Consider the following 72,089-nt stretch of genomic DNA (forward strand, 5'->3'; position numbering starts at 1 on the left):
GCTGAGTGTTGCAATAGATAGCTAGTGTGTTTGAATACCTGATTTATACCTCTGTGCTCAAGTGGGGTCATGACATTCAAACAAACAAATAAACAAAAAACCTTCTTGATGTAGGTTAAGGTCTTTGTGAGCATATGATAGCAGTTACAAACTTGGTGAGTTAAGAAGTGTCATAGATTATCTTTCTGAAAGTGCCAAGATTTATAAAGTCATGGAGATATAAGGGATGTACGCATTTAGGACTGTAGATAACAATGTATATGTATGGAAGGGTTGGAGCAGGCTGGGTTGTGCTTGATGCTCCAAGTAGGGTATAGAAATGCTATTTTCTTCCTGTACTTTGGCCAAATAGCAAAGATTGGATCAGAACAAGAGTTCCTAAACTGTGGATCCATAGCATCAGCGCCAGCTTCTTCCAGAAGCTTGTTAGGATGTGAATCCTTGGGCCATATGCAAGATTTACTGGATCAGACAGTCTGAAAAATGGAGTCCAGGTATCCATATTTTAAGAAACCTCCAGGTAGTTCTGATGCTTACTCTGGTTAGAGAACCATTGGATTGGATCAAGAGTGAAAGTGGGCACAGGAAGCCCAGAAAGGAATTTACAGTGAACCTCATGAGATCTGCTGGTTCAGAAATGAAGTGCTGGCTATGCTGATGGAGACCTTAGGCACAAGCAAATGCAAATAAGTGTTTCAGATAGCAAGGTAGTCTGCCTGGTAAGAATGCCTGGGAACAGGTTGCACTGTTTTGTGGGTGTAGGGTGTGATAAAATAGCAATGGCCTGTGGCTTAGAAACTAACTCAGAAAAGGCTCAAGAAGGAGGAATGAGATAGCGGGAAGAGCAAGCCAGAGTCCAGTAACTAACCACCTTGAAGATGTCACAATGTCTCTTTTTCTGAACTCACATATTTGCTGTCCATTTAAGTGAATTCTTGCCAAGAATTGTTTTCCCAAATGATGTTGTTGCCTAATTCTACAAGCCAACACAATCCTCAAACTTCAGAACCATGCATGCAAGCACACCTTCTAGATGAAGACTTAATCTAAATAATTACCGTAGCCATCTCTGTGGATTGAAAATGCAACAGTCTGGCCCTATCCCTCAAAGTGTAGCCCAGCCCCTTGCTTGCTGCAGCACCGGGAGAGGGGAGGACCAGCTGAAATTGGGCTGACCAACTTCCCTACCACCCAGGTCCAGATCCAGGGCCTACCCTATCTATGAGCTGTTGGAGTACCCTGAAGGGGCCGGCCCTGTGGAACCATAGCCACAGGATCTCCATGGCTCAGGACAACAGCAGAATATCCAAGAGGAGTCTTGGTGAGTGAGGGTCTAGTACTGATGGCATAGCAAAAGCCAGAGGCTCTGAACCAGACCAATGTCTCATTGAAATGGCTGGGCGGTGGTGGCACACACCTTTAATCCCAGCACTCAGGAGGCAGAGGCAGGTGGATCTCTGTGAGTTCGAGCCCAGCATGGTCTACAAAGTGAATTCCAGGAAAGGTAAGCTACACAGAGAAACCCTGTCTTGAAACCAAAAAAAAAAAAAAAAAAAAGAAAAAAAAAAAAAAAGAAAGAAAGAAAGAAAAAAGAAAGCTTAGGGCAAGGGCAAAGGGGGCATACTACACGGTGATACATCCATACCACAGCACCCAATGCCACTAAGACAAATGAATATGTGATGGAGAGGCAGGAAGGATGGTGGAGCAGAATGATACAAACACAGCAATAGCTGTGACTAGTATGTAGAAGACTGCAATTGATAGAGAAGCAGGTTGATGCCAGAGGGGTCAGTGAGATGTACTTTTTTATTCAATCTTAATTTTTATTTATCATTTGTTTATTTGTTTGTTTCTTGTTTTCATTTGCAGGAGAGGTTACAAGGACGGACGCCAGATATGGAAGGACTGGGAAATGGGTAGGATTGGGGTGCATGATGTGAAATTCCCAAAGAATCAATACAAAAGTTATGTTAAAGAAAAAATTTTTTTAAAAAGATGCAACAGCCTCTTCCTGGTTCAGAAAACTACTTTTGTTGTGGTTGGCTATAGACCTAGCCCTCTTGGTATAAATCACAACAGGCTGTTAGTCATGGATGTTCTACTTTCGTTTACCTCTGATGGGATGAACACATGACTCATTTGTAGCCAGGGGAACAGAAAGGTAGGTAAGCCTGCTGGGGAGTTCTGGAAACGATTTTTCCTCTGGTCTAGTGTGTAAAGCATTTCGTGTACCTCTTTTCACCCGTATTACTCATGCTGGTGTCGGGGAACTGGTGCTGAATAAGTGACCGATCCTCGGATGGAAGGCACCATGGACCACAACAGAGTGGGCAGGTAACACAGACTTGTCTGAGCCAGGTCCGGTTAGCTGACCATCTCCCGTAGGGATGACGCAGGTGTTCTCAGTTGCTGCCCACGGCATTCCGATTACTCACCTTTCTCTAGAAAACCAATGCGGAGAACAGCAGACCTCTAGCCCTTTTACCCCAGGCATCCAGAGCTTTCAGGCTCATTTGGAAAGCAGACACCCATTCTGCTCTGTTAGTCTCCTCATCTGACCCTCTCCCTTCCTGAGCTCGTCCTTCTTGACATTCTAAGTGCTGTGAACTGGAGACTCCCATCTATTTAAAACCTCTTCAGTTTGTAGCTGCAATAAACTCCTTGTTTTATCTCAGTGTCTCTGTTTTACATTTAAATTTTCCTTTTATAATACTCTCGAGTGGAGACTATTTTTTTTCTCCCATGTAGGCAGGTTGGTCGCAGTGCCCGAGAGGTAGGTCGGTAGGTGCCTTCCTCATGCGTTCTCTCTTATTTGTGCTTACTCCTTTTGTTTTTGACAGTCACAGTCTTTGAAAGTGTGGTACATCTCCTCAGGCCTTAACATCTGTTTCTTTTCCAATCATTCAATTCCATTTTGTTTTGAATGTTTAAAAATTATTATTGTTGCTTGATGGTGGTGCATGCCTTTAATCCCTGCACTGAGGAGGAGGAGGCAGAGGTGGTTGGATCTCCATGAGTCGGAGGCCAGCCTGGTCTACAGAGTGAGTTCCAGGACAGTCAGCACTACACAGAGAAACTCTGTCTCAGGAAAAAAAAAAAAAAGATTGTGTTAACTAAGAGTTCCAATGGTATGCTCCCAGTGAAAGGGCGAACTGATTAGATAAAGCTCTTTAAGCATTTTATAAGTGCATGAGAGAGAAGAAGACTCTTCATCAAGCTAGAATGTTAGTTAGATTGTGTGATATAAACCCTATTTAATTGAGAGAAGTGGTTCTTGGCATATGTGTTTCCATTTTCTATCAAATTCCGGAACATTCCTTCATAGCCTTTGATAACATTAGTTCCTAGCTTATTCTTTCTTGCTTTTTGTTGTTGCTGTTGTCATTATGTGATGACCTCAATATACTCAGGGGTGTTCAAGCAACACTTGTGCCTGTTCTTTGTTTTTTGTCTTTCTGTCATCCTAAAATCCATCCTATCTACCCGTAACTAGAGAAAATATATATATATAATTTTTTTTTTTGGCCAGGTGTCTGTTTTGACTCCTAAACCTACTTTTCTTTTGCACTATACCATGGCATCCCAGTTCTTGGTCAGACGGTATTTATGGAGAATTGACTTCAATATGTCTACATACAATAGTGGCTGACTCTGGCAATGGTAACTGGGTATAAGGTGCTTTTGTTATTGGGTGAAGGTCAAGATATCCTGGGGAAAAGCAGCATTGAGGAAAAATCAATAGCAGCCTTTATAAATGTCATTTAAAATGCCATTCAAAACAAGTAGAAAGGTTAATGGTATTTTGTTTTGAGTGTTTCAAAATATATTATCAGATTAAATAGAAGCTACAATGACATGCTCCCCATGAAAGGACAGAATAATTAGCCACAGGTATTTAGGCACCTAGTAAATATATGAATTAAAAAAGATTCTATTAATCAAACCAGAATGCCTGTCAGGTTGTGTGCTAAAACTCTTATCTATATAACCCAGGGAAATGGGCCTTTTTCATATATGGGAGCAGTCAGTTAAGTCAAGAGTTAACATTGAGCACCTGGATCAGCAGTGGTCAGGACAGGCAGAGGGTAGCAGATAAGAAATGGCTACCAAGTAATTTTTTTTTTTTTTTTTTTTTTTTTTTTAATGGAGCCAGGGACAGTGATAAGTTTTCCAAGGAGTTAAGGACAAACTCAGAAGATGAGTTCAGATATGCCAGGGCATTTTGAAACAAGGGCTTAAAACTGTTCTTGGGTGGTGGTGTATCTTTGGTAACCATGGTGAAGTTGGAAGAGCTCAAACACTACGTGTTACAAATTGCTTAAGAATGACTCAATACTGAATCTCTTGCCTCTGGTGAAATTCATCTGAAACACTTGAGTCAATTTGGAAATATATGCTTAGAGACTTCAGTCACTGTGGTTTAGTTAGAGCTTATGAAAGAAAAGACAATCTGAACTGGGCAGTGGTGTCACACACCTTTAATCCCAGCTTTTAGGAGGCAGAGGTATGTGGAGCTTTGTGAGTTTGAGGCCAGCCTGGTCTACAGAAATAGTTCTGGGACAGCTAGGGCTGTTACACAGAGAAACTCTGTCTCAAAAAACCATAAGAGATAAAAATGACATGTCACAAATGTGAAAGCCAACATGCCACTAGAGTAACTTGAATGTCATAAGTGGAATTGAATAACAAAATTCCATCAAATTTTCAAAATCATAATTTTATCCAAGGTTATGTGGATGTGTGGATTCTGTGAAGGAGTTTGTGATCAACCCCTTTTAGGTAGTCTGAGCCTCCAGGGAGAGTATTAAGTGTATCACTTGACTATCCTTCAGAAACTGATGCTGATGCTGTTTCAGCATCTTCTTTAGAATTTCCTGGACCTCAAGAAGTTTCTTCCTTCTCTTTCCTCATTGAACCCCTGCTCCCGAGTTCCTAATGCTGTTTAGAGGACTAGAACAAGGGTAACTGTTATGTCTTTTGATAACCAACACAGTGGCTGCGGAGCATGAGGACATCTCTGGTTGTGCCCTAAGTATCAACAATGGTTCTATGCTCTTTTCTAATGAGGATTTTGCTACTGTTAACAGCAGTGATGTGGTTGTTAAATTCATGCCATATAAGAAATAAAAAAAAAAAAAATCTAACTTCTGTGTCAGGGAAATGAATTCACATGAGGTTCTAATGAGAAAATTTTTATTATTTTACTAATAAGTAGATAATTAGAATAAAAAAATTCTATGTTGTTCATATTTGGAAAAAGAAATGCACAAATCCAGATAAAATGACTTTTTTTTCAGCTTCCAGGGAAGGGCTTAGTGTTGGCATTTGCAGCCAGGGAAGTGTTAGTTAATGTTCTATTGCTCCCATGGTCATCTTAGGTGACCCCTCTGAAAGGCTCCTAGGGTTCCAGTAGGCCCAAGCATGGCAAACATGGCCAAGGCGGGCTTTGCTCTTCTCCCCCATTTCCTCTTCCTTGTTAAAAACTGTTAGGTTGCATCCCTAGCCACCAATGTCTATTCCCTTATTTGGCCACTGCCTCCCCTGAGGCTGACTACCAAGGTTCAGCTACGAAAGTCTTGAAGTCCAGCAATTAAAGCCCCTTGTGGCTACCTTAATTAACATGCCCAATCAAAACATACCAACTTATCCTAACACGGAGTTTCTCCTTTTACCTTTATAAACTCCCATTTGCCTATGAACCGTGTCTGTCTCCTCCCCATGCAGAGGCAGTCCTTTGCCCAGCCAGGCCAAATATCCTCTTTGTTCCTTTCCCGTTCTCCCTCATCCTCTATCTCCTCTCTGTCTCTTATTCCCTTCCCCTCTCTTCCTCGGAGGCAAATCAATCTTGGTGCTGAGAACTTGGTCTTGGGGTGTCTTGTGCTGATGCTGGTCCTTTTAGGGGTGGTGACCCACAGGTTGACAACCACTGTTCTAGAACGTGGGGTACATCTCGTTTCAGCTTTCTCGGACTTGTGAAATTTGTTCGCTTCTTGAGTTACAGGGTCTTTCCCTCCTTCCTTAAGGGAGTGTTTCTATTCAGAGGAAATGGTGGTACAGCAGAAAGGGAGCTCTGTCCTGAGCACTAGATGAAAACTAATCTCATAGAATTAGCATCTTACTCTTACATGATAATGTAATTTGAATAGCTATTTCTTATAGTCACCTAGGAAGAAGTAACAACTGAAAAATTGCCTCTATAGAACTGGCTGGTGGGCATGTCTCTGAGATGTTTTAACATTACTATTTTTCTTGTGTGTCTGTGTGTGTGTGTGTGTGTGTGTGTGTGTGTGACATTTTGTTAATTGCTAATCGTTGTAGTGCAGCCCAGCCCACTGTGGGCAGTGTCCTTCCTAGGCAAGTGTGTCTGAGCTGTGTATGAAAGCTAACTGAGCAAGCCAAAGGGAACAAGCCATCAGGGAGCATTCCTCCATAGTCTGTTTCAGTTCCTGACTCTCGGTCCCGGCCTTTCTTTCCCTCAGTAAGGGACTGTAACCTATAAACCAAATGCCCCACGGAAGTTGCTTTTAGCCATGGTGTTCCATAGCAACAGAGGTAAACTAACAAGACTGTCCAGGTACCTCGAGAACCTTTTAGCCAAGGAGTCCATGACCTTGTACTGCAAGGGCCAACTACAACTGTTCAGGGGAGAGCCAGGCCTAGTGGATCTTTACTTTTCATTCATTCCATGAACAACAGGAAATCATTCTCTTAGTGAATGTCATGTTAGTGCCAGCCCTATTCTGTCTTAGCTGGAGGCACAGGGACAGCAGGGCAGATTTGGGAAGAGTCTGCTGTGGTTGTGTGAAGGGGGTTCCACTCAACTTCATTCTCACTCTGCCAATGTCTGGGAAACTTTAGAGACAAAATGGACTGGAAAATATGTTGGTATTTAAGACAAACCAAGGTGAAGATAAGTGTAAAGGACTCGTTACAGGATATTGAATGTAGGATTGGATTGCTCCTTTCAACATTGTTCTAGGTGTTCAAACTCCAAAAGGTGCTTTTCATTGTTAGAGACAACACAATGCAGAGGAAATACAGTGTACTTGTTAAGTACTTATGTACATTCTCTGTGTGTGTGTGTGTGTGCGCATAACACATAGAGCAATGGCATCCAACAGAAAAATAGTAACTGAAAACAAAACAAAGCAAAACAAAATGGAAATCAACAAACAAACAAAAATACAAGCCAACTTTCCTGAGTATGTGTCAGAAAAATTAAAACCACTAAGACAGAAATACTTCAGACTTGGGGAGGTGGGGGAAGGAGGCAGAATGTGTTTGTCCGGCATGCACAAAATTCTTGAGTTTGGTCAACAGCACAGCAGAAACTGGTTTCAGGGTACACTCCTACCTAATCCTAGTATTTGGACAAAGAGGCAAAAAGATCAGAAGTTCAAGGTCATCGTTTGCTACATAGTGATTTTGAGGTCATCCTAAGATACATGAGACCCTGTCTCAAAATAAAACAAGACTGACTGCAAACACACACACACACACACACACACACACACACACACACACACACACACACACACACACGAAGTCTGATACCAATCTAGAATCTAGAAAAAATCTCTAGGAAATTTTAGAAGATCGTATTTATATAGCTAGGCATAATGGAGCACACTTGAAATCTTAATGCTTGGGAGGCTAATTAATGCAGGAGAAGGGAGAGTCTGAAGCAGGGAGTGGGGGTCCTGGTGAGATCCCATCTAAAAAGCAAAACACAAGAGAAAGAAAGAAAGAGAGAGAGAGAAAGAAAGAAAGAAAGAAAGAAAGGAAGGAAGAAAAGGACCTTCCCAAACAACTGAAAATGCAATACTTGGTGCTCTTTCTAAAGTTTAACTAAAATAACGACACCTTTAATAAAAACGCCTGCATGGCCTCAGAATTACGATTACGAATAAGTCCTGACTGAGGGCTTCCTGAAACTTGTTCTTTCTCTGCACTGGGAAGCCCAGGTCGGTTCTGTGCTGTCAGAAGCAGCCTTTCCTTTTGTCAGGGTTATTTTTACTCTTGGAGACATCGCCCCCTGCTGTACCAGATACTTAACTGCAAAAAGGATGTGGAAAAGACGATTGTTAAAGTGAAAGAGACTTTATTTTGAATAACATATATAATAGTCATTCCATTTAATATTTATAGTGCATAGTTATGTAGGAAAGCATACAAGGGAAAACGTTAAAAACACCCAGTGATGGGAGTGTACAGGTAAGAAGACAGTCTGTGTCTACAGCAAGCTTAGAGGTAGCGCAAGGGAGTTTCCATCAAATGAGGCTGAATCATGCAAAAAATTGAGCCAAAGCATTGCAGACAAGTGACATCAGCACAAGTTATAATTCCCTGGGTATGAAATCCATGCAGACTCTTTGGATTTCAAAAAAAGCTCAATGAATAGCCTGGTTTCATGTTCTAGACAAAACAATCTCTAAGAGCAAAGTGCACATATTGTTTTACCACATACATATAAAATATTCAAGGCCATAAATGGAAGTCACTAGATGACACAAGAGAACTTGGAGAGGTAAAGTAAATACAAGGAAATGCAGTGAGAAAGAGTCCCCTTTGTCTCAAGGAGGGAATGTGAAGGCTGAGGCATTGGAATGCCCACTATGCACCACATGCGTGTCTGCCAGAAGGAACTCACTGAGCAACATCCTACAGTTCCATGACACAGGCTAAGTGTGGAGTGTTGCATCAGGCAACATCTAATTAATTTCCTTTACATTTTCCACGTGAATCAAAGTATAGGAGTCAAAATGTTCATCTGTCCCAGGACACTAACTTTTAAATAACTATAATTTGGCACTAGGGGTAGGCAATTACAAAGACTGAATTCAAGCTTCCAACTCAAGGATTTCATGTGTGGAAATAAAAGCTATAATTCTTTACTGTTTTATTATTATTTTTTTAAAAATCACATGCTTAAAGCAGTAATTTAAAATTAAGACAGACAAAATTCATAAGGTTAAAAAAAGGAAAATTTTGGACAAAATCTTCTGGTTTGCTCTATAGGTTTTTTTTCCTTTTATTATTATTGTTTTTGAATTGCATTTTATTGTGAAATGCAGGCCACTTTGGACAGCTATGGCTCAAGACTGCTCGGTTCTCTCCTCCTAGGACATCATCTTCTTACACTGCATGGAACAGAAAACCATCCCTTCGACGGGCATGAACTTCTGCCCGATAAGACACTTGCTGCAGCAGGAACATAGGAAGCACTCTGTGGACGCATGCCAGCTGAAGTTATTGTAGGTCACTCTCTGCACTTCCGGGTCGATGGCGTTGTGGCAGCCTTGGCACACCTGTTTGGGAATAGAACAAGTGGGAGAGGGTTAGAGACCGACCACGTCAGCCACACTGGCCCCTGGGAGCAAACTGAAGCGGAGTCTTCGGATTGTAAGTTGGAAAATGATCTAAAAAATCCACAAGTGACAGTGGCATCTTTGTGAATCACTTGAGGCAGCAGGGACCTACCTATATATGCCGAGCAAAGTGAGAAATAGCAGGTAGAGGGGGACAGGTGGAAGGTGCTTCTAAGATGTCCCGAGGGTGTTATAAATTCTGACAGCAAATCCCAAAGCCCTGCATTTGGCTCCAGTTCATTTTATTGGATTTTACAAAAGTAATTAAAAGGAAGCTTATAAGACTGGTTTTCCTCACTCATTAAAGCTCTGAAGAGGTAATATCATACCTATGACAGGGACATGTCATACCTATGACACGGACATGTCATACCTATGACATGGACCCATGTGATTATTAATGCCACTGATTTCTAGAGAGTAGTAAATTAAAATCATTTTCAAATACTTAAGGATTCCATTAAAAACACTGACAGTATTTGAGAATAATGAGTTCATACCATAAATATAACTTCTGGTTAATTAGCCTCCACTCCGTTATAAGATCACTTATTATTCATCTGCCATCTCTGCCATGAACTTTAATACTTTCATCCCCTGCACCACTAAGCTTGTGTTTTATCGACAATGTCTCACGCTGGGCTCCAATTCCCGACACGTCTACCTCTGCCTCCCAGGTGCTGTGGTGACCAGTGGACGCCACCATGCCTGATCTATGCAGTGCTGGGGATCAAGTCCAGAGCTTCATGCATACTACAAAAGTCCTGTTTTAACTGAACTCTATTCCCAGGCCACCATTCAGTGCCCTGTCAGTGTTATACTCAAATATACAAATGATGCAAACACACTCACACATACATATACAGCACAATATTCTTCGTAACTGAACATACACTTGACGAGAACAACCAGTCTTCCGTACCGTAGCAGGAAACTTAACTCACTGACATTTCCAAAGCACTAGAGAGTCCATCTACACTCTTGTTCAGATATGATCTGAATACATGGGAGACTTCCAAGATCTTTGTTTTAAAGAAGTGAGGAATAGCATATGACCCTGACCAATCTTAAGCGCCACTTGTTTCTTGGTCAGGAGTTACTGGTAGGGGCGAATTTCAATGCTTTGGATGAAAAGCTACCAAAACATATTTGCGAGTCGATGGGTAAACTGGCTGGGCAGTGAAGTGATCCATGTTCCATACAAGGCCACTGAAATATACTTTCCGTACACTTTAGAGCTACATAGGCTCTTATTAGAGTCTATAATCTATAGGACACATCTCTGCCTCTTGGCTGGGAAACAGGGGCATACTTTCTTTGCATAATCCAGATAGGATTCCTGGATACAACACACATCAATGTGAATACTATAAGTGCACTCCGAGTCCACCACTGCACCATGTAAACAACTGCTTTTGCGTGAACTTTCTGTAGTATAATAACTTGCGTAGAATGTTCTAGTTTTCTGTATTTCATATTAGTCTTTTGACAGTTTAAAACTGTGTTACAGAGCAGCCATTTCAAACAGAGTGTTTTATTTCCTTATGATCTGCCTTTTCCTCCATTTTTATAATATTATTTGTGGATATTTTTATTATTAGTTAAAACATACTTTTTCATTTTTAGCATATAGAAGACAAAACAACTATCCAATTATATGCAGAATTAAGGAAATTATGTAGATCAAAACTATCAAATGGCATGTTGAATTTAGGGCCTGTGGCTTCATACAGGTTAGTTCCACTAATTCATGTAGTCATCATTCACCCTAGAATCTTAAATATGATTCCATATAACACCAGCGGTTCCCTACTTATTCCAAAAGCTCAAAGCTACATGTGCAGCCAGGGCCTTCAAGGGGACAATACCCTTTACCACATTGTGCCTGGCGGCGCATTTCCTGTGTTCATAAAACTCACATAGCTCAAAGCACTATTTCCTTCCAGCCCCTGGCTTCTTTTATTTAAACTGGAGGTAGCCAATGCTACTTGTTGTCTGGCAGGTGGGCCCTGTGAACCTCCCAGATGTGAGTCCTGGGAGGCCATGGAATTCAAGAGAGCACATGGAGATGAACTAGGTATATGGCCATCTCATACCTCCTTCCAGTTAACATTTATCTCAGAAATCCTGTTTAGATTGAGAATATTTCTTTAGGTCTAAAAATAATTGTTTTCTCTGTCACTTTTTAAAAAATATTAAAATATCTACCCAAATAAACACTGTGAGTTAAATGATCTCCAAAGATTTACGTCTTATTTCATGTAGCATGCTGCATGCACAGCCGTCTTTCCTGTTCGGATGAGATAAAGATATCTTGTTTTAATACTAGGTAAAGCCAATGGTTTACTTTACTGAAAAAGTAACTCTTCTAAAACAATGGTGTATTATAAAATTAAATGATGTGTTATTCTTTTTCAAAACTGTTTCTTTGTTAAATAGATTTACTTGTCTTTACTGATTAGCTACAATAATATGGAAGGGGGCTTCAGCAGCTGACTAAGCAAATAATTATGGGTATCTGTGATGCTGTTCAAATGTTGGGAAGAAAAAAAATCCTTGTCCTCATGGATTTATATTTAGTTAAGAAAAAACAAAAACCAAGATCACAATTCTATATAAACTACACATTATGATATTATGATAGAGAAAGTCCCCAACATTTTAGGTTATATAATATACTAATACCTATAATTATTTAATATCATGTTCCTAGGAGAAGGAAAGTCTAGGGTTAGCCCCAAACAAATGAGAAGTAAGAAAAAAAAAAGTCAGGTATTCAAGTATTTCCCAAGTGGAGGAGATACTGGAGATAAAGAGATAAAAAGGGAAGCTCTACTTTCCAGCTGCTACACACACACAAACACAAACACACACACACACACACACACACACACACACACACACACACACACACACACACGAGGAACATGGAGAGGCTGGCCAGAGAGAAAGGGGTAGAGTAGGGCAGCAGAGAAGGTGCTGTGAAAATCAGTCTAGAGAAACACACAGGCAGTCTATGAAACAAGGGATAGGGACAGGTGAGAAGGAGCCAAAGGATGCAAGAGCTGACACAGACACCCCAGGCCTCGAAACGTGTCATTTGCGTTAGATGACTGCAGAAGCAGGAGGCCAGGCAGGAGGGGTGGGTACACCAAACAACAGCCTGGGCTCATGTCTGCGTTTTGGGAAGACCATCTGTCATTGTCACGGGAGATGGCTTGTAGGAAGATGACGGTTGACACGGGCTAATTTGTGATGACAGTCACTAAATTTACAAACAAGGAAGTCTGAAGCAGCAGTGGTGAGGGTCTGAGGTGGCCCGACAAGGCCAAGCGGACAGAGCATTCATGAGGCAATGAGTCAGGACTGAAGATGGGCAGACATCTACACGTGCCTTTTGTCAAAACACTGTACTTTTAGAACTACATAGAGGTACATTTTTCCCCCTTACCCAGGAGTTTCTCCTATGAAATAGCTTAGGGGGACCTTAAACTAAAAAAAAAAGTAGGAGCCTATCCTTCTCGTAAGCATAAGTCTTCCTGGCTTATGAGCCCGACTATATATGGTCATCTTTTCACCCTGTATCCACATTACCATCTCTTGGCCAGCATGCAGCAGCAGCTCTGTGTAACACAATGGATGCAATAAAAAATACACCCTCACATTAAGCGCCTGAATGGTCCACATAATAAATCTAAATATACAGGCCAATTTTTGTTATACTAGATCAATTCCATAAAGGTTTAAGAAACATTCATTTTAGTATTTTATGCGCATGAGTGTTTTGCTTGCAATATATGTTTGTGCATCATGTCTGAAGAGGACATCAGAACCCCTGAGACTGGAGGTACAGACAATTGTGAGCTGCCACGTGGGTGCTTAGAATTGAAACTGGGTCCTCTGGAAGAGCAACATCCTCTCTCTCTATTTCTCTCTCTCCCTCTCTCTTTGGTTTTTCAAGACAGAGTTTCTTTGTGTAGCTTTGGAGCCTGTCATGGAGCTCCCTTTATAGACCAGGCTGGCCTCGAACTCACAGAGATCTGCCTGCCTCTGCCTCCCGAGTACTGGGATTAAAGGCGTGCGCCACCACTGCCTGGTGCAACAAGCTCTCTTAATTGCTAAGCCAACTCTAAAGCCCCCCAAAACCATTTTAAATGGAATCTGATCTGTAATAATAAAATAAATCCATTCCTACTAGGAATTTTTTTTTCAAGATAGGAAATTATTAGCAAGCATCGTGTATAATCTCCACGGCAAACACAGAGGTAGAATGAGCCATCTTGAGGTCCTGGTAGTCAACACATTGCCAGCGTTTGAACTGCCTGGTTTTTAAATAGCCTATGCAGGAACCACATGCTTTCTTTACACAAGGCTGCCTCTTGGCTTCCCACTTTGAGGAGATCCAAAGAGAAAGTGAAGTCACCACACAGCCTGAGGCAAGTGTGTCCCTGTGCTTACCACAGCATGGTTCTTCACATAGCAGGGCTTGCACACGGGCTTGTTGTTGACCATCACGTATATTTCTCCCGCCAGAATGTTGTCACAGTCAAAGCAGCAGAAATGTTTCAGGTGCCAGTTCTGGTTCTCTGCTTGGGTGTACTCATTGCTGAATATCAGCTGGCCAGAGGAGAAAAAAACAACCCATTAGGCATCTCTCCTTTAGGCCACAGTGACAAACCCAGGTTCTTCAGACAGGCATTTAAATCAACAAGAGCAAATGCCTTCTTGGGGCTCAACATTTGAATATGATCACATTAGGTTTGAGTTTATGACCAAATTATTATTAACCTTTCATTCCCGACAGTCTTTCATTAGTTTACTCAGGATACCCAGAGTGAAAAGTAACCAGGTTAGTGCCGGCGGTCTCCCGGGTGACTGAGCCACGTGGGGCCCAGGGAGAGGCTGCAAGTGGGTGGCCCTGGAGAACATACCTCATCACAGCCAGCACAGCGGGGCTTCTCACTGTCACAGTAATGTCTGCCACAGTACAGCTTTCCATTCTTCCAGAAGTAAATCATGTCCACCAGGAGCTCACCACAGACGCTGCAGATGAAACAAGCCGGGTGCCAGAGTTTATCGTAGCCAGCCCTTTCAGCATAGATGGCCGGGTCTCCTTCCTTCATGGTCAGTCTGCAGCAGTAACAGGACTGGGGAAAGAGCCCAGACAACAACCGTCAGAGCACTGGCCTCGCAGACCCTCCTTCAGGGCATACCAAGAACTAGCTGCAAGAGAGGCCGCCGTTTCTACAGACATGACAAGACGGAATGGAAACTTCCCTGAAATGGAATTCCTCAGCTTCTTTCTATCCAACCAATGTCTTCTGCCCTATGTACAATACAACACTGTTTCCTGCATGGAAACCACTCAGGGAAAATAATAGTTGTTTCCCCCTTATTTTATGTCAGTTCCCTCAAAAGAGATTATCTAAGAGCTGCTAGTAAACTTTTTGAGGATTAAACTGTATTAATTGATGAGCCAACTGTATCTATGAGAAATACATTACAGTCAGCTCAGGCCTGATGCTCTGTTTGTCTGCATCATGATTCTCCATTATCGTCAAGTCATTACAAAAGAACTCTGAAAGAGACTTTTTGAAACTTTTGCCAATACAGCTGCACAGATCAAGTCTGAATCTAAGTATGGGCTCACAAGCAAAACTAGATTAACCTAAGCATAAGTTCTTCTTATTTATGTGTAAGGATAAGCTCTCTGATTGGATTTGAGGCCTGCTCCATAAGAGGAAATTCATACTTGTTACTATAAACCCCAGTCAAATCCATGGCTGAGGAGGTCTTAGGAAGGAACTTCCTACCATTGTTCAGCTGTACAGATACAACAAAGGCTACCCTCAGCCTTAATCATGATGAATGCAGAGACTCAGACTGCTCAGGGAGCTGAGGATACTCGATGGTGAGTAAGTAGCTCTGAAGAGATCATTTATAACACTCAGGGACTGTCTCAGAAGAGGGACTGTCTCAGAAAGACTGTAAGAATTGGAAGATAGGGAGAGAAGAGCTGTCTTCAGGGCGTGACTCTGCCATTGCAATCAGAGCAGAGGCTGTCTGCACTGGTTCTGTACAAGATGGGGCCAGTCAACAGCCCATCATGTGTTGAGGAGGGCCTCACAGGGCCTTCTTGCTGAGCTATTGGTTACTGATGGATTCTGGGGGACGGGCAATCATTGTCTATATCTGTGTACCCACTGGTGAGCCCACTAGGCTCCAGTGCATAGTTCCAATCCCATAGCCACAGAGTCCTGGTTAAACTCAGATCACAAAACAGAAATACATGAATGTGAGAAAGAGACAAGCAGGCTTAACAGGAACGAGAGGAAGATATGAGTGGGGTGGTAGCAATCAGAATGTATTATATACATCTGTGAAATTGTCAAAGCACAAACTCACTCAAACCTGAGAAAGGAACAAAAGCTTCACTAATACGGGGGTTAATAAGAAGTTCAACAGGAGTTGATAGATGCTCCCTTACTCTGATCTACATGTATCATGGTAAGGTACAAAGACTCAATGTATTCTTTGCTAAAGTCAATTAAAGAAGATGTTAGTGATGTCATTACCGCTCAGTGGTACATTGATGATATTAGTCAATGTTAGGCAATGTAATAAACTAGAGAAACATTAGATATATAAAAGATAACCAGTTAACACAAAGATTATGTTTAGAAACAGATGCTAGGGCTAGAGAGATGTCTCAGCAGTTAGGAGCACTAGGCTGTTCTTCCTGAGGATCTAGGTTCGATTCCCAGCACCCACATGGTAACTCACAATTGTCTATATCTCCAGCCCCTGGGTATCCAATCTCTTTTAGTCCCCATTGCCTGCATGTGGTACATAGACATACATGCAGATAAAAATAATTCATACACATAAAAATTAAAAATAAAATATTCAAAAAAATTTATAAAAAAACGTGCTAGATTGGTATGTTATATTCAGGTAAGAGGCCAAAATCTAGTGTCAACTACTGTGAACACATAATTTCAAAATTCTTCTTCATCATCATCTGAAAATTTGGCTTCAGATAGACATCCCAAACATAACTCTCTAAGGTAAGCTAAACTGAATTTTCACTCTTTTTTTTTTTTTTTTTTTTTTTTTTTGCCCTTACCGGATCCTTTTAGAAATGGAAGAGTGCCCCTCCCCACAAAAAACAGAAGTTGTAAGAAAGCAAACAATTCACAAACACAACGCAAGCCAACAGTGTGGCTACTCACATATTGGGTCTTCTTGGGCTCGGCAGACTTGTCCTTGGAGACCAGAGCTGCCGGAGTGTTTCTATCCCCAGCAGGGCTGTGCATCTTGTCCCCCTGAGCATTCATCTCAGAGGGGAGCTTCACATCACCCACTCCCAGAGCCTCGCTCTTATATTTCTTCACGAACTGCTCCATCTCCTTCACCTCTTTGGGTGACAACTCGTGGCACTTCGAAGGGTCCTGGTCATGTGCAGGGAGCTGCTTGGCCAGCTGCTTCTTCCGGTACTGTGCCCCCTCTGAGCCTGCCACTGGCTGCTTCTCCTTAGGCAGCATCTGCATGTACTGTCTGGCCTGGAGCACAGGGAGACCAGTGTGAAACAGGATTATTCAATCTTTTATAACACACACCAGAAACAAGTTTACTCAAGAAGAAGGGAATTCCATCCTTTTACTATAAACATCTAGAGATAGTAAAACATAAAAAATAGGTTTCTATGAATATAATGAACACATTCTTCTCTATGGAATTAACCCCCTCTGTCCAGTTTTTAAGACATTTAGATGACTACTATTTAGTTGTGCGAAATCAACAGATGCGTGGCTGTAAGAAAGGTTTTGGGTAAACCATTATGAGTATGGGTGGATCAGTGGCTTTTCCCTCATATACAAACATCATGTGCAAGATTTACTGTAAGGACGACCTAACTGACCTTCCAATGCTTCATCTAGTTGTCATAATAATGGAAGAAGCTTGATGCAAAATCACATTTTTTGCCTTTTATAGTAAAAGAAATATAATGTTGGAACATTTTTGTTCAGCTCTAAATAAGTCAGAAATTCTATTATTTATTCTTTCTCATAGACTCTTAGAAAAAGTCTTGAGAGTGTACCAGAAAAAAATGGTTAGATTAATATGAAACACCCAAATTTTTTTTCCTGGTTTTCACAGAATCACTAAAATTGTTAGAACATTTCCTTAAAACATAAGGTAAATCAGACAATGAAAAAAGTCTGTGAGTCATCTAGACTCATATTTTAAAAGTAATAGGAACCTAAAGTCAGTATAATGGGAACTCAAGGAAAACAATAGCTGTGTAATGGTTGACTATATCACAAAAGGAACTGCCCTAAATAAATAGAAACAACAATAACAACAAAAAGCCTCCTCCCTCATCCTCCCTCATCCTCCCCTCCCTGCCCCCCCAGTACTTACCAATGCCTGGTTCTGGACGGGGGGAGCCCACTCATAGGTAACAGTGTTGATGGAGACATTCTTCTTGGCAGCAACTGGATTGGTCAATATCATAACATTGCGTTTATACATGGGAATTCCATCTGACTTCAGCTTGGCAATCAGGGTGGTGTACTTGGTGTCTTCAAAGAGTCTTCCTACTTTCCGATCCTCTTCAGTGCTCAAGAGGACATCATGTTCTTCTTGCCCACATTTGCAGTTACGGCATATTTTTCTATAATTTGGGGGAAAGCAGCAAATGACCAACTACACCTAATTGGTGAGAACTACACATGCGCAGTCCATCATGGTTCATAAAATACTTTTAAAGGTATTTAAAAGGTATTATATATAATAATATAAAAAAGCAAGTACTTCTTCCATGGTGAGAAAGGAGTATTCACAAACTCAAGAAAGAAAGACACGTGAAAACACACCCTTGCTATATAAGACTTTGGAAATTTAGGTTATAATTAAAAAGTGCATGTTCAAGAGGGCCAGTTTGAGGATAACCCATTTGATGTTTGTTCCTCACACCTCCCTCTCTCAACACAATAAAAAAATATATAAAGCTGCCCAAAATATCATAGCAAGAGACTCCATATTCCATTCTTCTTCTTCCTGTAAGCAGGCTGAGGGTGACCTGTAAAGATGGTTCACTACTCTCTTGACCCAAAAAACCTTACAAAATCGTGCAAATTAAGAGGTTGAAATCTTCGTGTTCACTTTAAGAACACCAATGAAACTGCCCAGGCCATCAAGAGTATGCATATCCAGAAGGCCACCAAGTATCTGAAAGATCACTTTAAAGAAGCAAAGTGTGCCCTTCTGGCGGTATAATGGTGGAGTCGGTAGGTGCGCCCAGGCCAAACAGTGGGGATGGACACAGGGCTGGTGGCCTAAAGAGAGTGCTGAATTTTTGCCATACATACTTAAAAATGCAGAGTGATGCCGAACTGAAGGGTTTAGATGCAGCTTCTCTAGTCATTGAACACATCCAGTGAACAAAGAACTGAAAACATGCTGACAAATTTACAGAGCTCATGGCCAGATCAACCTATACATGTGCTCCCTGTGCCACATGGAGAAGATCGTCACTGAAAAGGAACGAACTGTTCCAGACCAGAAGAGGAGGGTGCTCAGAAGAAAAAGACATCCCAGAAGAAACTGAAGAAACAAAAACATATGGCACAGGACTAAATTCAGCATGAAATAAATGCAGATAAAAGAAAGACACACACACACACACACACACACACACACACACACACACACACAGAGAGAGAGAGAGAGAGAGAGAGAGAGAGAGAGAGAGAGAGAACAAGAGCCCACATTCCATTACCTGTTAATATTTCATTGCCTTTCCCCAAGTTTTTTTAAGTGAGTAGGAGATTCATATACTTGCCCTCATAAAAGGTCATACTTCTACATTTAGATCTATAGACTTCCTCACTTTCCCTTTCTGCTCCAGTTTCCATTTCCTTTCCTCTAATTCTTCTTCCTTTCCTTTCCATTTTCATATTTTTCTTTCCCCATTCCTTCCTTTTATCCCTTTTATTTTTTCAAACACTTACCCACTAACTGCCATGTATTCTTTTATGTATAAGAGAAAAATGGCCTGGTAGGTATTATTTTCTGGCCAGCCATGGTTGTATATTGACATCACGACTCCAAAATAAGACAAATAAGTCACTGATCCTCTGTGGGAGTTTAAGAACACAACCCTGTTCCACCAATCTCTCTAGCATCAGACATTCACTCATGCAACCTACATGCCTGTCCATTCGTGAAACAGCAGCATGCTTGAGGCCAGGACCCAATGAAATCCACAGATTTAACCTTTTGTTGTTGTTGTTGTTGTTGTTTGGTTTTTCAAGATAAGGTTTCTCTATGTAACAGCCCTGGATGTTTTGGAACTCACTACGTAGACCAGCCTGGCCTTGAACTCACAGAGATCTGCTTTCTTCTGTCTCCCCAGTGCTAGAATTGACCTTCTAAAATCTATTTCCTGGTGAGATGATTACACAGACACACATAGACATATTTTAATTGTATTTGTGTTAGGAATGGAAAAACAGACTACCACAACAGTAGAATTTTTACTTGAACCTGGTAAGGAAAGGATTCCCAAAGAAAGTAGTAGTTAAGTTTAGACCTGAAAGCTGCATATACCATACGTGTGGGGGTGTGCAAGTATGTGTTTATGGATGGGGAAAGGAGAAGAAAAGGCTCCCAACACATGAATAGAAAGAGGACTATTTGCAGTGGCACTAAATTAGGAAAGAGATACTCACATAGGTCCCATACCAGACAAAGCTGGTAGTGAGTGAGTGAGAAGTTGATGAGGGTGGAGAGCGAGACAGGCAAGAGACACCTGCAGACCCATCATGCAGAGTTTGACCTTCATTATAATAGCATTTATGAGTCACTGAATCATAGAAAATTAGAAACGTGAACAGATCTGCTGTTTTAAATATCACACAACCTACCATGCAGAGACTGGCTTAGAGATGAAACATACTTGAAGACTACATACATATTAATTATGCATCGAGTTAGCAACGGTGTGGTTTTTAATAACAGTGGCACTGTGGCTACTTTTAATGTAATTCACATGTTTAGTGGTCTTTGCTGTGGTCTGGGTAAGATATACAACAGCTGGAATTAGGGCATTAGACAGTGGACTCAAAAAGAAGAGATTTCAGATCTTCTCACAAGCAAATCTAACTAACCTTTGTGACTTAGGCTTAGTGATATACTCCAAACAAACAAACAAACAAACAAACAAACATATTTTAGTAATGAACAAGATGGTAAGATGAAGGTTTAATTCATCAAGATTAAAAATGCAGAAGAGAAATAGATTTGAGGTAAGGGGTGAGAGGTTGAAAGGATGGATGTCTTCAGAACTATACTATTGTGGTATTTGGATCGCCTGTGATATGAGACAATGATATCAAGTAGACTGGAAGACTCAACAATCTGGTGACAAAACAAGAGCCTCAGATCTTGAGATTCAGCGAGTAATACATAAGGAGAATGAACTGTGTCCAGCACCTTCACCTCCTGGGGAAAGCATGGCATGAAGGCTAAGGACCAGAGGGTGTCTGGCAAAGGACCAAATTGCGAAGGGTGACAGAGAAGGAAAGGGACAGGGACTCTGTGGTATTAAAGTTTTAAGCTTGGATGGAACACAGGGCAATGGAGTTGAGCACTTCAAAAAGCATTCTGCAACCTTAGATTGCTCAGGAGGTCAACACAGATGCAAATTAGCATTAGATACTATTAAATGTGTGTTAAATTACATAGATCACTAACAAAATAACTTTAGAGCTTAGATGCTCATACCAGAAAGGACAAAAGGACAATTACCGGATGGGTGAAGTATTCCACCCAGGAAATTGTGGGAAAAGGTCAAATTACTCTAAACCACAAGGAATAAAAGTAAGAATGACAGGGGAAACTAATCATGTGAATGCCCACTTTTCATTACTGGATGCATCAACATCTCTCTTGATCACTACTGGTGATTCAGGGGCTGATGCTGCCCCTTTCCCTTTACAATCGGACATTTATGAGAGGGATGTGGTGAGCTGGGGAAGCAGTGTGCTGTAGGGATGTGAGCCACAGCTTGTTTCCATTCTCTTAACAAGGTCTTTCTGTTGTTTTTTAAATAATACATAGCATGACTGTCAAAAAAAAAAAAAAAGAATCAGGAGGAAAACTACAAAACACCCATCCCCAATCCACCATACACTGAGGGTATATTTTATAGTTAGTATATTAATTTTAATATTTGAAGCTAGAAACTAACTGTGCTCTCTCCAATTCTATTCATACTGTCCTGTAGACACTGTTCAGAGCAGTGAGGAAAAAATAAATGAAACACAATAAGAATTCGCCAGAAAGAAAGCAAGCATTCTGGAGTGATGAGTTGATGTGACTACTGGTCACACAAAGGCACAAAGCATTAGCATGAAGAAGATTTCAGCAGGTTTTCTAATTTAAAGTTAATATTTTACACCAGAACAAGGAAAAACAAAGCACTAAAAGTTAAATGGATATCTTTGCCAAATAACAAATTCTTAAATAATATGTTTTTGTGTCTCCAGTTTTCTTAAAACTCATTCTAGTACATAAACTAAAAACACTAGGTATCCCGTGGAGAAAAGAAGAGAGGGAGAGAGGGAGAAAGGGGGGAGTGGAAGGGGAGAGGGAAAAAGAGGGGCAGCTATGGGGGATGAACAGACACATCACCTTTCTTGTACACATACTGGTCAGGAAACTTTATTTGGTAAAAATCTGTGGAGAATTAATGTATTTTATTATAGCTATAAAAGATCCTTTCTTCCATCTGGTTATCTCATACCCCCATCTAGTGGAAAGGATGAGATCACCCTTCTACAGTGTGGTCTTTATTCACCTGCAGTTACCCAAGGAAATTATCTACAAAACTATCGCATGGTGCTTAGATCAAGGTTACAATTATACCTTCTGGAGAGGGAGTGAGGTAGGGGAGGAATTCCGTCCTCGAGACAGGTAAACAAACCTTTATAAGGCCAGGGACTATGGTGTGCATCCTAGCAATCAGCAAAGTGGCTGCTTATAGGAACAGGCATAGAAGGTGACTCCGACTTTGGATTTGGTGACCTAGGTTTGCACTGGTAAATATGTGTACCGTAAAATAAGGAGTTTGATTTTTTTGTTTTGTTTTCAGTGACCAATAAAAGACACGATAAGGGAAATGAAACTTGGTGGTTTGTAAACAAGTTTTAGCAAACTGTAGGTACAGTTACATTTACTATGCAAATCCTAAGTAAAAAGGCTAAGTGGCCAATAACACTAGACCTATGTCTACAGTAGTTTTATTACATGGCTTGGTCATCCTTTGGAGGATTCATTTTATGTGAAGACTCTTTTTCCTACCAATCCCTTTACCTACCCACTATACCTCTAACAAGCAAATCAACAGCCATGCTGAACAGGGAAGAAGTAAGAAAGTGTTGCATTATCCCAGATCCTCAGGTTTCTAAGTAGAGAAACCCTATTATCGATTACTGAACAGTTTTAAATCAAGAATGGTGTCTAGCTCTTCTGCATTCTCACGGGGATCATTTTGGGATTGAACACTTGGTAAAACGTGACTCAGAAAGGACCGCCATCGCCACAGCTGCTGAGTGAGCACATCCCCCCAGCTCTTCCCCAACACCAGCAAGCCACCTCCACCTATAAAACCTGGGCAGGTGTCAGGATCTGGACATTGTGGAGACCTGGGAGTTAAAAGTTATTCTTAAATCATTTCATAATAATTCTTACAATTTAGTCTACAGTGTCAGACACACACACACACACACACACACACACACACACACACACACAAATATATAGAACAAACCCAGACTCCAGATTTAATATTTTATGGAATAACTTAAGAGTTCTTTACTTAAATCCAAGGAAGAAAGAATGGAATTTCTAAAGGCTTACCAAAGAAAAACACAGAAATTTACAGTTTCAAGTGGAAAGCAGCCAAGAAACTCCAATTCACCCTCCTGGGAGAGAAATGTTTTTTGTATCATGATTCATAAAAATGATTATTGTTCTATCGCAAGTAGCGGAACCTGGAGAGCTCTGGCACACTGCCAGCTGTCCTGGTGATCTAAGACAAGGCTATGCCACCGCTACAAACCATAATTTAAAAGGCTGGAAGCTACCCTTTTGTAACAGAGATATACATATATGGGCAGGAGTGTGGGGCTCTGTTACAGAATTCAATACAAGGGTTACTCCATTTATGGTGGGGAATCTTCAGTTTTCTACCAGCTTTAAATCAATCAGAAATTCTCCAACATGTGCATGATGAAGTAATTTCATCTTTTATAAAATGTAACTATTTAACATAGGTAAGGCAAGAGTATAATTCCATTGCTTATATGATGAGTGAGTGGTTATGGTTGTAATGGTCTTACTATATAGTCTGCATAAAAAAAAAAAATTGGCTACAAATGTTTTAAAATCTTGCAACTGCACCAGACATTTCATAAATACTTCTATCTGCATTTTTCTGAAAGTGTGTCCCATAAATAGTTCTTGTTGGATAGATATCAGCTTTCTTAATCTCTGGTTTCCCTCTAGTCTTGGAATCTCCAGCACACTGAAGAAGGGATGAGCTCTCAGAAAAAGGACGTCACTGTTGTCCGGGATGTCTGGGCCACTAAAATCACACTTCAGAGCAGACAGCCTGGTGAAGCTCAGTTGTCTGGTTGTGAAAGTGACCATGTGTTCTGATTCTAATGTGGCCTGAAGAAAGATGGTTAGGTGGACTTTGCCAAGCTCTGGGTTCAAGGTCAGCTTTGCCTCTGTAAGCCGCGACATCAGTGAGGTATTTATTTACTCTTCTAAGAATGCTTCCTCACATAAAACAATGGGTGTTAGAGACATTAGTAAGAATCAGGACCATAAAATGCTGTCATAGACAAAATCTAAGGCCAACCCTAAGACTTTCACCCCTGATATTTGTCTCATGAGTAAGATTTTTATTTGGTAAATGGGGGGAGGGGTATCCACACGGACCTACTTTAATCACTCAAGACTTTGTAAAGTAATGGAAAGAGAAGTCAGAGAGATTAGAGACCCAGAAAGGGTTCTCAGTGCTATTGACTTGAAGATGGAAGTGACTGTATGTCAAAGTACGTGTGTGGCTTCCAAAGACGGCAGCAATCTCATCTGGAGACAGGGACCTCAGTTGTCCAACAGCAACAAAAATCAAATTATACAGACAGCAGGAATGAGCAATTAGATTAAAACACACACACACACACACACACACACACACACACACACACACACACACACACCAACCCTTGGATATTGGCTTTCTGAGATGCCGCCATGAACAGAATTGGCTGGGCTGTCCCTTCTCACTCCTTCTAAGTGTAAGAACAGAGGCTCAGTGAATTCATAGACAGTGTTTCTACCTGCTCAGTTTGTAGTAAGCACTTTCACAGAAAACCACCACATGTGTGGCATATAGAAATGGTTCATAAATTTTATATATATATATATATATATAAAACTCATTGGCATTCACAAGTCATTATAACATTTTTCAAGTTTTGCTATTTTAATGAGGTTTGGTAAGCAGAGCTGGAAGTTTCCCTCTGAACTTCTATAAGTACACAGATTTATTTTTAGTTTTCTATAACTTTTGTGACACATTCCCAACTTCCATCCACCTCTCTAGATCCATGCTCCACCCGCAGCCCTCTGTGCTGTGCCAAGATGCTGCCTATATAAGGTGGGCTCCCCTGTCCTCAGCAATGGGGCAATGGGACGCACTAGCCAGAGGCTTAAGGGTGAAACAGAGGGAAGCCGGAATGCTCTGTAGTATTCTGGAGAAATGATCTCTAACTTAGGAATGTGTGGAAGCACAGAAAAGAGGAGCCCCCAGATTACACTGTCCCCCTCTAATCCATATGCTGAACTCCCACTGCCCACAGAAGCATGGTTAAAAATTAAAACATCCAGGGGGTAACTCAGGATCAATGAGGTCATACAGAAAGAGTCTTAATCTGATAGGATTGGAGGCTGTATATACATGGATAACCCTTTCCCATGTGTGTGTGTGTGCACACGCACACATGCACTGGCCATGAGGATGCATAGTAAGGATGTGATTGCCTACAACTCAGAAAGCAGACCCTTGGCAGACTTTGCAGCTTTCACAACGGCTGCAGAAATGCATTTGTACTTAATCCACTAAATCTGTGGTGTTTTGTCATAGCAATTGGAGCTAACTAATACAATGGGCAACAGTAGTGCATGATCTAAGAATTCCTGTTTCTATTGCTGGGAGGTAGCGTCTTTCCAAACATGGACGCATGTGGTAAGAAATTCAGAGAATTTTGGGAAATAACATGGAACGACGGAGTACATGATGCTTAGAAGGAGAGAGAGACAGGCTGGATAAACAAGTGGAGACCAGATGCTGAGGTCTGCCAACAAAGGCCAAAGAATGTGATGAAAGGAATGGGTCAAGTGTAACTGGAGGGGCTTTAAGCAATTAAGAAGTACCTATCAAAAACCGTTTTCAACATACTAGGGCTACGGGGAGGCTGCAGTGGTGAAAAGGTACAGACTAAATTCTAAATGTCAAGACTGACTGTCAAGAGGAGGAGATTCAGTAGCTGGGGAGCCCATGACTCTGGTCTGCAGATGGCATCTTTGTACTTAGGACCATGGATCTGAAATATGTTATTATGTCTATACCAAAAGGGGGCTAGAGAGATGACTCAGTGGTTAAGAGCAGTTGCTGATCTTCCAGAGGGCAAAGGTTCAGTTGCAGCATCCACATGGTTGCTAACAATTGTCTGTAACCCCTAACAATCTTATACCCTCTTCTGGCTTCTGAGGGCACCAGCCACACATGTGGCATACAGACATGCATGCAGGCAAAATGTCCATACACATAGAAGAAATAAAACATTTAAAGATGCATTTAAAAATACTGAAAACTAGCTGTCCCCAGAGGTCAATGGCATTTGCCTCTGGTCTTCCAGTTATGGAAGTTGGGGAATGATGAGAAATCCTAGCGGAGAAATGTGTCTGGAACCCCTCCAGGAGGATGACAGCATTACTAAGAAATATCATCTGGAGCGACCATACAAGCACCAGCTGGGTTGGAGGCCAACTACTAATATTTACGATGCTTGGACTCCAAGACTGTGGCTAGTTTATCAAAGCAGCCTGTGTGATAAAACTAAAGAAAGAACGGGTTTTCGTGCCATGAAGGTCAGCTCCTGCCTGGCCAATGTTTTAACAATTTGAAAATATCAGAATGATAACAACCTGCTGGAGAGAAATGATGCAGACAAAGAAGTTATTCTAAACTAACCTGATTTACAGGAAAGGAAATATCTCTTAGGTATGAGTTTGAAAAGATCTCACGAGCAGTTTACAGAATTGTGTAGCTGCAAGGATTAGTTTAAGCTTGAAAACACTGTGTCCAGCAGAGGGAGATGTGTCCCTCTACAAAGTCTATCTTTTGGTTCCTCATCCTCGGGTTCAATAGAGACAATGTAAAACAAACAAACATCTGTTGTTCTTCCCCAAACAATACAACAGAGCAACTAGTCACAGAATTTACCATGTATGTAGATACTGTAAGAAATCTGAAGAAGCGTATGGATAGAATGCAAGCAAACACCAGAGGTTGATGATGACATCTGAGCATGTGTGATTCTGGCTCTCCAGTGGTACCAGGAGATAACCTCTAATCCTGAGAAACTGTTTTTCTGTTCAATGATATTACCTTTGTATTTCCCTATAGCTATTAAAGTCTGGGATTTACAAACTCAGTAGAAAATTCTAAACTCTTTGAAAATGAGCAACAAAAATAAAGAACCAAACCACCACTTCTGGAAATAGTGATGTTCCTTTTGCCATCAACTTTTAAGACATTTTTATCTATTACCTATGGCTTATTAAACATGCAAGCTTTTAAAGCAGACAAATATGCCAGATTTTATTATGTCTCTCTTCAGCTTACACTGTATACAGCCGTAATGGATGCTGAAAATTTTCATTCTAGTGTCTATGGCAATCTGAAGCATGGAAGTAGTTGTTAAATGAAGTTCAGTATGAATGGGGCCTACAGCTCAGTGGGAGAATGTCTGCCTTGCATACACAAGGCTCTGGGCTCAATCCTCAGTATTTGAAAAGAAAAAACTGCCACAGGACAACCATTATCCACTGTATAACTGGTTTTTATTTCTCTTGACAATATTATGCTTACTCTAGCTAGCTTCCTGCATGTGGAAGAACTTTTATGCTCTTTGAAAGAACAGGTTTCCATTTTTAGATTTACAGGCTACAAATAAGATTTACCCAAAGTAATTGAGCCATTACTTCTATCCTGCAGATACCTGACAGCAATTCAAAAATGGGCAACAAATTACTTCTTTTAAAAGTTTCAAGTTCCTGAAAGTTTCTCAGTAATAAATTTACCGCTGAGGGAAGGTTTTAAGAACTGAACTTAGCGTCATTTCCTGACAACTAGGATATGAACATGTAACTGATGCACGCGGACCGCCTTGCAAAGGCAAGTAGGAGCTGTGGGGAATTAACAATTAGTAACAAGTTAATTAGCAGTCCTGCGGGGAGGGAGCACCACAAACTCCTCTGCCACTCAGAGAGGGCATATTCAGTATTGGGGAGCGGGGCGCATAAAACACCTGAAGGATAGCAAATGAATCAAGCAACTCTAGTACAAGTGGTTTTGCCCAGCCCAGTCTGCCTCACCTCACAATACAAACGAACGAACATCGAAGAGTTCCACTCTTATTAACTCCTTAGGGAACAGAAGCCCCACAACTGCAGACAGAAGCAGCTGCTAAGGAACTTGTCAGAGAGCACAAGCATGCTGTCCCAGGGGCCCTGCCCCAGAGGCTAAAACGCTGATGACACTAAGGTACCCAGAGCTCACCTCCAGAAGTGCAGTTCAAACCCTTCACAGTTCTCTTTGCATCGTAGACAAGGGGCTCCAAATCCTTGTTCATGACCTAAGCCCATCTGCGAAGCAGGAGAAACAAAAGGGAATCCATTATTACGATTTTTTTAAAGTTTTAAAAATTCAATCAACCACACTTTTAATTCCACTTAACACTCTCGCTGATGGAAGTCTTAAACAAATCTTTTATGAGCTTCATATTGTTTAGCCAACAAAGGCAGCGGGTACGTAAATGGAAGCTCCGAGTTCACACATCGCATACTCTGTATTCTCATTGCCTTTGTCCTGGAAGGAAAAGAGGCAAATACAACTTTATAACAACTTTAGAGAGGACTACAAATACTGAAAGTCACAGACGTCATGAATTTATGTCTTGGCCCATTATGTACCCTGCATACCTCAAGCACAGGGAGCATTCACAGGGCAGAGACTAGACAGCAAACAGCATTATTTTACACTGTGAAAATACAATCAAAGCAACTGCAACTATTTATTGAATACCAGAAACAGTATTCTAGTATACTTACTAATTAAAATCTTACAAAACCTCACAAAACAGTTATGACGCAGGCACCCCTGCACTCTGTTCTTGTATTTTCCTTATTTTTTTTTCCTTTTTTGGTGTTTCAAGAGAAGGTTTCTTTGTGTATCCTTGGATGCCCTGGAAATTGCTCCATAGACCAGGCTGGCCTTGAACTCAGAGATCTCCTGGCCTCTGCCTCTGAGTGCTGGCATGAAAGGTGTGAGTCACGACCGCCCAGCTTGCTCTCTGTTCTCTAAAGATGATGTCATTGAAACACAAAAAGTCTTTAGAATTTGCTCAGGATCAAAATGTTAGTACATTCTGGTACTGGCAAGGAAGCCTCCTCCCTGAGAACCCGCTCTCATAGTACTCAAAAGTGTTGTGAAGGCTGCCAAGGGAGAAAAGCAATCAGCAGGCTTGCCCAACCATAAATCTAGATTTCACAATGTCCAGCCTGGAGAGACAGCCATGATGGAGCAGCAGTGGTACTTTTATTTGAGGGGCAATGAACAGCTGTCTACTTGGACTTAAGACCTGCCCAGTGGGTAGAGATTTATGCCTGGTACTGTAATCTGAACAATTATTTACAGATAAGAGGTCATGGATGCTAGAGAAGAACTTATACTGCCAGTTTCCTAAACCAGTATAATATCTAACTGTAGTCTAAATACATTACCTTATACCTACTGACAATGGTATCTCTCAGGCTTCATCAAAGAAGTGTCTTCTTGTAGCAGATAAAAATTATTATGGAAATCCACAAGTGGTCAAAATGTAGAGAGCAACTGACTATGGGGAACCCATGTCCAGTGATACATCTACAAAATGGCTCAGGGATCATCAGGGGAGGGTGGGGTACCGTAAGAGCCAGAAGACCAGATGCTGGCTGCTAGTTAGTACCATTTGGATATGAACAGGAAGCTGCATCCATGAATGTTCAAATATATAGTTCAAATACACAATTGAAAGCATGCTAAACAAGAGACCTTTGGACTTAAGAACATTAAGATACCTGTGCTCACATGTAGTAGTAATGAAGCCCTTCTCTGGGATTCATCTAAATAAAAACAGAACTGAATGGAGTGACACTAACTTCTTTTTCTGAACACACATACTTTCATCTTTTGTGAGTGTCCAGACTGAGTGAAGACACCAAAAATGTCACTGACAAGGAATTAAGTAAATAAGAGTGGAAAGAGGTCACACCAGTATATATTGTGTCCTTATGTGATCCAAGGGAAGAAGTCCTAATCAAAAACAAAACACAAGCCAGGCGGTGGTGATGCACACCTTTAATCCCAGCACTCAGGAGGCAGAAAGGTGCAAAGCTACACAGGGAAACCCTGTCTCAAAAAACCAAACACACACACACACACACACACACACACACACACACACTCACACAAATAAAGACACCACCTAGTTTTCAAAATCACTGAGGCCACAAGACAGAATTTCGAGCTGGCATTGAACTTTTTCTGTCTATGACAGAAATTATTTTACATTTCCACATGTTGGGCTACAAAACTTAAACTCACTGACACCCAACGGAAGATCTCTCTATCTTATGCCACATTGTTGGGTAGAAATCTCTATGTTGAACCCTCTCTTTCAACCTTGATTGTGATAAACAAGCACAATACCACTCTAAGAAAAGGCATTACTGAGTCACACTCTCACTCCCTGTTCAGTAGACGCACCTGCTTCTAGACTGAGTTCTAATGGGGAATGCAGTTCTAAAACCCAATACAGTAACAATGTCTAGAGAAGACATAGCTCTACAAGTGTGTCCTGAATTGCTTCTGCTCTGCTCCTAACTGGGGCTTCTGGTAGTCTGTCAGTCTCCTCTCCAGAGTCAAGCATATCCCAGATGAAGGAAAGCATACCGATTCTACTTTGTAGAGCCAGACGCATGCAACCCACCCCTGAGCTCTTTAAGGTCCATTACCATACCTTTTAATGCACAGTGTCAGAGGACCTGAGGTTCACCAACTCCTTTGAATTTCAGTTCAACAGTCCTAGTTGTTCTAAATCTCCAGCAATTTATCTCTATCCTTTACTCCATGGTCAGGATTCCCTGAAATCTAAGACCCAGAATCCTCACACACTTCTTCCCTTCTCTTTGCCCCCAGCATGGACCACCCCAATTGGGTAGAGTCATCCTTTTCTCAAAAGAAATGATGGTTATTTTTGGACACCCAAGTCTTACAGGTTAGTTTCTGTCCAGTTCTCTGTTCTTGAGAACTCTTGGTGAGGAATTTTAGGGAAGATGGTATCTAATGATACTAGGAATGCAGGATTATGTAGGATGGAGTGGAAGAGTAGACAGGGAGGCCTAGGTGGTGTTAGCTCCTTGTCAGCCACTTAGACAATTGAAAGCCAGACCCTTGGACTCATATGAACTCTAAGATTTGTGTGATTATAAGTGATAGTGACATAAGAGTTCACTTCACCAGTTAACAGGAAAACTGTATTGTTATAAATGTTAGAATATAACAAAACAGAGAACTGTGAAAATGAAGAAAGACCATCGAAGAAGAGCCAAGAAAACTGTGATATGGTCCCAGTGTCAGCTACATTTAAGGATTTTTGAAATCATTTTTCTCCTTTGGGTTTTGTCTAGATAAGGAAAGAATTGAATCAGTTTGACCCCAACTTTTTTTTTAAACTCAAAAATTATGATTGTAAATCATATGTTGGGTAACTTTATCTTCTGTTAGCCACTTGTCAACCTATGAGAGCTAAATTGCTAAATGTAAAATACACTTGAGGAAGGCAGTGTATTATCAGCTCATACGAGCCAGTCATTTGGACCTCAGTCTGTAAAGTATGCATGGGCACAAGCAACTCTGGTTGTGAGTGACTCTTCTCAGTTCTGCTGTGCATTGTTATTTCACCAGCTGTGTGTGATGACATTCTCTGCAGATCAACAACTGGTACCTAAAAAAACACATGGTTTTCATAAGCACACAAGTTCTGATGCTGTCTACTTCATATAATTTTAGCAACACATTCTGGCCATTGTCAATAGAAGGATATGACAGATTAATTTTTCTTCTTTATCGTCCAAGAAAACAGGTCCTCCGGATTGACTATATTCGGAGAAATCATAGCTGGGCTTTGAGAACACCCATCAAGGTCCTCTGAAAGAATAACAGTCACTCTATAGTCATTATCTTGAAATACTAGTCACAAAAAAGTCTTTTTAAGTAACTATAACTGTAGGCTCCAGAAACTCAGCTTACAGTTCCATAACCTGAGTCTCCAAGCCCCCTCTTCCCTCTGTTTATTTTAGAGTTAGAAATGGAAATGGCATCAATTTCTCCATAATCATAATGTCAAGAAACCAGATATGTTGGCAACGTTTCAGGTGACCCTCTCGATCCAGAGCAGAGGGATCACATGTCAGATACTTGAAAGAGAATAGGGGGAAAGAGAAAGGGAAATAAAACATCTGGTATTTCAAACATGGTCTGAGCTGATCTGGAGACAATTTGGATCTGGAAGATATTATACAGTATTCAGGGTGAGATCATGGGAGTTGTGCCGACTTATAACCAAATTTCCCTGTGGAGCACGTTACTGAGATGGTTTAATCACCTTGGAATGAAGTTTCCTGAGGAAAATCATATGAGATGCACTTATTCTGTATTCTCTTCTGTGTGTACACATATTTACTCTCATAGAGGACACATACGTGCAAGTGTATACAGAGACACACATCTATATACGTGTATGCATTTACATTACAGTCACAGACAAATGAATACCATTTCTAAACAATGCTTCTCATAGAAATAAAGTAGTTTCTGTGAAGCCCCACCCCCTTTCCAATCAATAAGTCTTGACTCATCTCTGATACAGGTCTTAAACTGGAATTGTTCAGATCATCATTGCCTGCTCTCCAATCTCTACCAAGATTATATATATACATACATATGAAGGGGGAATTTAGTCAAAGGCTGACACAAAACAGGAAGAGAAACACCCTTCAACATTTATATACTTTGCCAACTTTCAAAGGCAAGAAAACAGACGAATTATCCCTAGTAAAACCTCTAGGTTCACCTTTTTTTTTTTTTTTTTAATTTAGAGAAGATCAAAACTCCCTTCTCTCACCCATTTCAAAATAGATGAGAGAAAGACTAAAGAGAAGGTTGTGACCATTTGCCTCATCGCCTGACTGAGGGTCCAAAGTCTTCTCAATCCTAGGTAGGAATACTTAGTGTGGGCCGCACCCTAAACACGCCAAGTTGCTCCCTCACCTGCAGCCAGTGTCCCTGTTCAAACTCTCCTCATGGCCATGGAGTGCCACACTCTAACGGATCCCTCCTCCTGTATGTCATCCTGCTGTTTCAAAAATTAGTTCACCATTCACTGCTCTCCTCCTTGCCAGACACTTTTAATGAGAAAATGAATTCCTCTTTTCTCCGATGTCAGAGGAGTTCCTTTAAAACTGGCCCATTTCCCCTCCTGTAGCTGTGTTCCCAGGAGTGCTGCCCTGTCTCGGTCTCCATTCTTTCTCTACATCTGTCCAAATCTCTCTCTACCCAGTCTACAGGTCCAATGTCAATGTCTGTAACTCAGAGAAGCTTTCTTCAACAGTTCCCTGTGTTATTCTCCCTGATTCCTACAGGTCTTGGTAGAAATCTTACTGTTTAGTGCATCACTGTACTCTGGCTATTGACGCATCAATTTACCATTAGCTATGAGCTGCTGACTTTGAACCTGAAATTCTAGCAATGCCAGAAGGTTTTACCTATTTAATTGCTTTAATCAAGTGCTCTTTTACATAGTATCTTGTTGCAGGGATTTTGATCGCTCTGGGACACCGAGGCTGTTAAATAAAGTTTACCTTGATTCGGGAGTAGAGCTAGTGACCAGCTCACTGGAATTGGCCTTAGAGAATCCAGTAATTTGGATAGAGAAGCCACAGAGGAAGGGGACTTGAGTTTTGGTTAGTGTTAATTGAGTATTCAAAAGCCAGTTTAGCCACAGAATAGAATTATGGACAACGTAATTTAGGTTTCCTATATTTCAGGTGAACAATGGATAGAAAGACTGTAATCTATCTTAGTTTAAGCAGGTTCCTTAGGAACACGTTGGGTGACCGCTGTCCCTCTGTGAGTAAGCTTCACCAGGAAAAGGCCTCCCCTGAATCTGTTACTTTGAGAAAACTCAGTGCAAGCTGTAATGATGTCACAGTTAATAGCCTATGATTGCTGCTGAAATCACTTCTTCATTAAGATTGGTTCCACTGAAGGACTCTGCAGTGACATGAGCTTACGCAGCATGTCCTCAAAACCTCCTCTTTCTTCTCTATAAAAGGGATTTCAGAACCCGAGTCCCAAAGGTATCTGCAGGAGTTCCTTTAAAGAATGTGGATTGCAGCAAACGCTCCTGATTTGGTCTTGTGTCAGTCACTACTTCCACAGCTGGGTCCAAAGAGGGGTCGCTCAGACAGAAGTATACTAAGACGCTCTGAAGACACTGTACCCCAGAATTTGAAGTGCCACCATTCTTGGCATATGCAAGATCTACAGCATAATTGCTCCCAGAGTACTCCACCAAAACACATTAGAGCAAGGGTAGGTGACCACACAGTCGAGTAACTTACTGACTCTTGTTCCCCACCTGTCTAGTTGGAGTGTATGTAGAAGCAAGGGAAGTACAGGCGCGTTTTCACAGTAATGAAAGGCTGGCAGTAATGGCTGAGAAAGCTGTAGGAGGCGCTGCCCAAGGAAGCTGGGAAATCTGAAGTCAGAGAAAGGCCCAGAGGAGAAGGAACAAGTAATAGGGGAAAAGACTGACATGCAGAAGAAAAACACGCTCTCACAGAAGTCAGGGAACTGAGACAACAGGAGAGGAGAGGACTGACTGAAGAAGGCTTCCTACTGCCTGTCCTCCTGGCTGCTAATTTACTTAGTGCCCAGACTTTCCACAGCACCCCTTACTCGGGAAAACAAATCAAAACTGAATACAGTGTGCCATAACTAATGTAGCCCTGTTAGCTAACCTTTGATGGGTCAGAGAACTGTTTGAGGCTAGGGGCATGGCGCAGTGGCAGTGTGGGAGTCAAGCTTTGAGTTTCTTCCTAATGCCAGAGGAAAAAGAATGAGCGAGAAGGCTTTGGCTCACCATGTACTGTGTTCATTACTTAAACACTATTGCAGGAGGACTTCATTAAGAAAACACACAGGCAGCATTGACATTGCTTAATGGTTCAAGAAAACTAGGACGTTTTCAAAGCATTCATATACTTTCTATTTATAACTACAATCAAATTCCAGTTGCATGCTACTTCAATTTCCCTTTGTCTTGGTAGAACAATCAAAGAAACTAAGGTTAAGTGATTACCAGGCCCATTCCCAAGTCATCAATGATGCTCCAGAAGCTATGGTCTACTTGCTTTGACTCTTTCCTGTGCACAGGATACTACAGACTGCAAAGGTACTTCAGAATGAGGAAGGCCACCAAGACTGTTGTCACTACAGGACAGTGACAAGACTCCATCCCAGCAATAAACAGGTGCCATGACATGGTGTCTAAAAACCTAAAAATCCACCCACCCCCAGTAAAGACAGTTGTTTATTCTGTCCTTTCTGACCATAGTGCTCTGTTCATGCTTCAACATTTGTATGAGCTGGGGTCAGCTAGCTGCACCAGCAGCCAGCCATGCTTCTGTTCAGTTCCCGACAAGTGGCTCAGGGTAGCATTTGTTTAGATCGCTCGTCTGTTTCTAGTGGTCTCTCATTTTCCTCCCGCTGGCTTGGGCTACTTCCCAGATAGGAGCAGGGCTCCAAGAAAGCAGGGAGAGACAGGCAAGGTCTCTTGAAGTCCAAGCCCGGAACTGATTCTAGCACATGCAATCTACCCTATTGTGCCAAATAAGTCACATGACAGTACAGACTGAAAGGGGGATGGGCAGAATGAATTTAAAGGGAGGGACTGCAAAGAGCTATGGAATTCTTGGAAGTAGTTAAAATAACTGAAGAGTCTAACTAAAAAGACATGCCAGTTCCCTATCCTGACACTTGACACTGTAGAATCAACGGTTTATTTTTGCAAACTTAACACAGCTTTGGAAAAGAAAACAATTCAATCCAGAAATGTGCCATATCCCAGGTTACTAGCTTTAACAGAGTCTTTCTTTGCATTCAGGAAAGCACCAATTCACAGTAATTTGCTGTGAGCATGTCATCACAAAATTCTTGATGATCCCATTGGGTGTTTATTAAATGGCGTGATGATTTCTGTATGGTTTTCTTCCCTCTAGATTAGAATTTTTTATGATGGTGATGATGATATAATTGTTTGTTTTCTATGTGTAGGCTCCAGACATAGTGTTTCAAATGTTAGTTTCATTTATGTTGGCATTCTTTGTAACTGGGATAGTTGAGGATGAGGCTATAATAGGGTACAGAGGGTTAAGTAACGTTGTCAGTGACATAGAGTTGGAGGGAATTAGCACCAAGAACTGACGCCAGGATACACTACAAACACTGATATAATTCTGGCTCTCTAGACCTTTACTTATTAGCGCTAAGAGCCATCTAAGCATCCTTATCAAAGAATTTTGGAGCACTATTAGCAGTTCACTGAGTAATCAAAACCAAAGAAGTAAAACAAACAAACAAACAACCTGTCCAGATTAAGAGGTAAATATCAAAGCTGGGATTCAATCGAAAAAGTGGGAACAGCAAGCTCTGAAGTGCTTCCTTCAAAGCCCCCATGTAAGGCATATGTATGGAGTATGCCAATGGTTAGTGTTCTGATTGAATTCATCTGGTCCACAGAAGTTACAAGAAAACATTCTACTGCCCTGTCTGTGCTGTTTTGAAGACTGTGGAGGTGGGGTACATGTGTCTTAGCTCCCCTCCTTCCCTTGGTCCTCTTTCTCTTTGGACAACTTTGCATCCTATCGGCACTGACATATTCTAATCCTTGCACCACAGCTTGAACATTTCTTTCTGTAGCATACTTTGAATTTGTTGTCGCATCTAACAGGTCAGACTTTGTAACCTCTCTTAAAAACCTCAGGCAATTTGACATTTTCCACAGAAATAAGTTCTGCATTTCCTCAGGCAACGTGGAAGTAACAGAGCCTGGCTGAGAGGAATTTGGAGAGCTCTCTGTCTCAAAGCCAGCAGAAAAGTGGGAGAATTAAATACAGGCCCTCTAAAGATCAAGGAAGACATGCTTCAAGATTCTTCATTTTTTCACAGCCTTTTAGCACGCCCAAAGACTACATCTACTGTTCCAACCCTTTGCTTCAAGTACTAGATTTAGTGAGATAGATCAGAAGGTGCCAGCCCTCTTTAAGGATATTTAGCCATAAGTTAAGGATTGTGAGATAAAGTTCGCTGAAAAAGAGGATTAATTTTGTGTAAGATCTTTGTTATACATATTCACTCATGGTCTTCCTCATTATGAGTAGGGCTGTTGGGCAGCTCTGTTCCTTGATGGCTACTTGGCTGACTGCTATCAGATACTGTCCATACCTCTAGTTCCCAGTGGTGGTGGGTACCGAACTGAGTGAGTAACCCAGGTAGGACAGAGGTGAAGGCCAGCTAGGGAGGTGTGGCTGTGCTTTCCATTGTTCCCGAGCCTACTGGACTATGGATGAGCTTGCTGATGTTCCAGGAGCTCCACAGGAGAGGGCAGCTCCAGCTCCAGCCCCATCAAGTTCAGGGGACAGCGGAGTTATTCAACTCCCATTCAGACCCATGGGAAGTTCCTTGAATGACTGTCATGACAGGTGTGGCTGTTTTGAAAGCTAGGCATGGCATGGTAGAGAACATCTGTGACTCCAGGACATAGAAAGTAGAGGCAAGAGGTTGTTTGTATTCCTGTTACTGCAGTGCTCTTCAAAATGTGGCAGTTGGCAAACCATGACTCATCAGTCCATCTGAGATGTAGATGGAAGCGAGCGTGAGGTCATCATTGGTAACACAGGAAGTTCAAGGCCAGCTGGGCTACTTAAGACTGTGTCTCAAAAAATATGGATAGTGGTTCATATCTGTAATTCTAGAACTTGGAAGGCTAAAGCACGTTGACTACCATAAGTTCAAGGCTAGTTTGGGCTATGTAAGTCATTTTTAGGCTAGTTTGGACTAGAGTGAGACTCCATCTCATAAAAACTAGACATATATGCCAGCATGCATCCCCATGGCTTCTCAGCAAGACTGCAATGATAACATGGAGAAATCAAACCTATCAAGGCAAACGTACATGTTGTTCTAAATGCAGGGAGCATTGCAGCCCTCATGGCTGCCTGTCAACTTCACCTTTGTTTCAGGAGACTTTGATTATGTCATGAAAGCTTCAGGTGAGCCTGCTCTGAATACTGGGGTATCCCCTGTAAGTTCCTCCTCTGCCTGGGAGGAGAACCTAGCCCATCCATGACAGTGTGTGTGCAGGATTTGCTTACTTTTTCCTTTCCCTGCAGCAGGCCAGGAGCAATCCAGGAGAATATCTGTACATTACCGCCTGATGTAGCAGCCCTGACTCCAGTAAAACCACATTAAGAGTGTTTGGTGGCCCACTTGTGGTCTTTACTACAGGTAGAATACACTACATTAGCAACTCAACAAGCTCTTGGCCCTGGGCATCCCCAGCAACAATTTGAGAGGAGCACACGGGTTACAGACAAGGAGAGAGAAAAGATGCAAAGAGCCCAGCCTAAGAAGAGCCACAAAGAGTTGTGGCTGTGAAGGTGAGGGATTGTAAAGAGCCAAAACTATAGAAGAGCTATAGGTCTTAGCCACTAGGAAAGTTCTGGAAAGCCCCTGGAAGTTACTACGTTGGCTGTTGAGGAGCTGTTAGGCTCCTTACTAGCTGTTTGTTCCATGTCATTGCTGGACCCCTGGCAGACCTTTCATACTAAAGTGTAAGGTTGAGGGTCCTAACATCCCAGGGGCAGAGTTGCTGACCCTCAGTCCCACTTTGCTCATTCATCTTTGCAGAACAAACAAACCCTTAGTTGACTGGAGGTACAACGAAGACAAAAACTTGGTGGCAGGCTGATGCCAACCCACAGCTGTGAGCCGAGTCCAGCCAACACCAGCTAGCCCACAAAGTGGAATGTCCTCCTTTTACAAGCAGATTGAAAGAACTTATCCAATATGAATCAGTGTTAAAGCAAAGTGACAGAGACCCACAGCAGTGGGCTAGGTTGCTTCAGTACCTCAGCTTCCCATTTGTCAATTGAATCGGGACCTTGGGAAAACTTCAGCTGCTGAGGCTGCCATGCTCTTCGCTTAGCTTTAGGAGGGTCAAAGAGGGGCTGTGAACGGTGTGAACTCCAAGCAAGGATGGACCTCCTGACTTTTTTACCACCCAGCACCTTGGCTTCATGCTACGTAGCCTGCCCGTGAGATGCCTTGTTTGCCTATGGAAATTTTGTTTCTTGTACAGGAATTGGTTCCTCCATAGACTACTCCCAGTCTGCCCAATTAAAGTTCATTACTGTTGCCCAGGGACTCAGTAACGGTTGCATGCATTCCTATTATTTCAGTGCTTTTCAAAAATGTGGCAGTTGGCAAACCATGACTCACCAGTCCAGTCCGAGACATATAAAGAAGTAAGTGTGAGCAACAGGAGCCATTATAAACCTTTGACAACTTAAAAAAAAAAAAAAAAAAGCTTTTTTTTTTTTTATTTTAGTAACTCATTTTTGCTGTTTTCAGAAAATTAGTCTATGACAGATTTTTTTAAAAGTTGTTCCTTACCAAATGGAAAGAAACAATATTATTAAATTTACATGTTTGTCTTGTCTCCTTCCTTCTCATTTAACACCCCCCCCCTTTTTTTTTCTTACCAGTGCTGACACGCTAGTATTCTAGACAACATAAGCTCAAAGTGATATGGGTAGAAATCCAGTTTAGAGTCTGTCATCCTAAATGTAAACCACTTTGAATATTCTCTATGTAAAACAAAACATAACTTTTTGCTGAGTCCCAGTAACTTTTATTGCAGGCCAGAACCTCATAAAAGGAAAAAACAGACATCCTACCATTGTGACTCACTCTGCCAGGCTGTCATGATGATGTGCCCATATAAAACCAAAAGTCTACCTACATCTGCATCACCATTTTGCAATGAAACAGTATCACGGCTGCATCAGACACAGCAAAAAAAAGTTCCTGCGGCTTTGTCTTTTTAGTGACCTCCTCACCAAAGCATTCGAGGCTTCTAGCCCAGTTTTCTGTGTTCAGCTTGGCACTATTCAGATAAGAAGAAGCAATAAACTCCCGGAAACTCCTTTTTATAGTTTTCTTAAGGTAGTCAGAATGTTACTATGATAAACACAAGCTCAATCACTCCCAGTTTGAGGATGAGTCAGAGTGCTTCAGTGACAAAGAATTCCTCCAGCAGTAGCCTTACCTCATTGAGCAGGCAGATCTCTGCAGCCCCCAAGGGCTGGTTTCCGGCCAAACACTCTCTACCCTTAAGCCTTACCCCAGCCCAGCCCAACCCCATCCTCTGCAGACCGGGGGAGGATCAGAGAAACTGGAGATGGTAAACTATCCCTTTTACTTTGGGGACCAAATAAAAGCAGCGAGAGCTAGAACATTGTGATCTCACATAACCTTTTATCTCACTAGGCAATTATTTAAACAGGAAGTTAGGTGGGTACAAAACTCAGAAAATGAAAAGCTGTATCTCCTATGGATCAGACTCTAGTTGTTTTATAGGACGGTTGAAGGCTAAAGCTGGGTGGTTGGAAAAACTTAACCTTTACATTTCAGTCTCTAACACAGGGCTTGAGTGCATATTTATTCCAAGACCAGTGACACTGTTTTTCTTTAAAATCTTGCAAATGCTGTTTTTCAACCTGCTTTAAATGTGATTATTCTTGTTTCTCCATTTTTGTGTTTTTTGAGGTTTCCTTAATCACAACCAATATATTTTGCCTGAACATTTCACTCTTATAAAAATGAGTTTTCTATATGCTTTGAACATGATCTAATAAAATCATTTTTAAAAGAATCAAAGTATCACTGGGCAGTGGTAGTGCACACCTTTAGTTCCAGCACATGGAAGGGGGTGGAATCTCTGAATTTGAGGCTAGCCTGATCTACAGAGTGAGTTCCAGGATAGCCAGGGCTACACAGAGAAACCCTGTCTTAAAACAAAACAAAACAAAACACAACAACAACAACAACAAACCATAGAATTAGTTACCATGGCAGTAGTTGCTAAACAAAACTTTCTGAGCAAACAGGAATCCAAGGCTGACTCTTGCAGGGCGTTTGTAATCATGAAGACTAAATGTGGTCACTTGAGAGGTGCAAGGATGGACTTCATGTTATCATGGTTGGTTCTACACTTCAATACATAAAATCGCTTTTGTATTTTCTCCCCTGGTGGCCATTATTGAAGATAAAAGAAATGAGAATTCAAAGGTGGCAAGATTAATGATGCTGAAGACTCACCACCCAAACTTTCCACCATGTTAGAAATCCGGTATACTGCTAATCTGCCAAGGTAACTCCAGATGTTGCAATCCTAGCTCTGCTGATTTTCATCTGTCATTTACTTTTATGTATTTGTTTTTGTTCTAACACTCTTTTCTTTTCATTACTATAGTACCACATCCTGCACCAGCCACAGATAGATATATACATACATATACATGTGTGTGTGTGTGTGTGTGTATATATATATATATATACATATATATATAACTATTTCCTGAGATGGAACTCATTTTGTAGACCAGGCTGGCCTCGAACGCACAGAGATCCGCTTGCCTGTGCCTCCCAAGTGCTAGGATCAAAGGCATGTGCCACCACCATTAACCACCTGGCCACATATCATTTTTTAAAAACAGCTTTTAAGAGGCAAGTCTTAAAAGTGAGAGACATGACGATTAAAAACAGTGAGTGATCCTTTGCTTTTCATTTCTCCATACACTAAGGAAAATAACACTTCACATGTGAGCTTATTTGTCCCACTCAACTAGTTTCCCTGTGGAATTCACAGATGTATAAAACAGTTATATATTATACCACTTCCTCTGTACATGTGTATATGTATTTACATGCACATTTGTGGTCCATGTGATTTACAAGGGCCATGGGACACTATACTTGGTAGACTGTTACCATAACTTTTCATAGCCAGAGTCATGGGATTTAGAACCTTTGGAATAATCTATTTCACTTATTGAGTTTTTTCAAACATGGAAATTGAGACCCAAGGTGGCCAACATAACGAAAAATAGTAGAACTATGACAGCCTAGCGTGAAAGGATGCTGATAATAATAAGGGAGAAAGTACGGATACATGGGTGATCTTTCCAGACATAGGCATGTCTTGAACATTACTGACCTTCCGAATTTCTAAGCACACTGTGTGGTTCTGTTTGTATAAAGAACTTGTACTCAAATTATCAGGTAGCCAATTACTATTCTATTCTCAGAGAAAGAATACCAAAAGTAACACTAAGAGAGCCCTACCAAGTAATCCTTTTCCGCAAATGATGGTGCCTAATATTAATTCCATTCTGATAATTTCCATAACAAGTTCAAGAGACAGCTCACCATTTTGATGTTTCTTGCTGCTTTTTAACACAAGATTTTTGTAAGCAGGAGGGAAATGAGCATTAACAGCTTCCTCAGCATGAAGAGCACCCTGGTATGCTCATTTGTTTTGGTTTCTGCTCTGCTGTTAGCTGTTGGGTCCACTATGCCTGTGAAACTCGGGGCATTTGCCATTGGAAAAGGCATTTCCAACCCACAGAGTGTGGAGACTTCCACCACATGTGAAGTTCAGAAGGTAGAGCACTTCCAGAGCTCACCAGGACCCCTGCAGATCCTGATGCTATGGCTGACAACCTAAAGCAGAGACCCCAACACAGGCTCGATACTGCTCAGGATCACATGACTCTTAGCTTCCAAAAGAAACTGAGAAGTTGGAAGAATTCTAAAAGATATGGTGAGGAATGCTATTGGAGTTTCTTTGCCTGTAAAAGTCTCCCAGAAATTCCTTTTCATGAGCCTTTTACTCAAGTAGACTTCTATCTGGCAACTAGCACTAATGGGTATGCAGCAAACATGAACTTAAGCACGTAACCTGAACACCAGGGGTATAGATGGTAATTTAATTGGTATAGAAATCACTTCTTCAAATATAATTGTTCCCCCACCCAGAAACAGAGTTTCTTTGTGTAACCCTAACTGTTCTGGAACTAGCTCTGTAGACCAGGCTGGCCTTGAACTCACAGAGATCTTCTTGCCTCTACCTCCTGAGTGCTAGGATTAAAGGCATGTGCCATGCCGCCAAGCCAATATAATTTCTTTAAATAAGCAATTTATTTTCCAATGCATCATACTTTATTTATATGATATAATTACTTCAACATAGTGAATAAGCTGGGTGATAGAAGACTCACAAGGTAGGTGGGTATAATAAAAGGAACACGAATTCTCAGGATTATGGTTCAAGTTCATAGTAAGGTTCTTCAGTTTCAGATTAAGTAATCTGAGCTGAGGTTTCTTAGTCCTCAAAATGGTACTATGGCCCTCATAAGACTTTCGAACAACAATCAAAGTAGTCAAACATTATAAAATGTAAATTTATCTCTCAAGCTTAAAATCTAGGTAAAAAGGTGAAGCTCCAAATGTATTTGCAATCTACAGTGACTATCTTAAGAGTTACAGAAACAATCTTTGGGAATTTAGAGTCAATGCTTTTCTTTGTAGGTAGGAACATGAGGTGCGGGCAGTGTTTCTAGAAGAGGGTGGGTTAGTCACAATAAACATACCTTGAAGAATGCGTAAGATTTAGTATTGGACTTGGAATATGAACACTGTATAAGCAATGTTATTCAGTACGGAGTACATAGTTGTGACTATTAGTGTTCACTGTCTGCTTGACAGGATCTAAAATCACTTGGGAGATGGGCCTCTTAGCATGCCAGTAGGTGATCATCTTTGTTTGGTTAATCAAGGTGGGAAGGCAGCACCATTTCCCTATGCTTGTATCTAGACTGTAAAAATGGAAAGAGGAGCTGAACAGCAGTGTGTATTCATGGCTCTGTTTCCTGATTGTGGATTTGCTATAACCAACTCCATCAAGCTCCAAATACCTTGACTTCCCCACCATGATAAATTGTACTCTTGTGCTATGAGCTAGAATAAATCCTTTCTGCTATATTATTTTTGTTGGAGCATTTTACCACAGCAAGAGGATAAGAAACAAGAGCTTAGTGGGAGCACTTTCCTTTCTTCTGTGGGTTCTGAGTCAGAGCATCTCCCTTTAAAGATGCTCCCTTCACTCCAATTTGTGTCAATGACTCTTGAAGAAAATGTCTTTCCAGTGCTTCATGAACAAAAACTCCTGGAAACAAGCTGTGTCTGAGAAAGTGATGGACTGATGAGAATGCTGGTACTATGGAGAGATTGGAATGGTGAAGGCCCAGAAGCTAATTACCTTATCTTGGGCTAGTTCTAGCCTTCTGGAACAGCCATTCCCAGCCCATCTGAGTCTGCACTAACATCTAATAGACAGAAACCTTTTGGAATGTATTAACTTAGCAGATGACTAGCTTCTACCAACCCAAAAGCTAGGAATGACATCAGACAGCATCAGGCATTTTATTTGTATATTAATAAAGTTGCCTTAGGGTCAGAGTAAGCCATAGCAGAAGCTGGGCGGTGGTGGTGCACACCTTTAATCCCAACATTTGGGAGGCAGAGCTAGGCGGATCTCTGTGTGTTCAAGGATACAGCCAGCATGGAGACATACACACCTTTAATCTCAATACCAACCATAGAAGAGCTGGGGGTCTGTACAGACAGGTACTGACAAGGAGGTCATGTGGTTGGGTTTACAACCAATGAGAAGGCAGAACAGAAAGTCTATAAAAAAGAGAAAAACACAGGAAGTAGCTCTCTTGCAGAGAGGAAAGACAGCAGAAGCAGTGAAGGGTAAGGTTTTTCAGCTCTCAGCTATTGCTCTGACCTCTTGGCTTTTAACTCTGCAATTGGCTTTATTAAATTACAAATTACAAAACTTTATTAATATACAAATAAAACTTCCCAACATCATGAAATTAGACAGCATCTTGCATGTTGTGCCTACAGAAAACCTCCCCCATCTTGATATGATTGTATCTCCGATATATTTTAAATTTGCCTTGATCCATGACTTTCTTTGTACTGTAAAGTTATAAAATGTCATGAAACTGTTCCCACGGTGGAATATGAAATATAGGATAACTTACATCTGTGTTCCTGGGCATGGTCACTCAAAATGGCTCCAGAATAAACTCACTCCCCCCCTCCTTCTTTCTGGGTGAGGTGTAGTTTTTCTACCAATAGTTTCCTACACCAAGAAAGGCTTCATGAAGAAAGGTTAATTAGATTTGAGGACCCAGATTCCCACATACTTGCTTTTTTCACTTAACTAAGGAGCTACCTATGAGAAAATGGTCATTCTCATTTCCAATGCAATAATCTTCATGGTTCTGAATCTTTTCCAACTCCAGTCACTTGGACTTACTATCCACTTTTGGATAATAATTAAAGCTTTTGAAACAAATCTGAATGCAGAGAAAGACTTTTTTGTTGTTGTTGTTGTTAATGGCCTTCCACATTTTAAGATGTATCTTTTCTTTTTAAAGTAAAGTTAAAAAACAAAGAATTTCAAGAAAAGTATGTAAGATGTGAGGATAGAGTTTCAAAATGAGGTTTATAAAATACAGTAAAAATAAAGCCTGGCAGCAGTTCTAGGCAGTACAATGGAAATCACTGGAGTCTCCCTCTTCAGTATATTTTGAAGCATAAAAGTTGATTTTCTCAGAGAGAGGAGTGCCAAGGGAAAACATCTGGTGATGGGCCATGATTTACTATGAAAAAGGGGCTGCTTGGATCTCTCAGAGCCAGTGTTTACTTTTGCAATCAGACGCAGATTTTTTACTTACACAAAGTAAAAGGGATGCAAGATGAAGGGGCAGGGACCAGCTCAGTGCTTCAGAGGACAAGGCGTGAACATAAAAGTCAAATTCTCATTTAAAATATTGTTAAGACAAAACTCTGTGTAGACAAACTAGCTTCCACATCCTAGCAACAGCTCACTTGCTTCAAACAAAACAAAATACAGCAAAACAGCAATTATGCAACCCAGAGTGCCTGTGATAGTGGTGTGCAACTGTTAATCAACCTAAGGGCAAGTTCATGAAGAAATCTCTCCCTTTATAAACCAAAGACTCTTGCAATAGTATAACCCACCTACGCCACTGAAAGGTAAAGCCTGTCCTCTTTAATCCTTTTTACAGGAAATGGTAATGGGAAATAAATAACATTTTTCCAACTGCCTGGGGAAAATTCTTTTTGTAGTCAACAATGAAATGGAAGGGCTTTGGAAGGGAATAATCCCACACTTCTTAAGCTACAAGTCAAGTTGATTTTTACTTAAATGCCTCTATATTTCCATTTCCAAACTGCCTTTACTTTGGAAGTACATTCAAGCAATGGCTTTTCTTGTGTAACTGAAGATCTGACAATCATTTAGACAATGAGGGGACAAGCCTGCATGATGAGTCAGAGAATCTTGTAATATCTCTTTAAGTGTGTTAGGAAGCAATTTCTAAATAAAACAATTCTTAAACATCTGTTTCGTTTGAGATAATGGCTTCAAGGGTAAAATGGACCCAGAATCTTTAAAGTGTTTTGCCCTGGGGAACCTTTCAGCCACTCCACTACAAAGAACAGCTTAGGAGAGTAAATCAAGGACATGGTTAGCAGTCAAATGGGACACTGTTGGGGTGTCTTAGTCATCTACTGACAGAGGACCCTCTGAGCATCACCGGGAGTGACAGTATCATAAAATGGGATTTATTGATGTTACTTCATTTTCTTTAAATTTCTGAAATCTTTGTTCTTGAAATGGGATGGAAAGGAGTAAGCTTACAGAGACCGTTAAGGAACTTGGTTGAAAAGATATCCTTTTAAAGTAAAAGAAGGATGAAGGGAGGTTAGTTATGCCACATTTCAAAAGAATTATTTATGATAGCCCAGACTTCAAGAAGTGCTTATAAATATCTGCATTTTTAAATCCCTTGCTAGCAGAAATCATTCTTAACTTTAGACTTTCCTTTAAGAATTATTGTCTCAAAGAGTTTTTTTTTTTTTAATAGAATAGCTTAAAAAATAGTCTTTCGGTTCACAGTAAAAAGAAGCACAGTTCCCCAACGTGCATTTGTCTCCACATGTCCAGCATGCCCCCTCATTATCAACCTTGTGCTTCAGAAATGGCCACTTATGAGACACACTATTGCCAAAGTTCAGATTCCACAGTAGGGGTCACGTCTGGCATCTTATATCCTGTGGGGTTTGACAAATATATTCCAGGGCAGAAATACACACAACAGGGTTATTATCCTAACAGTCTTCTGATTTGCCTATGCAGCCCTCTCTACCTTCAAAGAATTCCCACTTTTCAATATTTGAAAAGAATAATTTTCAAATCAGTATTTCTAAACAAAAACAAATGCCTGAAGTAGTTCTTACATTAAAACTCAATGAGTTCAGTGTTCATCAACAGAAGACTACACAGCCCATCAAATGTTTGCTAAGTGGGAAGCATGGTTAACCAGAAAAAAAGGTTAAGAGAATAAATATCAAACAGGAAGAGGCAAGAATACATTTTATATTTCCGGTTCTTGACTTCCCTTCTGGGAGCTGATTTTAATCAGAAGGTTCCAAGGAGTGCTTCCTAGGTTCAAAGGTTCAAATTTTTATTGGTCAACGCTCCCTACCCTCATACTTCATATTTGCATACGATTTTAGAAATTCAATTCTGGACACAAAATAGAAATTCCCTTTTAGAAGATGAACCAGCAAATGTAAGGAAGCCAGAGAAGAAAGTTTTCTCAACTTTTCTTTCTTACTCTGCACAACTTCCTTCCCTATTTGATAAATGACCACTAGCTGAAATTTACTTCAAAGTAAACAGCCGCAATTCCCGGGAACAAGACCTTTAAGGTCGAATGTTACAATAGAATGTGACGTCAGCGTTCTTTTGAGTCATAGTCTGGTCCCCACCCCTTTCTCCCAGGCGACCTGAGAGACTCCCCAGAATCTCCTCAGGTAGGGCTATTAGCCCGGACACCAGGAACGGTGCTGGGGTGTTCCCCAGCACCTGAAACAACCGCTGTTGGCCGCTGGCTGCAAACACTTTGCGAACCATCTCCGCAAGGAGACAGTATTTTGGCACTCAGGCCATCAGTGAAACACACACACACTCCCCTCAAAGTCATCACTTCAGAAGTTATCAGCAGGCGCGGGTGTGAAGGAAGTGTCACTAGTCAGCAGCCACTTTAAAGAGCCTGGGGCAGCCAGGCTGGGGGTTGGAGATCCGGGCTGTCAAAGCCACTGAACCACACCGGCTCTCCAGAGCGCAGCTTCCCCAGACAGGAAGCGGTGTCAGTCACCGTCTCGCCCAGACCTCACCCTGGGCTTTGGAGAAGGCGTGGCAAAAAGGTTTTCCGGAAAGTTTCAGGCGCGGTGACAACGGGTCTCAGGGTCCCGCCCCGCCGCGACAGTCACTCAAGGGTTCGGGGTCCGGGGAGTCGTCCTCTCCCGGCACCTACCGGCATCTGGGCCGCGAACACAGGGCAGCTCCCGCGCCCAGGTGAGGCGACCGCGCCCGCCGCCCGCGCCACTCACCTTCTTCATTTTGGTTTCCAGGTCCATGCTGGGCGTCGGAAGGGCTCGGTCCCGCGTCCGCGATCTCCGCTGCGGGGACACGGGCGCCGACGCCGCAGCCGCTCACCCCGCGCCCTCGAACTTCCGCAGCCCGGTTCGGCTGCGGCTGGGACCTGGAACAAAGAGGCCCCGGCAGCCAATGGCAGCGGGGCAGCGCCGGGAAGCCACCAATCAGCGCGCGCCGCACGCACCTTCGCGGCCAGAGCAGGGAGTTAGCAAGGTGAGGGGCGGGACCGCAAGGGGGCGGGGCCTTGCCGAGTGCCCCAGGGTACGTGGACTCAGTTTCTCCAAAGCCTTAGTAGCTCCAGGGCTGGTGTGGCAGGTTTGCATCCAGCTGAAGGCCAGGCCCAGACCTTTCCATTTCGGTGGGTTGTACTTGTGTGTCGCCGGGACTTTTGATTCAGGTCAAGAGGAGTGATCCTCCCAATACCAACTTCTTGGGTGGTTGTTAGGGCAAAGAGGAGCCATGAACCTCCTTAGGCATGCTAGGGATGAACTTCAAGTCCTGATTTCACTATGGAATTGTGGAGATGTCCGTTTCTCAAATGCTTTTCTCCAGAGTCCCGAACACTGCCAAGGAATCTTCTCTGACATCCTTAATGCCAACGGAGACTGCTATATTGTTTTGTGAGCCAAGTGAGGCTCACAGGAACTTCTGTAGAAGTTAAGTGCTCTATTTCTTTGGGAAACAGAAACTTGCCTTTTGTGCCAAGTGTTATAAGGCAAAGCTGTTCTTGCTTCTCGTGAAGTTGTGTTTCAAATACCAGTCCCACAGACGCCTAGGCCACCGGAACCCAGTCCATTTCATACCCTCATTCAAGAGCAATTGCAATGAAGACCTTCTTCAGCTTGGAGAGACGTGGGGGTGGGGGGTAGAGGCATCTGGGGATTAATCCACTTCACATTTTGCAGGAAACTGAAGGCCCAAATGCAGCTACCTGTCAAATGCCATAGCATGTTGGGGACAGAGCTGGTGCTTAAGTAACTTCTCCAGGATGTGGAACTGAGGAAAAGAAGTGTTTTGATTTTCGGCAAATAAGTGTTTTCTTTTGAAAAAAAAAAAAATTATGTGTCTGTGTGTGAGCACGTGCACTTGTGAGTGCAGGTTCACTTAGAGTCCAGAAGAATGGGTAGGATCCTCTGGGGATGGAGTTACAGGCCGCTGTGAGCCTCCTGAGTTGAGCTCTGGAAACTGAAATCAGGTCCTCTGCAAGAGCAGCAGGAGCCTTAACAACTGAACCCTCTCTCCAGCCCCAAACAAATTTCTTCAGTTCCTACTCATAGTAGAAAGTGTTAATGGCTAGGTGTCAGATAGTCCCCTAACCTGACATCTACATTACACACACACACACACACACACACACACACACACACACACACACACACACCTCTAAATAGGCATTCGGTATTAAATATAAAATCTCCATACAATGCAGGTACTTGGATCCAGATGTCATTTCATTTTGCCTCTGGAAATTTGGCAATTATAACGCTTCAAAGTTCACTTTAGCGAACACTTTCTACACGTTGTTGTACTTGACAACTTGTTAATAGTGCTTAGCAGAGCACTAAGGTAGCGGAGTATGTTTTCCTTATCTGGAAATGGAATGGCCAAAATAGATTGTGATCACTTTTTTTCTTTCTATTCAGTTGAAGTAAAGCATTCTAAGTTACTTTCCCAAACTACATAGCAGAGGTGGGCCAGGAAAGTCTGCCTCTTGTAAGTGCTAATGCACTCTGATGAGCTCTAGCAATAATAACACCTCTGCTTTTCCATAAAGCTTAACAGATAGAAGATGTCCAGTAGATCAGTTTAAAAGAAGGCGTTAAGCAAATGTTGTGACATAAACTTGGGGCCCGTTTTTGAGAAATAGCGGAGATAACACCAAGAAAAATGATAGGGAAGTGTTTCGTTTTTATTATTTTTAACCACCACATTTTGGCTTTCTCCGTCTCTTCCTTGCAAGCCCTCATGGTGTCACTATGCATGGATAGCATTAGCAAGGATGGCACTGGAACCCAGTGCTTTCTAATGGGACTTTCCATTCTGCCAATTCTAGATTATTGTAAATCATTGGTAGATTGTTTATAGAAAATAAACTGAGGTAGATCAATGTTAGGAGACTTGGACTGAAGTCTGTAATAAGTTCTTTGAGAGTTAAACAGCAGAGATGTCAAGGAGCTAGAACTGGTACGGTTTGATGACTGGGTACAGTTGGTGGCTGAGGACAGGCATTTCCAGCATGATCATCTCTGTGGAAGATTCAGAGAAAAAGAATATATGGAACAGGGCAGGGCTTTACGTATCTGTGCATTTCTCTCTGAAGAGATGGATAGATAAAAGGTGTGGGAATTGGGATGTTGAAGTGGAGCACCAAAAATATAAAGTTTAGAGTGAAGGCCTGTGCTGGGATGGTGATTAAGGTAAGTAGCATCTTCTCTGGGTTAATTAAAAGCTGTAGGTGGAAACAACAGCAGCTTGGGGACAGTAAAATAAAAGATATGGAAGACAATCAATAAGCCAGGACCAGCACAGAAAGGAAAGGAAAAGCTAGGCAAAGAATACCCAGAAGGTGAAGGAATCAAATCCATACAACCAAGAAAGGAAATTCAGGGAGGGTTAGCTAACAATGTGAAATTATAGAGAAGGATCAAGTGTGAAGTGCACATAACAAGCTTCATTGATAACTTCTGGGAAGTGCACTGTTGGTGAATTGTGGGGCATACAGTATTTCATTGTAGCTCCCTTTGTGCCTACTGAAGTACTGTGCTTAATGTTTGACTTGGCTCCACCACAAAAACGCATGGAAAATCAGCCAAATGCATGACCTTCTCTGGCACAGGAGAAATCAATCAAATAGAGAAGTCAATATACTGGGATTTGAAATTCTAGCCTTAGAAAAATAAGCAAATATTCTAGATTTTACAAACACACACACTAAAAAGTTCTTTATGCAAGCCAAATGTAGTATGTTTCCACTTAAACTTAGTGGTTATCTCATTCCAGTCTCTGATGAGGGAAGTGGATGAGCCATTCTTGTACCTTTGTGCTGTTATGGGAGGGTTACACTGAGCAATGTAAACATGCCTGAGATGTTTCCTTTGTCCTTAAGTTGTGTATAAATTAGCAATGCATTTGACAGACAGAGAGGAAAGCTTGTAGGAATAAGAAAGCTGTGTAGGTTGAGGGGGCACACGCAAGGTCAAGGTCAAGGGTGCTATGGGTGTTTGCCGAAACTTCCCAAAGGTGTATTCGCTGGCTGAAGATTAATAAGTGTTTTTAAACAATGTTTTTATTAGTTCTTTGAGACTTTGATATAATGTATTGTGAACATACTCATGCCCCCTTCTGTAACAGCTCTTTCTTTGGACCACCAGCTCCTGAATAATGACACAGAAACTTTTTATTAATTATGAAAGCTTAAACCTTAGCTTAGGCTTGTTCCCAACTAGCTCTTAGTACTTAAATTAACCCATTTATATTCATCTCTGTTCTGCCACATGGCCTGTTATCTCTCAAAAGTACCATACATCCAACTTCCTTTGTGTTTGGCTGGCCAATCTCCCACCTCAGACTCTTTCCCCACTTTCCTATCTCTGTGTGGAAATTCCGCCTATCCTCTCCTGCCTAGCTCTTGGCCATTCTGCTCTTTATTAAAGCAATCTTAAGGTACCTTAGGAGGGTGAGGTAAAACAGTGACACATCTTTACATGGTGTACAGAAAGATTATCCCAACATCCTTCCCCAAAACCTCTCCCATTGCCCAGTACTGGGTTCACCTTCTTCATCGCCACTGGGTTCAGTTTGTTTGCCAGCTAGTCTAGGAAGTGGGGCCCTGACCATGGGGTCAGATCATTAAAGAAAATTGACTTTTCCTCTCCCAGAAGCTATCAAATACCAGTAGTTCCTCAGCTAGTGGTGGAATTTCCCTCCCTATTGTCCCAAGCTGGGATTTTATTTAGCTGGATGGAGTGTATGTTGTAATTAAACCCCTTTTGATTGCAAGTACAGAAACCCAGGTAAGCTAGTTTGATAACTTAAAATCAAGATGGCATTATATTATCAGGAGACAGGTTTCTTACAAAGCTCAATGGCTACATGTATCTAGGAGTAGATGCAGACATTGTATGACCTCAGGAATCAAAAGCACCACTCTTCTCTGGAGACATGGACTCTCATTTCGCTGTTTTTCCTACATCAGCTTTGGGTCTTTCTCTTCTAAAACTGTCTTCTGTACATCCCAGCATCTAAGCAGGCAGCCTCAGCTCTCAGGTTGATATCTTCTCAGTTTAAACAAAAGACCCAGAATGGGGTTCCAAACCAAGCAATAGAAAGACTCTTGTTATCCTGAATTGGGGGACTTTGAACATCTGATTCAATCAGCTTGGCCTGATGCCAGCATAGAGGCCTCCGATGGGCACACAAACTAAAGCCCAAAAGAAAGATCTCACAGAAAGGAAGGGTGGAGAATTTCCCAAACACCTCCAAAGACAGATAGAAGGGAAGGTTGACTCCTCACATCTTAGGACTGTGCTGTGTTTCAGGTGTGGAGATCTAACACCTTCCTTCTGTGTGAAACAGAAGCGATCAAGGAAGCAAACTTGAGAAGGGCAATGTGTTCAGTTTATAGGCACCAAATTTGCAAGGCCAGTGGAATCTGGGTCTAGGAACAAACAGAAAGGTGTGGGGCTAATACAGATGATGTGTACACAGGCCTACATGAACAAAAATATTTACATATGGAGCTGGAAAGATGGAACAGTTATTAAGAGAACTTGCTGCTCTTCAGAGGACCTGAGTTTGGTTCCAACACCTGCTCACAACTACTCCACCCACATGTGCATACAATAATGTACATATTAAACACACTAAATATAAAAAGGAATTCTTGGAAAGTTGTCTGAATTAAATGAGGTGAGATTTCAAGATAATGATGACTACATCTTTCTCCTCAATTGTTAGCATGGACTCTGTAAGCCTCCAGAGAGAAGTTAATCATTGCTTAACACTTGTCACAAGAATGCTTCTTTGAGCCTGGTATGGCTATTATGACTCATTAGTAGCTCGGATAACATTACAGGCTGTCCTGTAGGAGAAATACTTCAGAAAACAGGCACCAAAATATCTCAGAACAAACCATCATGTGGAGTGCTTTTTAAACTGCCCAAACACTGGAGCTTGGCTAGCAAGTAATGGATGAACCACATAGTAGATTTAGCACAGCTAGGAAACTCAGGGATTTTGCTAACAGTTACATCATAGGAACAAGGAGAACATGGAATTATATATCCAATACTCTCATAAGCATGAAAAAAATACCAAGCACAGAGAAGGGTCATGAAACAACCATAGAAAATGTCAGCAGTGATTTGTCTTTGGTGAGTCAACGGCCATTCTTTCTTCCTTTAAAAACATATTCCATGACATATATGATATATTCCTTAATGGAAAAACTTTATCTCAATAATATATGCTCTAAAGCATTTGAGGAAGACAGGCCAGCAGCAGTGTAATTTTTAATCTATTTGAAAACATATATTAGCGAAGCCAGTACAAAAATAGCAAAAGTCCAGGGGCAATCTGTAGTAAAAGCAGGTAAGAAATTATTTCATACACAGCAAAACTCAAGAGATGAGGCCAAAGCATCCGGAGTCATGGCACATAGATAAGCAATTATGCTGTGGGGGAGGGGAGGAAAAAATGGAGCAGTGGCCAGTGGACAGGGTAACTGGAATGTTCTCTGGTCTGTTACTATGAAGAATTTCAGGCCTTCCCCCCCCCTCCCTCAGGCAGCTGAAATTTCAAGGGGTTGAAGACATCTTGCCCTTGTACTATCTCAAAACTAATGGCTAGGACTCAGGACTGACTGACTGACTGACTCTCTCTCCCTCCTTAATAAAGATCCAAAATAGGAAGCTACTTCCTGAGCGGTCAACGGTAAGCACGAGACAAGAGACAACGAAGAAAATATTACCCGGTTGGTAGGCACTAACTGCATGTGGCTATTTAAATTCTAATTAAAATACTTAAAGTGTGTTTATAAATTTACATTTTACCCTCTTAGTAACACTAGCCGTACTTCATGTGCTCAGCAGGGAGGGGAAATCCCCCCAAACACAGCTGTATTTCTCAACACTTCATAAAAACTAAGACTAGGGCTCTGTGAAGTCAGCAAAAGTTTTGCAAACAAAAACAGTGAGTAATGTGTGAAAATGAGCTGCAGTAAATTCTGATGGCAAAATCCAAAGAAATTCATCAGAAGAAAAAACAGAAACAGATCAGAAAAATATTCCTGCAGATGAGGAATGCACAACAAGACAATGAGCTGTTATTTTAATTTAAAACAGTTTTTACATTTACTTATGTATTAGTTTGTGGGGACGGAATGGGCATGAGTGCACAGCGTAAGTGTAAGTGTGGACTGAGGTCATAGGACTACTTGTTGGAGTCAGTTCTCTCTTCCCATCTCAGAGGTGCCTGGGATTGAGCTCTGGTCTTGGGACTTGGCAGTAAGTGTCTTTTCCTGATGAGCCATTTTCCCAGCCAGTAATCTATTACTATAAACAAGGTAAAAGAAATGGAAAGCTTGATATATGTAAAGAATTATTGAATTGTAACCATAAAACCCCAGGCATAATGTTACAGAATATTATTTTAGCTAGGTAAAGATTTGTTACATTTGTTTATACCGCAGAATATTGCTTTAACTGTGTAAAGGTGTGTTACACTTGTTTCTGCTGCCTTTGTTAATTAGATAAAAGTGTGTTACATTTGTTTGTGCTGCATTTATTTAATGATGTAAAGATGTATGCATGATTCACCTTGCTTGCCTAAGTCACCTGATTGGTCTAGTAAAAAGTTGAACTGCCAATAGCTACACAGAAGAGTGCTAGGTGGGGCTGGCGGGAAGAGAGAATAAGTAGGAGGAGAAATCTAGACTTGAGATAAGAAGGAGAAGAGAACAAGGGAGAAAGAGAGCTTCCAGGCAGCCATGGAGAGGCAGTAAAGTAAGATATACAAAAGGGAAGAAAGGTAATAAGTCCCAAGGCAAGCTATAGATAAAGAGAAATAGGTTAAGTTATAAGAGCAGCAAAAAAAATGAGCATGAGGTAAGTCTGAGCATTCATAACAAATGAGAAACCTCTGTGTCTTGATTTGGCAGCTGGGTGCCCCCCCAAAAAAGAAAAAGCTTGGCACAGCATAAAGTGATAGAACTCAGGAAAAATTAAAGATAAATAATATTATGCAAATGGAGAATATTGTGAAAAGTTTACAAGAATAAAAAATTATATTCTATTCTCCCTCCCAAGAGGCTGGAGTTACTGGAGTTGCAGACCTACACTACCACACCCAGGCCAAAAAAATAAATGTATATACAAATGAATTTGTATAAGGCTAAAGTATTCTAGAGACTGTAACAGATATTGAAAAAAAAGAAAAAAGTATGAGGTAAAAATGAAAAGAAATTGGAAATGATGGGATTTGCAGGAGAAGAAAACCAAATTCAAAAGAACAACTACCCCAAACATAAATCAAGAAAACTTTACTAAATAATAATAATAAGATTATTTAAAACTAGATGTTGTTTGACTATTACAATAAATAACTGAAAGCATTAACTCAGAAAATCCAGCACAAAGAAACATAAAGAGGGATGTATCTTTGAACAGTGAGGGAAATTAATTATTTGAATGTCTGGATAGTTTGGGGGAAAAAAGCATTTGATTTATAGCAGAATGGAAACTATCATCATTAGTCTATTCTACAGCAACCCCCAGACCAGAAGAAAATAATAAGATATTCAAGCAAAGCACTGTGAACTCAGCATGGTTATGAGCTTTCAGGCATAAAGGACACAGACCTGGGTGCTGACTCAGCAGGTGGAGGTGCATGCCACAGAAACTTAGTGACCTGAGTTCAGTCCCCAGAACCCATGTAAAGGAAAGGAGGTCAACTCTACAAAGTTTTACACACATACACACACACACACACACACACACACACACACACACACACACACCAGGGGCAAGAGAGAAAGAAGGAAATAAAACCTTTACTATTAACTATGAACTTGGGAAAATTTTTACAAGCATTGCAGAGGAATCTGTACAGAATGAGTTTCTAACAACCAAGTTCTTGGCGAGCTTCTGACAGAAAGAGAATATCATAAAACACCCATTTCCTAGACTAACTGACAGGAAGTGAAAAGTAGGCTAATCCCTTATGTCCTGACAATATAGATGGCCGACACAGCAAGTGAGAATACAGTATATGGAATTTTAACTGAGTTTTAGTATTCATGTTGTTGATAGCATAGATCTGTTATTATATGTGCAACATAAAATAAAACTTAGATATGGGATCATACAATTTTATCATTTACTGCAACTTTAAGAAATGGGATCCTGCGGGTGATGTGGGTGTTAATTCCAGCATTCAGGAGCCAACAGCAGAGGCAGGTGGATCTCTGTGAGTCCAAGGCCAGCCTGGTCTACAGAGAGAGTTCCAAGGCAGCCAGGGCTTCACAGAGAAACTCTGTCCTGAAAAAACAAACAAAAAAGAAAAAAGAAAGGAAGGAAGGAAGGGGAAAGAAAAGAGAAGAATAAAATAGAATTCTACATGCTTCAATCCACAGACCTAGGGAAGCTAGGTAACAAGGAGGGCTCACATGTGGGCTTATGGATCCCTCTAAGAAGGAGAAATAGAATAGATTTCTTTGGTGGACTATGGGAGAATACTGGAAGAGATGACTGGAATTAGGGGGAATTTTGAGGGTGTTGTAGAAACCTAATGTATGGAAACTCCCTGGAATCTATGAGGGTGACATCATTGAAGACTCCTAGTAATGGGGGATATGAAGCCTGAGCCAGCCATCTCCTATAACCAGGCAAAACTTCCAGTGAAGGGATTGGGACACCTAGTCAGCCACAAAATCTTCAACCTACAATTTGTCCTGCCTGCAAGTGTGCTGGGATAATGGTGGCACAGAATTTGTGGGAGTGGCCAACCAATGACTGGTTCAACTTGAGGCCCACCTCAGGAGAGAGAGCCCACACCTGACACTGCCTTGATTGCCAGAAACCAGAGGCTGGACAGCCCAGAGACCTAGAATAGAAACAAACATGACTGGTTGAAAAAAAGTCAATGAAATGGTCCCTAATGATATTTTGCTATACTTAAAGGTCAGAGCCTAGCATGGCTGTCATCAGAGAGGCTTCATCCAGCAATCGATGAGAGCAGATAAAGAGAACCACAGCCAAGCCTTAGGTGGAGCTCGGGGAATCCTGCAGAAAAGGGCAAGGAAGGATTACAGGAACCACAGTGGTCAAAGACACCACACGGAAACACAGAATCAACTAACCAGGGCTCATGGGGGCTCCCAGAAACTGAAACTACAGTCGGGAAGCCTGCATGGGTCTAACCTGGGTCCTCTGGCATATATGTTGTGGTTGTTTAGCTTGCTCCTCTAGTGGGACTCTTAACAGTGGGAGCAGGGCCTGTCTCTGACTCTTTTGCCTGCTTTTGGGACCCCTTTCCTCCAGCTGGGTTGCCTTGTCCAGCAGGATGCACCTAGTCTTATTACAATTTGATGTGCCATGTTTGGTTGATATCCCTGGGGGGGGGGGCTCCTCTTTTCTGAAGGGAAAGGGGGAGAGTGGATCTGGGAGAGGGGAAGGACTGGGAGGAGACAAAGGAAGGGAAACTGCAGTAATGATACAATATTCTGAAAGAAGAATAAATGAAAAAGAAAAAGAAATGGGATTCTATGTATGGATTTAAAAATAAAAGGCAAATCAATATCCTAGGACTAAAATAGTTTAGCTTTTTACTATTATTAACTAACTTATCTGATGTATACTAGTTGTATTCCCACAAAAGGCTTACAAACAATAACCAGCTAGTAATAAATATCCCTAGTGCACAATTACGAATTTGAAATAAAATGTTTCAGTAAATGAAACCTAGAACTTCTTGGAAAAATGACTGGCCCCAGCAGAAAATATCCAGGATAAGCTGAGGACATTTCATAGAAGAGAGAGCTGTAAAAACTTTCTGGGTTCATTTCAAAAGAAATCAGAAATGGGAGACTGGAGAGATGGCTCAGCAGTTAAGAATGCTTGTTCAACAGTCATAAGGATCAGAGTTCAGATCATAGCCCACAGCTAACAAGTCCAGGGGCACCATAACCGCTTACATAGCTCCAGGTCTGAAGAGAGTAGAGACAGAAGGATTCCAGGGGCCTGTGGCTTCTAGCCACACTGAAAATGGGAGCCAGGGAGCCCTGTGTTCAATGATGAAACCTAGCCTCAAAGAAATAGGCAGAGGGATAGGGGATAACACAAGACACTCTCTTACAACCTTTGTGTGCAGATATAGTGCATCTACCTTCATGTGAAAGTATATTCATGCAAACATACACACAGAATATACATACACTAAAAGTAAAGTCAGAAGCCATCTAGAAGTGTCTTCTACAGGCCCAAAGAGGTCAGGTTGACCTTTAATAATGATTATGATTTTAATTATAATAATAATTATTAATAATGATATTGATTATAGAAGATTGAAATTCAAATATTTTTCAATGCATAATATATATAGATCAATAATGTTACATATATATATCTTGATGAACCACCTTTAGAGAATGCAAGAGAACCCAATAATCATTTAAAGAAACAATTGAGGACTTAGCCAGCCTTTCTGAAATTTTCAATAATCTATAAAACTAAAGATTAAAAAGTGTGTCAGGAGATTCTGAACTAATACTGAAGGGATAGAATATCATCATCCCATAACATACAGTGAGTAAGATGCATCATCACTGACTGCTACCATCACAAAAGAGATAAACATGTTTTGTATCTAAGGGCTCCCAGAAGAATAACATCTAAATCTGGTCTAGTCTCCTTGTCCAGCTTCTACTTAGTAGTAAATAACTTGGATATAAGAATATATTATCCTGAATAATGAGTGTCAAACCAGCAAAATCATGACTGGGAGAAATCCTAACAAACAGATGAACCAGAGTTTCAATGGAAATATAACAAGGGGAAAAATAGATGGAGGGAGAACCGATAGATTAAAAAACGTAAGACAAGCTGGGCAGTGGTAGCGCACGCCTTTAATCCCAAGCACTCGGAAGGCAGAGCCAGGCAGATCTCTGTGAGTTCGAGGCCAGCCTGGGCTACCAAGTGAGTTCCAGGAAAGGTGCAAAGCTACACAGGAAAACCCTGTCTCGAAAAACAACAAACAAACAAACAAACAAACAAAAACAAAAACAAAAAACGTAAGACAGCATATCTTGGTTAGGGTTTCTATTGCTGTGAGGCAACACCATGACCATAGCAACTTTTACAAAGGAAAATTATTTCATTGGGGTGGCTTAAATTTTCAGAGGTTCAGCCCATTATCATCAAGGTGGGACATGGTAGCATGTAGGCAGACGTGGTATTGGCTGCATCTTGATATGCAGGCAATAGGAAGTGGTCTGTCTCATTGGGCATGGCTTGAGCATATATGAGACCTCAAGCTCATCTCCACAGTGACAGACTTCCTTCAACAAGACCACCACTCCTAATAGTACCATTCTCTTTGGGGGCCATTTTCTTTCAAGCCACCACATTCCAGTCCCAATCCCACAAAAGCCTATCATAATGCAAAAAGTACCTTTAGTCTGACTACAAAAGTGTCCGTAGTCTATAACAGTCTCAAAATTATTTAAAAGTCTATATAAAGTTCAAAGTCTCTGAGATTCATATAATCTTGTTAAATGGAATCTCCTATAAAATCAAAACCAAAAAACAGATTACATACTTCCAACACATAATGGCACAGGATATATATTACCATTCCAAAACATAGGAAAGGAACCATAGTGAGGAAATACTGGAACAAAACAAGACCAAAAACCAGTTGGGCAAACTCTAAACTGTTTCTTCATGTCTGATGTCAGAGTATTCTTCAGCTGAGCAGTGGTGGCGTACACCTTTAAGCCCAATACTTGGGAGGCAGAGGCAGGTGGATCTCTGTGAGTTCGAGGCCAGCCTGGTCTACAGAGCGAGATCCAGGAAAGGCACAAAGCTACACAGAGAAACCCTGTCTCAAAACAAACAAACAAACAAACAAACAAACAAACAAAAATACTCTTCAGATCTTCAACTCCTTTTAGCTTTGTTGACTGAAACATACTTTTTTTCTCTTGGATTGGTTCCACTGCCTATTGACAGGTCTCCTTGGCAAGAATCACATGGCTCTAGCATCTCCAACATCTTGGGGTCTCCAAGCAATTCAGGCTTTAACTTCATGGCTTCACACAATGGCCTCTGTAGGCCCCATTCAGTGACACTCCTGACACAGGCCTGGCCTCAGCGGCTTTCCTTAGTCATAGAGGAAGTTTCCATAATGTCTTTTTTCTACATTTGACCATGTGGCTGAAGCTGCCAAGTTCTGCTGCTTACTGGGGCTGGAACAATGCTACTTCATTCAATTACATCTTCACTAGCCATCTGTCCTTTACTGCCTAAGCTTGGCTGTCCTGGAACTGAACCTGTAGACCAGGCTGGCCTCAAACTCGGAGATCAGCCTGCCTCTGCCTTCTAAATTTTGGGATTAAAGGAATGTACCACCATGCTCTGCTCTAAATTTTTCTTTAATTCCTTTCACAAATTGGAAATTTAACTGGGTGGGATCTTGCCCTGAGGTCACAGCTCCCTTTATTCCATTTCTCAATCTGTTTAACTCCTTGAATACAGGACTTAGCTCCATTCCACTTCCTGGTGCTCCTTTTCTCCTCAAATATTTTTTCTGTGCTCATCTTGCTCCTTATCATTATATGTCTTCACCACAAAACAGTCTATACTAGGCCATTTTGAGATTTCCTCTGCCAAGGGAATTAATCCAAACTCTTCACTTTAGCTTCAAGGAATCTTTTTCTGACAAGGTTAAAAAAAAAAAAAAAGCAGCCACATTCTTCACCAAAATATCTGAAGAATGATTTCTAGGCAACATACTAAAATTCTTCTCCTGTGAAACCTCTTGAGCTAGCTCCCAATCAGTTCAAATCATTATCAGTACCATTGTCTTCCATGCTCCTACTAGTATGGCCCATTAAGTTTAAAGCATTCCACTGCTTTCCTAACCCAAAGTACCAAAGTCCAATTAATCCAAATAAAAACATGGCCAGGCCTATCACAGCAATAAGCTAGTTCCTGGTACCAACTTCTGTCCTAGTTAGGGTTTCTGTTGCTGTGAAGAGACACTATGACCACAGAAACTCTTACAAAGGAAAAACATTTAATTAAGGTGGCTTACATTTTCAGAGTTTCAGTCCATTATTATCATGGTGGAACATGGCAGTGTGTAGGTAAATATGGTGCTGGCTACATCTTGATAAGCAGGCAACAGGAAGTGGTCAGTCTCACTGGGTGTGGCTTGAGCATATACGAGCCTGCAAATCCTGCCTCCATAATGACACACTTCCTCCAACAAGACCACATCTCCTAATAGTGCCACTCTGTTTGTGGGCCATTTTCTTTCAAACAACTGTGTAGCATTTCACTTGTTTGTGATGGACAATGCTACAAATAGATCACTGTGTAGGAACAAACATCTGAGCTGTGAGACTGAAAGAAAATGCATGCTTACCATTACCCCAAAAATGAGGGTGACAATTTTTTATGGGCAGAAGGGGTATTGGTGTGTGTGCCATGCTGTGCTTGTGGAGGTCAAATGTCAATTTACAGGACTCTGTTCTCTCTCTGAGGTTGAACTCGGGTCACCAGGTTTGGTGGCAAGCTGCTTTACCCAGTGAGCCGTCTTTCTGTCCCCTAACAATTGGCTAAATGATTAAATATGTAACCAATACTCAATTTAGAATGGATTGTGATGGTTTATACTAGGAATGCCAGAACAAATGACTACAAACGAGTAGCTTAAAAGAACAGAAATGCATTTTCTTACAGTTCTGGAAACTGGAAACACAAACATCAAAGTGTTAAAAAAAGATTATGCTTTCTCTGAAGATTCCAGGAAGGAATTATCCCTTAGGGTTCCTGGTTTGGGGCATCTGTTGGCAATCCCTGCCATTCTCTGGTACCCCTTCAATTTGTCCCTTCCCCATTACATGGCCATCTTCTCTTTGTGTATGCTTATGGTCAAATCTCTTTTCACTCTTTATTTTATTTTTACTTTTATTTTTTTCTCTTTCCACTCTTTATAAAGACACGAGTCATTGGCCTTAGGGCCCACCCACATCTGTATGACCTCATCCTAACTAAGTATATCTGAGAAAACTACTTCCAGATAAGGTCACAGTCTCAAGTTCTGGATGGTTATGAACTTCGGAGGTTACTGTTTGACGGACTGCAAGTGAGCTAGCTGCTGCTAGGTAGATCAATAAGCAGGCCAGACAAAATACAACTCAGTACAAAAGACCAGAAACGGTCGGTTCTGTTTTACATTGTCCTATGGCAAAATTACACACTGGAAGAATGGGAACAGCAGAACTAGCTTAAGCCAGTGGAGCTGATTCCTTGATCTTCTGTTCTAGACACAAAGGCTTTTCACTCAGAAGTTTTGTGGGGGTTGTTGGTTTGTTTTTCCTTATGTATTATCCTCTATGACAATCTTCCACAGAGGAATCAAATGAGATTTTCTTCATGGAAAGCAATTCACTTGGAGGATAAAATATTTGGGATGCTATAGGGAAATTATCTATTTTCTTCTTTGTCTGGACTTGAAGCCTACAATAACTATCTGTCACTTTTTATTTCAGGGAAAACTTTAATCAGTATGCTTTGAAACACTTGACATTTATTGTAGAAGACTATCCTGTGTATAGTGGAATGTGTAACAATATCTCAGAAGTCAACTTACCAGACTCCAGTAGAATCATACCCTAGTTATGACAATGAAAATTGTCTTCAGATACTGCCAAATGCCTTCTGGGAAGCAAAATCATTTCCAGTTGCAAATCATTGTTGTACAGGATACCATAAACTTCTGTCTGTTTTTGTATTATCAGTTGCCTTCAAACAGTAGATTAAAACAACCAAAAACTATTTGTCTTGTTCACAAATCTTCAGTGAAAAAGGAAAGGAAGCCTTGTCTGTTCACGCACTAGCTAATGGCTCTACAGAGATGCTGCACAAGGGCACTGCTTGGCTGGCATGTGATGCTAGAGTATCAGTGGCTCTTTCTTCTGTGAGGTTCCTAAGGGTTGCTTTTTTCACAGCATGGTGACCATGTTTCAAAAGAAAATATCCCAAGTAAGTGAAGTGGAATTCATTATACACTAGTGGTCAGCTGCCCCCACCCGATATTGCCTCATCTATCCTGTTTATTGTTTGAGATAATCATAATGACTTGCCCATGTTCAAGGGGGGAGAAGACAGAGTCCCCCACCTCAGTTTGATGAATGTCAAAGAGAAAAGAATGTGAGGAATGTGACCTTTTGCCTCCTCAACTGTAAACACAGATGCTCACATTCTTTCTGAATGTCAAATACAGTAACTTTTCTGTCCTATGTTCCTTAAGTTTCCACATCCCAAATTCTAATATGTAACATCTAAGTCAAGCCTAGGTGTAGATAATCCTCAGGTGTGGTTAATTAGCTGAGGCCCTCAGAATATGATTCTTGATTGGAAAGGCTCTGTGTTAAAAGGGAAAGTCATCCATCCTTTACACACACACACACACACACACACACACACACACACACACACACACACACACATTCCAGTGAGACCGTTCTAGAATCTGCTTGCAAAAGTGGGTACAGCAGTCACTGATATGTTGCAATTCTGAAATCTAGCAAACGATGTGCTGCTTTCTTAACTAAGACCTTTCCCTGCTCCTTAGAGAATGTCAACCTGCTAGCCTGTTTTTTTTTCTTTTTAATTGAAAAAAATGTTATTTCCATACAATATATTCTGATCATGGTTTCCCCTCCCTCAGCTTCTCCAGATCCTCCACATTTCCCCCACCTACCCAACTCCAGGTCTTTTCTCTCCTTAAAATACAAACAGGCAAAAAAATGAAGTAGAATAAAATACTAAATAAACAGGATAAAAAAAAAGGATACCACACACACACACACACACACACACACACACACACACACACACACACCAAAACCCATAAAAACACAAAATCAGAAACCATAATATATAACCAAAGGACCAGTAAAAAAAGCAGTAAAAAAATCCCAGATAAAGGATTATGAGACAAAAGTCTACAAAAATATCACTGAGTTCGTTTTGTGTTGGCCATCTACTGCTGGGTATGGGCCCCCACTTAAGTGTAGTTAATATACCCATTGAGATTCCACTGAAGAAAACTAATTCCTTTGCAAGCAGTTGTCCATTGGAGATAGCTTCTTGGTTCGGGATGGGATGTCTTGTCTACCTCCCCCTCTCAGAACTGGGACCTGGCTAGGCCTTGTGTGCATCACGGTGTCTGTGAGGTCATGTGCACATCAGTCCTGTTGTGTTTGGAAAGCACGGTTCCCTCGGTGGCATCCATCCCTCTGGCTCTTGCAATCTTTCTGCCTCCTCCTCTTCGGCACACTTCTTGCTTCTGCTCTCTGGATCATTCTTGTTCCATCAGAAGTACTCTATTTCTCATTCCCTTACTCCTAACGTCAGCAGTCAGGTGTTCAAAGTCCTCTGCGTTTCAACTTGACTCAGTCCCTTTCATCCTTTGCTGTTACAATTACTTCAGAAACCTCGGGGATTTCTTGTGTATTTGTGTATAGCTAATTCTACTGGGTCCAAGTCACACCCACAAGTCTCTCAGATTATCTTTTTCTAGCTTGTTTCCAGTGTGACACTTTCATGGATTAGCACATTTAATACTCTTGGAAATTCTTTCTCTTTCAGACCATCTGTGAAGCACACTCCTAGGGACCTTGGAATGCCTTCTCTCTCAGTTACATTGTGTTAATACTGGGTTAGATATTTCTTGCTTCTTGTTGAAGGCATTTAGCTAACATCTTGGATTGATTTCATTCTGAAGTCATTTTTTAATTCCTAACTTAAAAGGCATTTGCCATATGGAAATTCTGAGTATAAGAAACAGAAAGCCCAAAACTCCAAACACCAACCAACCCAACAACAACAAAAAAGCTGGGTAGTGGTGGTGTACATCTTTAATCCCAGCACTCTGGAGGCAGAGGCAGGTGGATTTCTGTGTGTTTAAGGCCAACTGGAGAGTGAGTTCCAGGAGAACCAGGGATACACAACGAAACCTTGTCTTGAAAAACAAAACAGAAACAACAAAAAAGAAAAAAAGAAAGAAACAGAAAGTAGTATTCTATTTTATGCAGTTTATTCTTTATTTTTTTTTCTCTTTTCACATTTTATCACAGGTGGTGAGAATCAGCCCGGTGATACACTGTGTCTAATAGTAAAATTCTGGGCATTTTTTTTTTATCATGTGTATCACTGTGGACAACAATTACTGCACACTGATTGCGGCTGCTCTGGGACTCTTCTCAGTCCTGCCCATTGCCACTCTGTTTGTTTCCTGGGCAGCACCGGGCTGAAATTATGTGGGCCAGGAATTAGGACAGAGCATAGTAGAAAGTAATGTTATCTGATACATGGAGCCTCAGCCAGAAGTCTTAAAGGCTGGGAATGTCTCAGGCATCTGGCTGGGCCCCAAATCAACTAGTGGTGCCTTTACATATCTGCTTGATGTTGGCTGTTGATCAGGACCATAGACAAGAATCTCTGTAAGTGTTCTTTTTTCATGAACCAATTTGTACCTACTCACAGTATGGTATCTGGGTTATAAGATTACATATTCTAGAGAGTAAGGTGGAAGTTTCATTTTTATAAACTAGATTTGTGTGCTATATGGGTATTTAGACCCTGTATATCCCAAATCAAAGATAACTTTTTGACTGCTTCTAGAAGACAACATGTAAACCTTCACAATACCCTCCCTGACAAGAGCCTATGCCATACCACATAATAACAGTGAGAAAACAGGATATCAGTTTGACATCTTGAATGAGTTTGGTCATATAGGTATCATTATATGAATGAAAATCTTGGCCAGCAAAGCTCAAGTGAGTTTCCTGGTTAGTAGTGTATTATCAGAATTGTGACATATCATGCCTGAGACAATTGAACATTGTGTACATAGCTCTATCAGGACAGATGGTGGGCTGCTTATACCTGTTCTCTCTCTGATTCCAACACAGACCTTTGCTAATTTTAGTCTGTGTCCTTCACAATAAAAGCCATAACATGACTGTAAAACCTTTTCTGAATGTTGTTGTTCCAGCTATTGAATCATTTTTTTGGATCTCACAGACTTCTTGGGAATCTCAGATATAAGAAAAATCTGCTTTTGTTCAAGGATTTTAGAAGAATGACTTGAAACCTAGTTAAGAAAGGCCATTCCTTCACTGGTTAGGCAAGAATTATCGGAAGGTGCATTCACAAATCCAGTTGGTGATGGTTATTGTACATTCTTTCTACCTGAGATGGTTTAAACATTAGGGTATCATTGTAGCCTAGAAAGCAAGGTGGAAGTGCAGAGCATCTACTGAACTGGCTTCATCAAGCTCCACTTAGAATCAAAGAGACCACAGACCACACTGTGCAGTAGGAGAAGCATCAATATCATAATGTAAAAAGGCATGATGGGAGATATTTTGTAACTATTTTATTCTATGTGTGTGAAGTAGAATTTTTGTATTACTCGACTCAGTCTCCCAGGAGCAATTCTGCATCTTCACCCTTCTTCGCTCTAAGTACTTTGAAAGCTGAAGTTACCGTCACAGACTGAGGTAATGAAGACTTCACCATGTCCCCTGGCTGACCCGTTGCTGGTTTCTTTTTAATTGAGGACTTTTTGAAAAGGAACTAGGCAGTATTTGATGACTCATACACCTCCGATTCTTGAAAAGCCACATACTACATTAGTACAGGACAGTATTCAGCCTTTATAATTCAGCAGGATGCATGACTTTTAACCCTCCTTTAACTTGAATTTCTGGCCATATGTGGAAAGGGCTTCTCCTAATGAAGCTGTTGATCACCCGAATGGCTTTTCTTTTTAACAAGTATGCTTGTAATCATAGCTCTCCTTGATCTTGTAACCTGTGGATGGCTGTAAGAAGTCACTAGCACATTCTACACACAGGCACTAGGTATAGAATGCCCACGAGTCACAGCTTTGGTACACAGCCTGTGTCCTAAAGGAAGATCAGACTGAGATTTAACTCACTCAGTCTTTCAGCAGGTTATTATCTCATGGAAGTGGCCTGCCCCTTCCACATGTCAAGGCCTCTACTTTGCAAAACTCTGATTTCTGATGTCTCATTGCATGTGTCCAGGGCACAATTTGAAGTGACTTAAGCCAGCTGAGTGAGGTTTTATCAGCTGCATGTACCAATGAAGGCAGCCGCAGACACCAGAGGAAACTTGAACAACAATGCAACTCACAGATTTTTCCTGTCCCTATCACCTCTTTGCTGCAATCCCACGCTCTTCTATAACAGAGGCCCTGTGTAGCAGGAGAAATGGCTGCCGGCAGTTCTAGGTCACTTCCTCCCTAAGCAGATAGAAGAAGCTCCATCCCATATTCAAGTCTGAAACATCCTGGTAATGATCTGAGATCCACCACAGTTTCTCAGCAAGTGGAGAGACCACTGGTACTGTGAGTTACTCCTGTCCTTTATACCCCTGAGGCAAATGGTGGCTCAAAATCCTCATTTTCTACTCTAAGAACAAAATCCTTTTGTTTGTTTTGATTGAGAAGACTACACACTACTGCACCAAAAATATACTAATATGAACCTAGAGCAAGAAATAATTCTTTTTAAATTGCTGGGTTAGATTAGAAGCAATGTTTAAAAAAAGCAAAAAGGAATAATGTCTATTTCTCTTGAAAGTTAACATTAAATATTAATAATAATAGTCAATAAATATTAATAATAATGGTCTTCTTTTTAGTAAACAATGTGAAAAATAGAATTATAAAATAAAAGTATGAGACATACTTTGGGGATTACTGAGGCAATTGGCTAGGAATTCCTATGTGTCCTGGAAGTACTCATTATTTTTAAAACAAATATTTTCTTGTGGGCCAGTGGGGTGAGTGCTTAGTAATACTTGTGGAATTATTGTCTACAACCCAGTGCTCCCTGGGTAGAATAATATCTGTTATAAATAAGTAATGAGGGGTTTTGAAAGTTTTATTCAGTAATCAAAGTGGCTATGGAAATATTTTGAATAAACAAAACATGCAAATTTAAACAAATTTGCCAAGTCTTACATTATCTTAACTATTATAGAAATTTATTTTCTGAATAATGTAATTGTAGTTCTTCCTGTAGGAAAACAGTAAGTACAGTGAACCAGCATACAGAAATAAAATCTGGCTTGAATGTACATGCATGATGGATGCTGCTGCTTCAAGACTCAAAAACTCATGAATATTTCAGTTCTATATTAATTGTAACACAAACCCTTGCCTCAAGTGTCTATGGCACTTATAGAAAAATAGTAATTTTACTTTGCAACAGAAAATTCTTCTATCTATGAAATTATCGTATAATAAATTTTCTTACTTTAAAAAGATGTCATTTTTAAACACTGCCTTTCCTGAGAGCACAGTATGTTATGCTTAATAGAAAAGACTTTTAAGGTTGCCTCTTAACTATGTATAAATTTGAGTCTCTGGTAAGCTTCAATGTGAACAAAAGTTGCTAATTTATTTATCATAAGTTTCATCAGTTCTAAAAGGAGACAGCTCCAGCCTATTGGTGACTATTTGAGTGTAGCTCTTAACGTAATAGTTGGGCAAGAAAGGAAATCAATTATAGTTCAGAAGGAGATGTGGATTCCATCCACTTAAAACTCAGGCTTTTAATCCCTGAAACCTTTCTGGGAATGCACTTTGAAAGGCATAACATTTGCCTCTTCCATACAAGGATGTAAGAACTTGTATGGCTGTGTCATTTAAACATCTGAATTTGTCAATATAATGATGTGAAAGATATGCCAAATAAGGCCAATATGTTCTTCTGGGATCACTGAAAAGTAAATTGCATGACAAATTTCTCATCATATTGCAAGTTTTGATTTATTACAGAAGTTGTATCACTGTTCATGCATACCCAGTGCTCCAAAATATCAAAGACAAGTGAGTTCATTAATTTGAATGATTCTTTTCTTTTTTTGTGGGCGGGGCAGAGTGTTAAGGCTTAGTGTCTCTGTAACTTTGCAGATAGTAAGAAATATGTATACAATTTATTTTATCTTCTTGGTTCTATTTTTTGGTGAATTCATTAATAAAAAACAAATAACTAATTTGATGTTGCATTTCTTGGCCCATAGCAAGATGTTAATTATATTAAAATTAATTTTATGTACATCATATCATTTCATTTTCTTCTAAGAGATTATTCCTTTCCCAGTGAAATGTGTCATGAATCCCACAGATGTTACATTGTCTTCCTTCTCTGATGATCTAGAGAGAAAAGAATAAGTAAGAAGTAGGAAATAGTTAAGTAATAATTCAGTTACTCAGTTAAAGCATAGTGATAAATAAATATCAGGTGTTATAGACATTAAGATAAGGCATGTTGATGTCTGTTCTATTCATTATAAGAAAACATCAGAAGTTACTAAATTGCTCATTATCAGCAAGAGAGGATAAATATGTCCTTTGATTCATACATTAGAATTCATCATATATATATATATGGAGAGAGAGAGAGAGAGAGAGAGAGAGAGAGAGAGAGAGAAATATTTAGTTATAGTTCTATGTATTAGCATTGATGACTATTGGCTGTGCTGGTAGTTTTGGTCAACTCAGCCCAAGCTAGGTCATCTAGGAAGAAGAAATCTCAATTGAGAAAATGCCTCCATCAGATTGGCCATAGTCAACTCTGTGGACACATTTTTTTAATGTTTGATGTGGAAGGATCCAGCCCATTGTGAATGGTGCCATCTGGACAGATCATGACATTGTTAAAAAAGTCAACTGAGCAAGCCATGGAGAGCAAGGCAGTAAACAGTGTTTCTCCATGACAGCTGCTTCGGTTCCTCCTTACAGGTCTCTACCTGAGCTCCCAAACTGGCTTCCTTTGAAGATGTACTGTACTTAGAAGTGTCAAATGAAATAAACCCCTTTTCCCTGAGTTGCTTTTATTCATGTGTTTATCACAGTAACAAAGAGCAAACTAGGACACACATATACTGTAGGGCACCCAGATAGCTGTATCTATATAAAATGATGCAATTTGACCCTTTCTTTATCCCATACACCAATATAAGCTCATCAACTTAAATGAAATCCTTTAAGTTCTAGATTAAGGAAAAAATATCTCTCTTTAAAATTAGATTTTAAAAGTTCTAAAATTCTTTGAAAAATGCAGGAGCTATTCTCAAGTTAACAAAATTGATTATTGCTGTGGATGATTGATTGATAAATAAAACACTGATTGGCCAGTAGCCAGGCAGGAAGTATAGGCGGGACTAGCAGAGAGAATTGAGAGAACAGGAAGGCGGAGAGGAGGAGATGCCAGCCTGCCATCTAGGGAGCAACATGTAAAGGCAGTAGGTAAAGACATGGAACACGTGGTGCCATACAGATGAACAGAAATGGGCTGAGTATAAGAGTAAGATCTAGACAATGGTAGGCCTGAGCTAATGGCTGAGCAGTTTAAATAATATAAGTGTCCATATGTTTATTTTATAAGTGGGCTACAGGACTGCCAGGGCTTGGCAGGACCTGGAGAGAAAAACTCTAGCTATAGATTATATTAAAAAAAAATATGTAAAACTACCATTAGCAAAGTCAAAAGATAAACAAATCAGAAAGGAGGTAATTCTTCAGAACTAAGCAGATAGAAATTAACCTTTAAAGGAATCATTAGCCCAAGAGAAAATTGTACAAAGACATGGAAAGCTAGTTTATAGCAAAGCTATGACTTCTTTTACAACAAAATTACATATTAAACAATGGTGAACTTCACATTTCTCAACTGTGAGGTTAGGTTAGTAACACTCAAAGTTTAGTGATGCTCAGGGGAAAGAGCCACTCATCTATCCATCATCAGATTAAGAGGTAGCAGATTCTTGATGAACGACAATTTGTGACTATGGAAATTACAGATAGATTTCCCTTTTGACTCAGTGATCCTATACAAAAAGTTTATCCTACAGAAATCCATACCCATATAAATAATGGCATCTACCATCCCTGCAATCTTCTATTCCTTACCAGGAATAGAATTCCACACCCAGCAGTGAAGAGTCCTGCAAAGAGTGGAAGGAGTCAGTGGGGGAAGGAAGTGAGCCAGGCCATGTTAGTTGGGAGAATCTTACAGCATGACTGACTAGCAAACAGAATGTTTCTTTATTTATACAGAATTTATTAAGCGGGGATACATCTATAATGCTCTAAAACATAGATCATATCGTTTTTGGCTTTGGAAAAGTGTTTCACTTTCTCTTGCTCATCTTTTAGTCATGATTAATAAACTATGACAGAACAGAGTTATCACTTCCAT

General features: G+C 40.9%; 1 protein-coding gene across 1 annotated transcript; it reads right to left on the reverse strand.

The window, feature by feature from the left end:
- Positions 1-8,942: 8,942 nt before the first annotated feature.
- On the reverse strand, positions 8,943-48,661 carry Tes (testin LIM domain protein). The gene is made up of 7 exons (XM_036181614.1): positions 48,517-48,661; positions 28,294-28,379; positions 17,796-18,048; positions 16,604-16,933; positions 14,303-14,518; positions 13,830-13,988; positions 8,943-9,311 (listed from the first exon to the last, which is right to left on the reverse strand). The coding sequence occupies exons 1-7, from the start codon at positions 48,541-48,543 to the stop codon at positions 9,123-9,125; spliced, it is 1,260 nt and encodes a 419-aa protein (XP_036037507.1). The 5' UTR covers positions 48,544-48,661; the 3' UTR covers positions 8,943-9,122.
- Positions 48,662-72,089: the final 23,428 nt, after the last annotated feature.

This window comes from Onychomys torridus, chromosome 3 (genome assembly GCF_903995425.1).
Source record: "Onychomys torridus chromosome 3, mOncTor1.1, whole genome shotgun sequence".
Taxonomy (NCBI): Eukaryota; Metazoa; Chordata; class Mammalia; order Rodentia; family Cricetidae; genus Onychomys; species Onychomys torridus.

Excerpts from the sequence above, each read along its gene's own strand:
- Tes (XM_036181614.1), bottom strand. The coding sequence starts at position 48,543 with ATGGACCTGGAAACCAAAATGAAGAAG. Across the intron at positions 18,049-28,293 it reads TTTGAACTGCACTTCTGGAG|AAAAATATGCCGTAACTGCA; the intron begins GTGAGCTCTGGG and ends CCCAAATTATAG. Across the intron at positions 14,519-16,603 it reads AGCCCAAGAAGACCCAATAT|TCCTGTTACTGCTGCAGACT; the intron begins GTGAGTAGCCAC and ends CTCTTTCCCCAG.